The sequence below is a fragment of the Megalobrama amblycephala genome, linkage group LG14 (genome assembly GCF_018812025.1).
Source record: "Megalobrama amblycephala isolate DHTTF-2021 linkage group LG14, ASM1881202v1, whole genome shotgun sequence".
In the NCBI taxonomy this organism is placed as follows: domain Eukaryota; kingdom Metazoa; phylum Chordata; class Actinopteri; order Cypriniformes; family Xenocyprididae; genus Megalobrama; species Megalobrama amblycephala.
In genome coordinates, this window is record NC_063057.1 from 32,578,917 (window position 1) to 32,651,005 (window position 72,089).

General features: G+C 38.4%; 2 protein-coding genes and 3 long non-coding RNA genes across 5 annotated transcripts; 1 reads left to right on the top strand and 4 right to left on the bottom strand.

Moving 5' to 3' along the window:
- Window positions 1-9,063: 9,063 nt before the first annotated feature.
- On the bottom strand, window positions 9,064-10,322 carry LOC125246219. The gene is made up of 3 exons (XR_007179782.1): window positions 10,243-10,322; window positions 9,473-9,567; window positions 9,064-9,361 (listed from the first exon to the last, which is right to left on the bottom strand). It is a non-coding gene; the product is annotated as an uncharacterized LOC125246219 (long non-coding RNA).
- Window positions 10,323-16,686: 6,364 nt separating this feature from the next.
- Window positions 16,687-18,673, bottom strand: LOC125246201 (cystatin-B-like). Its single transcript, XM_048157129.1, has 3 exons — window positions 18,372-18,673; window positions 17,258-17,362; window positions 16,687-16,932 (listed from the first exon to the last, which is right to left on the bottom strand). The coding sequence occupies exons 1-3, from the start codon at window positions 18,429-18,431 to the stop codon at window positions 16,810-16,812; spliced, it is 288 nt and encodes a 95-aa protein (XP_048013086.1). The 5' UTR covers window positions 18,432-18,673; the 3' UTR covers window positions 16,687-16,809.
- A 10,172-nt stretch (window positions 18,674-28,845) lies between these two features.
- Window positions 28,846-32,051, bottom strand: LOC125246216. Its single transcript, XR_007179778.1, has 4 exons — window positions 31,131-32,051; window positions 29,577-29,661; window positions 29,312-29,419; window positions 28,846-29,094 (listed from the first exon to the last, which is right to left on the bottom strand). It is a non-coding gene; the product is annotated as an uncharacterized LOC125246216 (long non-coding RNA).
- Window positions 32,052-32,200: 149 nt separating this feature from the next.
- On the top strand, window positions 32,201-57,980 carry LOC125245073 (cytosolic phospholipase A2 gamma-like). The gene is made up of 15 exons (XM_048155518.1): window positions 32,201-32,218; window positions 32,843-32,868; window positions 33,075-33,183; window positions 33,302-33,444; window positions 33,594-33,795; window positions 39,749-39,851; window positions 39,927-40,067; window positions 51,647-51,712; window positions 51,807-51,854; window positions 51,960-52,088; window positions 55,556-55,699; window positions 56,245-56,322; window positions 56,424-56,578; window positions 57,098-57,263; window positions 57,343-57,980. Exons 2-15 carry the CDS (start codon window positions 32,843-32,845, stop codon window positions 57,498-57,500), a joined length of 1,668 nt encoding a protein of 555 aa, XP_048011475.1. The 5' UTR covers window positions 32,201-32,218; the 3' UTR covers window positions 57,501-57,980.
- Window positions 32,329-35,060, bottom strand: LOC125246221. The gene is made up of 2 exons (XR_007179784.1): window positions 35,031-35,060; window positions 32,329-33,453 (listed from the first exon to the last, which is right to left on the bottom strand). It is a non-coding gene; the product is annotated as an uncharacterized LOC125246221 (long non-coding RNA).
- Window positions 57,981-72,089: the final 14,109 nt, after the last annotated feature.

The window sequence follows — 72,089 nt, forward strand, 5'->3', positions numbered from 1 at the left end:
TTCTTTTGCTTTCAGTGATGGACACTCATTCTTCCAGTGACCAAACGCATGACAATAATTACATATGCTTGCTCTATCGTTTTCATCAACAGAAACAAAACGCTGTCTGTCAGGTGAAGCACGAACAAATGTAAGGATGGATTTCACTAAGACTGAATTCAAGATTTCTATCCTGTAATAAAACAATAAAAACTCTCTAATCTAAAGCAAGGATCTGCGAGAAAGAGCACGGGGCTCAATCTCCTCTCTTCCCCCCCATGCTGAGTTCCTGACTCCTCACACCTTCTCCTTCCCCTCAGGCCATGTAGATCTCTCAAATTTATTATCTTAGTTGTTTTAAGTGACATCAATGTAAATACTGGTGCGACTGGTAAGATGGTTTCACTCCCACATCAAAGAGCAAGAATAAACAGAGCCTGTTCACCTGGTGTGGGAGATGCCCCAATAAAGATTTTATCAACCATTTGTTTGATCCCCAAAAACCAGGCGTGTGACCATTTGGGGCACGAGAAAGGGTTCGACAAAAGTTGCATGAATATTTGGGTGCTAAATGTTTATTGCCTTTTTGTTAGGATTTGGGTATTTAAAGGGACTTGGCAAACCACTCAGGGAAGAATCTGTAGTCAGAACTTCCCACACCCCAGCTGTGTGTCTCTCTACTTGCCAGGTATGCTGACTCTTTGAAATTGATTTTTACTATGTTTTAAAATTGTGTTTTGTATTTTCTGCTGATCAAGTTGTGTTATGTATTCTTTTAATTCTTTTAATTGATGTTTAATCCTACCTGGCAAAATTAAATGTTCCATTTTTGATTATTTTGGACTCTCCTGAAATCATTGTTACTAGTAAATTATGGGAGGCTAATGCTACCTTAAATCTGTGTCCAGGGTAAAACAAACTGAAGGCGCATGAATGAAGGAGCAGTAGGCACTTCATCTGAAGACCTTTTGATTTCTGTTTTCCACCTGATTTAGCAAGGTGTATGGAAGTGGCTAAATTAAAATACACTTTAGTCTTGAGTGAGCAGTAGGCAACCAGCTAAAGGTAATAGTTAACTTATTACACCCTCTGACGAAGATCAGACTGGCGAGTTTATGATCGTGAGTTACCGCGACCGGGGCGAGTATCTCTGTGCGGCACTGGGTCCCTAATGAACGAACAACTGAAAGTATGAGATATTCAAAAATCATCAATCTAAATGAAGTCACAACTAATCTAATGATCAGCTGGTAAATCGGAAATGTTGTAAACACAAAGAGTCAATCTAAATTTGGAGTCAGATTAAATTATTCACGGAATCAGAATCGAATTTGGAATAAACAATTTTAATAAATAAAGTTGATTTTACAGAAGTGCCAGAAAAGACGTACACGCAGAATAACCTTAAACCAGGCCGTTGGACTCCTTCATTGGGCCGACGGGTGGAGCTTACAAAATTTAGAAGATCTGCTGGAAGATCTGCTGGAATCATACCACCGGTCATTCTGAAAATTCTCTCCAACTTTGGTAGAAGGAATTTTACGAATCAGAAAAAAATCATCAGCCATAACAGCCGCCTCATATGCAATGTCGGGTTTACGCTCACTTATGTATGTTGCCACACGCGTTGAAACTGAGTTTTTAAAATGTTCAAGCAACATCAACTCTTTTAAATCGTTGAGTGTTTTCACATTAGAAGCTGTACACCAACGATTGAAATGAACTGAAATATCATGCACAAACTCAACATGCGTTTGGGACTCATTTTTCTTCCAGGACCTAAATTTTTGTCTATAGGCCTCTGGGACCAATTCGTATGCCTTCAATACAGCATCTTTAACAGTCAAATAATGCTTAGCATCTTCCACACTAAGAGCCGAATATGCTTCTTGAGCTTTGCCTGTAAAAACAGACTGCAACATGAGTGTACGATCGTCATCTGGCCAATTACGTGCCTCTGCCACGCGCTCAAACAACAAAAAGAAGCGTTCAACATCTTTTTCGTCAAACTTGGGGATTAATCTCATATTAGTCACTATATCAGATTTATAAGGAGCTAAATCACGTTCTACACCTCCAGTTAAAGAAAGTTTACCATCCCTTATTAGATCTAAACGATAACGTTCAAGATCAAGCTGTTGTTGTTGTAACTGAACTTTAGACATCTCGACACGATTTTGCGCTTCTAACATTTTTTCTTTCATGTCATTTTGAATTAACAACAATTGTTTTTGTTGCTCAAATGTTAAATGAGACATTGTAGACATATTACCGAAATCTGACACAACTTCTGAGTGAGACTCTAAAACCCCACGTTCGATTAACTCAGTTTTTACCAGAGATTTAATATTGTCTTTTAAACGCTTGTCTTGACTTACCAAGTTAATTTCATAATAACCTGCAAGTTCTACCAATTGATCCTTAGTCAAATCATTCAACAAACTTTCAGATGGAGCACTAATAAATTCCTGAACCTTTGAGGCCATTGTGAAAGACAAACACAGCTAGGCTACTTAATTTACAAAAGATATTTGAGGGGTAGGGCTTGGACAAACAGTTCCCTCTAACTAAATTTCAAAATTATCTAAACTCATCCCTAATCTTCGTACAGTTACTTGCAGTGGGTTTTTATACACTGTAAACCAGCGTTTGCAATGGCAACCAATTAACGAGTCACCATTACAAAACACAGACGTGTTCCCGAGACAACTGCTCTAACTGCTTTCACCGTACAAACAAAACAAACTAAAATAAAAAAATCGGAGCATCCCGTTAAGGATACCCCGCTAAACCTAACTAGGGAAAAGCATATCCAACAATAAACCTCCCCTCAAATATACAAATAGTAGCCAATACTTACCGAACCCGAACTTCCGTGAAGCAACGAAACCAAAACCAGGAACCAAACCAACCATTATATCCTCCAAATATTTTACAAAATCAACGATTTAACAAATATTACCAAAAGAAAAAAGATATTAATTTAACGAATTAATCATCAAATTAACGAAAGTAACTATTTAACCAAACAAAATCACTTAAATTTAAAGACGAGCCCCCACATTTGTCACGACCGGCTCACTAGCCGTGACAAATGAATACGGAGGACACAATATAGGGGAAGAACAGGTGGAAATAGTTCCGTTGATGAGTCTCCCAACCACACCCACCGACCAGCCACCGCAGGAAGGAGAGACTCGTCACAACTGTTTTACATTATACATACATATATTGTAGGAGCCGTTTTAATGCAATACATGTTTTCTCCATTGGGTGTCGCTCTAATGTGGCTGTATATTTAGAGCACGGGGTTAACGAGACAACAGGTGTGTTTGGTGGCTGAGAGACTCATGCTGCGTCCCAATTCGCCTACTTATACTACGCCCTAAAAGTATGTACTCTTTCTGTGAACAAAAAGTACTTACTTTGGAGTGTGTAGCAAAAGAGTAGACAAGCTTTGGGACATACTAACACGTCATACAATCGCGTCTTTTCTCTCTGTCGCATCCTGTCACCGTAAACTGGCCTGTCAATCATCTTACATCCTCCACATTTCATTTAGTTAATTTCCTAGCGTATCGGAGAGAAATGCAGCACGTTGATATGCAGTCGCGGGTCTTTCATGTGGAGAACTCTCCTCATATTAATGCATAATGATGCATTTAAAAATTAATGGCCATTCGGATCTTTATAAAAGTCCACATTGTTATTTGCAGATGAAAAATAACACGGATAACATTAAATATATATTTTCTATCAGGTTAAACTGATTATTAGTCACTCAAACCTCTCAGCGTCGATCGCGCGTATCCGCCATGTTTTGTAGTTTTTTTTAACACTTTTTACTCATGTTTGTAGTTCTGAACTGAATCCTAGTCCAATGCGCAATGGGTTGTGGGCAATATTAGCCTTTATAGTGTGCACGGATCAACACTTCGAAAATCTACCGGAAATAGTAGAACATCCGGGGACTTTTGGCATACTGTTTTCAACATACTATGCTTTGGGACACACTTATTTTAATCTCACATACTATTTAGGATGGATAGTATGGACATTGGAACGCAGGGAAACAGTTTTTGACCGTGCTAATCATGCTAAGCCATACATTGTTTTACTACACAGATGATTGCTTACGTGTTGATTATGATTATGGATAAAGTGTTCTGTCTGCAAGGTATGAACTTTATGCTTAAGAACAGTATAAGAACGAGAGCTCACAGGAAACTGATTGGAAGCAGTGTTTATTGATTGGAACAAAATAAAGAGACAGTTTGCATTTTAACATCTGCGTGTATGGACTTCATGGGCACGCGTACTTAACGTGCTTACTTCTGCCACCGACACCAGCGGCTTAATGGAAGGCCATAAAATATATATGTCAAAATTATTCAGACACTTTGACCATGTTTTGCTTAAGTGTTATCTGACATAATTAATATTATTTTTTTCTGACACAGTTTAACTTTGAGATCTTGTCATATTTGATTACCATTTTTTAAACTATGGTGAATAAACTGTATTAATGAATGAAATGTTCAAGGTAAATTTTGGTTTGACTGTGTGTGTGTGTGTGTATACGTGTATGAGAGAGAGATACATAAATATATACATTATGTACACTCATACACACAAATAATAATGTACATGTACATTATACTTTACACACACACACATTGGGTTTCCATGTTTTATGGGGATTTTCCATAGACATAATGATTTTTATACTGTACAAACTGTGTATTCTATTCCTTAACCCTAAACCTACCCATCACAGAAAACATTCTGCATTTTTACATTTTCATTATACAAGCCTTTTTCCTCATGAGGACCAAAAAATATCTCTGCAAGGTCAAAAATTATTGCCATTACTATCCTTGTGTCCCCACAACATAAGGTTTACCAGGACCACACACACAACCATGATTATTTCTGAATGAATTGGGTTTATTTGCAGCTTAGTTTCAATAAATGGACTTTGAATGTTAAAGTATGCTCAGTGGCGTACGGGACACCCCCGCAGCCCCCGCAGTGCGTGGGGGCCCCCACTCTATGATGGGCCCCGTCGCAGATTCACCTATTTAGCGGATGTGTGCCGAGACAAATAAATATGTTCGGTCTTTGCTGAGAAATTATTATTGTTATTTATATTATTATATATTGCCCAAACGTATTTACCCCATCACCAGCTCTGCTAATGGTCAGCATACCGGAATGTCTGAAGTTCTTTTCCAAATGTAGCCTAGCCAATAAGTCTAGTTATTTCTTTATTCTTTTAGTGTAACTACATGAATTTAGTTTAGGCCTATATCATTTGTTGCACCGATCGAAATTACTGAAACAGCAATTTACGCGCTTGTCTAGAAGAGAACATTATATAGCCTATACGCAAACTAGTGTCTATAACTTAGATTTTAGACCAGCTAAAATATATTGTTAGACCAAAAATATCTTATTAATTAAGTAATAAAGAATAAAGAAATTTAATAAAAACAGAAAGACGTCTATTGCTTCAGCCCTCAAAGGCCGCAGAAACATGGATTCGTTTGTTACGCACTTCAATCCATTCCACATCCGACGTTCTTGGTTTTCTTCCTATTTATTATAGGCAATTGGTTGATGAAACATTGATTGAAATTAAGATATAATTTCTACGAAACGTCATGCTTCACTTTTCATAATCGGTGACATTTAAAAAAATAATAATAATATTAGGCTATAGCCCAATATTTAAATATAAATATGAAACTAAATTGGCTACATTTTTATCCCTCTGGCCGACGAAAGCGCCGGCGCGTTCTGATGGATTTTTTCCTCATGGCAGCTGAAACAACTTAAAACAGGCCTTCCGTCATTTTTGGCGATAGCCTAGATTAGTGCAAGACTACAAATGGTCTACTTTTTTTTTAAATTTTATTTTATTTTATATTTACGCTCACAATAACAACAACACCTTGTAGGCTATTTTTGTAAAATAGAATAAATAAAAAACAGGGTGCGCTTTCAGCTGTCTCTCTGCGAGAATCTTTCTGAAACGTCTCAAAAATTAATTTAAACTCGCTGAATAACTGTACCTAAAAGAAAGAAACATCTCCATTTGATAAGAAATTTGTAGGTCTGTGTTAAATAAGAGGCAATCTATCCGCTGGAATGTGTTGTTTCTGAAATCATGCAGTGCTCGTTGCGGCTGTTATCCGTTCTCTTGGCGGTCCTTTGGATTTAATGAGTAAATTAGCCTAAATATTTATTTATTTTAGTCTGCGATATCAAAATCACTAAACATTAGGCTATATAGGCCTATCATAGGCTAGGCTATAATATTATTCGATAATAGCATCAAATGAATAAATGCAATGATAATTCACCACATCCACTGTTAAATCAGTTTTTGTAAACTGTGGGGCAGATGGACTCAGGTGCACAACAAATTTTAACACATGACATCACTGCTTGTGGGAGGGGCCCCATCTCATTCTTTGCGGGGGGGCCTCACAGACTTGTGGTACGCCACTGAGTATGCTCTATGACATTTGACCATCAAAACATAAATCTGTATTATTATGTCCAGTGAATATGATAATTGTGAACTGATATTTAACCTCAGACACAATACAGTGCAAAATATATATACATGATGTTCTGCAAGAGGAGCTGTTGTCCTCTCAGAAGAATAAAAAAAATCAAATAAAAGGGAATGCATGAACTGATAAAAAAAGAAACAGAATGAAAATATATACCTTGAATGCAACGTTTTTTTTTTTTTGTTTTTGTTTTTTGATAAATGTAAATATAATGTAAATGTGTTAATATTTGTGAGTTTAGGAGTCACGTGGGGGCAGCGAGCAAGATGGCTGCATGTTAGCGATCTTCACGCCACTCAGGAGCTAATTTACTTTAATTGCTTATAATCCTACAAGTTTACACGATCATATGCTCACCGCAGTTAATTAAGTAGTTAGAGCATTCAGAATTCTGAGAAAGAACATAAAAAGGTATGGCTACGTCGAGATATTTTAAAGCTCCAAACCGTCCCGTGCACGAAATTGAGGACGATACCTCAGACGCACCCAGCAGCCCTAAAGATTCGAACGAAAATCTTGAGAAACTGTTAGTGGAAGTTTCTAAAATGAGTTCTACACTATCGACCGTCGCGACAGATGTCTCAACTATTAAACAAACCATGGCAGAACTGAAAACAACGGTCACGGCTATTCAGGAGAGATTGGAAGAAGCAGAAGAGCGTATTGCGCATCTGGAAGATTCTTCGGAGAGGCTGGGGAATGACAGCAGTACCAGAAATAAACAAGTGGATGTGTTATGGAACCGTGTACAAACTCTCGAAAACCAGAGCAGACGAAATAATGTGAGGCTGGTGGGTCTTAAAGAGACTTACGGTACTAACGGGACTTTATTGACCTGCATACAGAGGATTTTGAAGGAGGGCCTCGAGTTAGACACAGGCGGAGAGTTCGAGATCGAGAGAGTGCATCAGCAGCCGACTCCCATGCCGAATTCTGATCAGCCTCCGAGACCGGTTTTGATCCGCTTTTTAAGGCAGTCTGCAAGAGACAAAGTGATCAACGTGGTGAAAGGGAAACGGGGAATTGTCTGGGAGGACTGTCGCCTTTCGTTGTTTCCAGATATGTCGAAAGAACTCTCTGCTCTGAGGAAGACGTTTACCCCGGCGAAACGGAGGCTGCAGGAACTCGACGTGAGATACTCACTCACCTTTCCAGCAACACTACGGCTGCGTCCAAAACCGCCTACTCAATGAGTAGGTACTTGATTTCAATAAGTACTTACTTAACGAGCGCTAAAAGAGTAGGTACTTAACAGCCAAATCTCGTTGAGTATGAATGAGATCCGAGAATAATCCGCCATGTTGACGTTATCATGTGACCTACGACGTTATCGCAAGCGCAACAACTGAAAGAGTGACTAATGTGATTTATTTTTTGTTACAAAAACCCAAATTCGCGTGAATATATTGTTAATTTCTTTATTTTATATGCAAAAATGTCCATCCACAAGCAAAGGTGGCATAAATCTCATTTGTTTTCCTCTTTTTCTTGTTGAATTAGCTTAGTTTCATCCCTCAGGCTTATAAATTAAAAGTAAATAACTTTTATGCATTATGATGTATTCAAAATATTTAATCTTGTCATCATGCTTTATGTCTGTGTATATAATCGCAAACTATGATGTATACAAACATATATATATATTTTTTTTTGTCATTATTATTGTTTATTGTTAAAGATACACTATGGTATTTTCCATGATCTTGTATGTAAATTGTAGATCCTGCAATAAAAATAAAGATATGAGCAACAGGTGCACCAACACCTCACAGCACCAGTAACTGAACCCTACCTAGTGCGGTTTTCCTCAGTGTTAGCGATGTCTGAAGCCAAAGAAGACATCAGGCAGCTGCTCGAAGATCTCGTCTTTGGAGAAGACTGATTTTATACTCAAAGTTAACTTAAAATTAAGATTACACCAGAATGAACTGCTTTTCTAACACACCCCAACACTTACACACAATAATGATGATAAATGCTGACCAAAACTTAATTATATTACTTTTTATTTTACTTCTTTAATAAAACAAGCAAAATGTAATGTTTAGTTAAATGACAGCTGTGCATGAACACACACTAGACAAATACAGCTGATGTGAATACATCTCCATTTACAGTCAATTCATGCATTAATTCATTGCTTATTAAAATATATACATTTACTGATAATAGCATAATTAATAAGTAAAGAATTAATAAAAGTAATAATGACAAATAAATGCATATACAAGTCAACACACGAAACAAAGCTTTATTCAAATGTATTGATCTAACAATCAGGTATTTACAGTCCTGTTGTCATCTCAACACAGCTGTGCCAATTCTGCATCTTTATTCTGATCAAGCAGCTGATGAACACCTTCATCATCATGTTCCTCACTGCAGAAGATGATGATGATGATGATGGACCCCTGAACCCCTCAACCTTGGAGCAGGAGTGGGAGAAGATGTGCGGGACAATCTGCTGCTGCAAACATTCATGTGCTCTCCATCAGCGGATTAAAACATTTTACAATTAATTCATGTCAGCATTCTGTTTCTTGCATATTTCATTTCATATTTTTCAATTGCTAATTCTTGTCATGGCTTCATTAGTTTTGTGGTGTGGTGGTCTAAACCACTGAGCTGGTCAGCAGAAGGTTGCTGGTTCGATCTCTGCAGTGTCTCCTCCAGTGTGTCCTTGATCGAGTCACTTGGAAGGAGGAGTGATGGAGGATCTCGTCCCTGACACTGAACCATTCCCAGGATCTGCTGTGTCTCTCCATCCTCAGTGCTCTCACCAGTCTGAGGACATTCACATCCTACAATAATGCACAAATATAATACAAAAGCAGTCATTTTAACAGCACAGTGTCATTTGATTTCTGTATTAGAAATAACAAAATGATCTTACTTTATATTTTGTTACTTACTTTATATATATTTTTATTTTGTTTCAGGTTTTCCTATTTTTTTTCTAACAAATACTGTCGTCAGCTTTTCTTGCAGGTCCTGCTCCACCAAAGCTCTGAAGCAAATGCACAGACATCAAGAATCAGAAAAGTGCTGTAATAAGTCTGTTTAAATTCCAATAATTAAAATAAACTAGACTTTAGATTTAAATAGACTTTGTATTCATTTCTGTAGTATCCTCACTCAAAGCCTTTGATGGCATCATTCCCCAGACATCAGACAAGATTCAAGTTTCCTCTGAGATTTATGTGCTCAAATCTACATTCACATGTTGATGATGTGTTAACTCACTTCTTATCCAATACAAATGTTCCTTAATTTATTAACAATACTAATGGACAAATAAAATAGATTAAATTTATGTGTAGTTACTGTAGATTTGTTTATTTACATTATTTTCATTCATGTAATGTAAACAGTGTTGACAACAGTGAATAATAGCACACACACATCACTCATAATACATAATCCAGCACTCATAAGTCATAATATTTGAAGAAGATGTTCGTGTCAGATGTTAAATAAACATTTAGTAAGCATCTTTAAGATGTATATGATTTAGAATATGTAAATCCACTTTGGAGAATTAAGGTGTGTTTATCCCGTTATCTATACATAATAAATCGTGTTTTTACTGCAAAATCACAACAATAGTGTCTAGCATCTTTACACATTCAGCAGTTTACTCTACAGTAGTTCAGCAAATGTGTTTTTGGTTTTCAATACTCACATTTGACAGCATCCGCGCCGCTTTTCTCCTCCGTGTTCGATTATGACGTATCCTCTCCCGTGGCCTGCTGGGATAGAAAAATATCCAGCAAGGCATACTTCAGAATCTGGGCGGAAGCAGTAGGCCATCCGGGACCTCCTCGACTACTATTTTATGATTACTGAGGTTTCTGACATACTTAATTGCTCGCCTACTGCTTTCCCCTATTATATATTAGGTAAGTAGGCGGTTTCGGACGCACTTTAAGTAGGCGCACGTCCGAATCTCGCGAGAATTAGTACGTCACGCAGGTAATTTTCGCCTACTCTTTTTGCTTCAGACATACTTATTCGCTCGCCTACTGCTTTTCCCCTACTAAATAGTAGAGAAGTAGGCGGTTTCGGACGCAGCCTACGTTTCAAATGGAACGGGAAGAACGAGAGCTTCACAAACGCGGAGGCAGCTGACAGATTCATCAATGAACACTGTCACTGAGGAGCAGGCGTAATAAATTAAGGTGGGCCCATGTTTTTCATGAACATTTAAATTCAGTTATGTGGGAATGTAGATACTGAACGATAACTCCCGAGTGGCTTAGAAACGGCCAAGAAGACAGCGTGCAGGAGCTGCGATAAACCTACGGACCGGAGATTTTTTGTTTTTGTTTTTTCTTTTTCGTTTTTGTTTTTTCCCTCTTTCCCCATTCTTCATAGTGAAGAAAAGTGGAATGCCTGGAAAAGAGGGATGGGGAGTTGTCGGACCCTTTACTTTTTCTGTTTTGTTTCTATGTTTATTTTTGTATTCGTTATTGTTCAAATATTTCAAAGTTCATAGTGTTGGAAATGTTACGTTTTCAAAAACAAAAGTTTGGAAGGTTTGGGTTAACAGCATTTTTTCATATGCAGGCGTCTCAGAGTTCCAAGTTATTATAAATTGTTAAAGGTGGGCACAGACCATAGACTATAATAAATAGCAATGTCTGGGAGATTAGTTAAATTTATCTCATGGAACATTAATGGGTGTGGTAGCCCAGCAAAAAGGAAAAAAGTGTTGACATATTTGAAAAACAATCAAGCAGATATTGTGTTTATCCAGGAATCTCATATGAAGGGTAAAGAAGCAGAAAAATTTAAAGCGGGGTGGGTAGGTCACATTTTTCACAGTTCATACTCCAGTAAACGTAATGGAGTGATAATTCTGATTCATAAGAATATACGTTTTGTTCTGTTAAAACAAAGTAATGATTCAGAGGGACGGATTTTGTGTTTAGAAGCCATTATAGAGGGTACAAAAATGGTGTTTTGCAATATATATGCACCTAACAAGAGCGACCCACCCTTCTTCCATGAGCTTAATCACATGCTGGGGAATTCTGAGGGCCAAATAATTCTAGCTGGGGATTTTAATGAAGTAATGGATCCAATCCTAGATAAAAGTTCTCGACAGACTCATTTATTGTCAAAAGGAAGAGAAGCAATACATATGTTGAGTTGTGATTTGGGTCTTACAGACATAAGGAGGCAGGTCAATCCAAAGAAAAAACCTTGAATACTCTCTAACACTTGACGGGTGCTCCATTAAACCTTCGTCCTCAGTTAAGAACTTGGGTGTGCTCTTCGATACCAATCTTTCATTTGAAAGTCATGTTTCTAGTATCTGTAAAACCGCCTTCTTCCATCTAAAAAATATATCTAAATTACGACATATGCTCTCAATGACAAATGCGGAACAGTTGGTTCATGCATTCATGACCTCAAGACTAGATTATTGTAACGCTCTACTGGGTGGTTGTTCTGCTCGGCTTTTAAACAGACTACAGTTGGTCCAAAATGCGGCAGCTAGAGTTCTTACTAGAACCAGAAAGTATGACCATATTAGCCCAGTTCTGTCAACATTACATTAGCTCCCTATTAAACATCGTATAGATTTTAAAATCTTGCTACTTACTTATAAAGCTCTTAATGGTTTAGCTCCCCAGTACCTAAGTGAGCTCTTAATGCATTATAGTCCTTCACGTCTATTGCGATCTCAGAATTCAGGCCAGTTGATAATACCCAGAATATCAAAATCAACTGAAGGCGGCAGATCCTTTTCCTATTAAGCACCTAAACTCTGGAACAATCTTCCTAGCATTGTTCGGGAAGCAACACACTCTGTCAGTTTAAATCTAGACTAAAAACACATCTCTTTGCTCTTGCATACACATAACACATTATCAATACATTTACATTTTTCAAATCCGTTAAAGGATTGTTACGCTGCAATAATTAGGTCGGCCGGAACCGAGAACATTTCCTATAACACTAGATATACCTGTACATCAGAATAAGAATGGCATTTACGCTAATATCTGTCTCTCTGCTTATCCTGAGGTTTTCCGGGTGCTGAATCCAGGCCGTATCCAGATCAGATGGAGAACCTGTGTCTGGACCTGACTACAACGTAGCCCAGGAGACAATGGGCCTACAGATCCAGTTCTGGCTGCATCTATAATTCAGATTTTTAATCCCCATATCCGCTTACATATATTTATATATAATCTATTTTTAATCTCTATAATTAAAATGTATAATTCAGATTTTGATCTCCATATCCATTTACATATATTATATATATCTTCCAAGGGGTTTTTTCCCTCCTAGGACTTTTTTCCCAGTGTTAGCACGCTGGGTTTTTCTCCTAGGGGGTTTTTTCCACCCCTGGGAGTCAACCGACATTGGCTTAATGTAGCACCATCTTGTATATGTTACATATTACCACGCTTGTTTGTACAGCTCATTTTTAACCACTTCCCTTTTTTCTGTGCTTCTAATATGTAAAGCTGCTTTGAAACAATTACCAATTGTAAAAGCGCTATATAAATAAATTTGACTTGACTTGACTTGACAAAGAATAGGGATTACACCTTTTTCTCCCACAGTCACAAAATGTATTCAAGGATTGATTTTTTTTTTCTTAGTATCAACCCCTTTGACTGCTCAAGTAGCAAACTGTGTTATAAAGACAATAACTATTACCGACCATGCACCAGTAGAACTTCTTCTGAATATAACCAATGATACAGAGAAAAGAGGAAGATGGAGAATGAATACGGCATTATTGTTAGATCCCCTTTTCAGAAAAGCTTTAGAAGATGATTTAAAATCCTTTTTTGATATAAAATTTAGGGAGTACTCAAGACATTTCAACAGTCTGGGAGGCCGCTAAGGCGTATGTAAGAGGTAAACTTATCGCTCAGGCTGCAAAAAAGAAAAGAGAGAGTCTAAATAAGATTAACAAGTTGGAAAAGGAAATCAAAAGCAAGGAATTACAGTTGATTAATGCTTTTTCGGACAGGCTTTATCAAGAACTTTGTAGATTAAAATATCAGTTGCATGAGATTTATAACAAAAAGGTGGAATATGCACTGTACAGACTGAAAACAAATTTTTATGAAGGGGGAGAGAAAACAGGGAAATTGTTAGCCAGACAATTAAGAGAAAAAAATGCTTCCAACACAATACCAGTAATTAAACAAGGAGATAGTCAAATATTTGCAGCCAAAGACATAAATAAAGTTTTTCAGCAATACTATGAAAAGCTGTATACGTCTAGAACACATACTAAATCTGTTCAAAATGAGATTGAAGATTTTCTCTCAAATGTTGAAGTGCCGAGCTTACAGCCAGATCAGGTGGTGGAGATGGAATCCCCTATTTCAGTAAATGAGATAAAAGAAGTAATTTCATCAATGAAAAATGGAAAATCGCCGGGTGCTGATGGCTTGCCCGTGGAGTATTATAAGGAATTTGTAGAGGTTATAGCTCCAATACTTAATGAGGTATACCATGAAATGTTCAGGAAACGGCGAGCACCCCCAACATTTAATGAGGCCTTTATTTCTGTAATCCCCAAAAAAGGTAAAGATGTTACAGACCCCTCAAATTTTAGACCTATTAGTTTATTAAATGTCGATCTGAAAATTTTGACAAAAATCCTAGCCAATCATCTGCAAAAGGTGTTACCAATCATTATTCATCCTAATCAAGTGGGATTCATGAACAATAGAGCTTCTTCTGAAAATGTAAGATTGTTGTTTCATCTAATCTGGTTGTGTCAATCCAAAAATACTCCAATAACAGCTATTTCTCTGGATGCGGAGAAAGCTTTTGACAAGGTGGAGTGGCAATTTTTATTCTCTACCTTGTCACATTTTGGCTTTGGGCAAAATTTTATTTCATGGGTACAAATATTATACAAAGAACCCAAGGCCGCAGTGATAACAAATGGAGTAGTATCCCCCTTTTTTAACCTATCAAGAGGGACACGTCAGGGGTGCTCTTTAAGCCCACTTTTGTTTATTATTTTTTTGGAAATACTGGCAATTATCATTCGAGCCCACTCTGGTATTAGGGGAGTGAAAGCAGGAGACAAAGAACATAAATTATTACTATATGCAGACAACATTTTAGCAGTTATAACTGACCCCCTGACCTCTCTACCAAATCTATTGGATGTTATTCAATCCTTCTCAAAATTGTCTGGTTATACAGTTAATTGGAATAAGTCTGAAGCTACCCCCCTTTCCAATTCATGTTTACCAGTTATGGTAGAAAAGTTTAAATTTAAATGGGTCCCTAAGGGAATGAAATATTTAGGAATAAAACTGTCCCGGGACATGGAGGAAATAATAACACTCAATTTACACCCATTATTACAGAAGTTCAAAACTAATTTGGAGAAGTGGGGAAAAATCAAACTTACTTTATGGGGAAAAATTAGTATTATTAAAATGGTTATAGCCCCCCAGCTTAATTATATATTAATGATGCTTCCGATTAAAATTCCATCTTCATTTTTCAAGCAATTTGATAACTTAATGAAACATTTTCTTTGGGATGGGAAAAGGGCAAGGATCAATCTAAATAAGCTGATTGCCCCGAAAGAAAAAGGAGGGTTGGGTTTTCCAGATTGTAGACTATATCATTTGCTTTTTGTCCTGACTAAAATAGCTAAATATTGGAATCAGGAAAAAGATAAAACGGACTGGATGAATATTGAATATAAAATTTGTGCACCCTTTACTCCTATTGAAGTATTCTCACAGTCTACTTTTAATACTACAAATCCCGTTCTTATTCACACTAGAGATGTTTGGGTTAGAATTCATAAAATATTCAAATTATCTCACCATTTACAGAAATACTCTTCATTATGGCATAACCCAGCAATCCGTATTGGTAAAAAGCTGATTTATTGGAAGTATTGGCACCAGCAAGGTATAAGTAAAATTGAAGACTTGTATGAGAATGGGGTGTTAAGGTCTTACGAAAATTTAACTAAGCGTTATAATCTTGTGGGAAAAGAAAACTTCTGGAAGTTTTTACAGTTACGTAATTGTATATTGTCTAAAGTTGGCCCCATGGTTGACAATCCTATCTCAAGTTATTTAAACAAAACACAAGAATTTCATAAATCTCCACATTTATATAAAATGGTAAACTCCTTTAGGAGTAGTGACTTGGGAAATTTAAGGATCATTTGGCAGAGAGATATTGGTGAAGAAATTGACTCAGACAAATGGTCCAGCATTTTGGCAGGGTGTGGTAAATATATAAAAGAAGTAAAGGGGAAGTTCACTCAATATAAGATTCTTCATAGATACTACCACACTCCGGCAAGACTTTATAGGATGAAATTGATAAAGGACGATTTGTGTTGGAAGTGCCAGTTGGAAACGGGTACATTTTTACATTGTATTTGGGAGTGTAGCTTAGTTAAACCATTCTGGAAACAAGTTGTAGATGTCGTAAGTTGCTGGTATGGCTCCACAATACCTCTGACACCTCAACTTTGTTTACTGGGTGACAAGTCTCAATTAACAAATGTTTCTAAGTGTGTACTTTCTGTTATAATGGTATGTATCACAGTGGCTAGCAGGATTATTCTGAGACACTGGAAGACAGTGAAAGCCCCAGAACTGAAAGATTGGGCTAGTGCAATAATAGAAATTGCTTCTTATGAATCTATGCTCAATAGAATAAATGGTGTCAAAGAGGATGGGTTGTCGCCTTGGGAAGAGTTCTGGACATATATTACAGTAACAACTCAGAATGAATAGATTGACACTTGTTGAAATGTCTTGTATTGTACTTTTTTTTTTTTTTTTTTTTTTTTTGTTCCAACTGTGCCTGTAGAAATCTGGAACCCTGTATCATTATTATTATTTTTGTGATGTTGTACTTTTGTTACCTTTTCACCTTCCAAAAGCAATAACTTGAATTTAAAAAAAAATAAATATTTGTGAGTTTTATTTTTCAAAATCTTTAATCTTTTCACTTTATTTTAAAAAGCAGTCATTTTATTTTGTCATTTGATGATTTGGATTAGTGAGAAATATTTATGTTCAGTTATCTCAGCATAAAACATTTTTAGTAAAGTGAAGTAAATTTGGTGTTCATCAGATAAACACACTGACAAAAACACTGAGGATTTGAATATTGAGTTTAATATTGAGGAATGAAACAGTTTTCAATAGTTCCTCTATGGCAGCTCATTGTGTCTGTTGTTAGATAAGACAGACTATTTTCTGCATTCGGTTAGATGTGTTCAGAAGGGTTTCAGAGGGTCAGTGAGGGCTTTAGGGTGCTGGATTCTGAGCACAGTCCGTTTCTCTCCATAGGGGAGAGTTTCAGTTGCCATCGCATGAACGCACACATTTCCAACATTCACCTAAAAGAGAGAGAAATCCACGTGGGTTTAATATGCACAAACATTTTTCATAAAAAAATAAATAAATAAAAAATCATAACAGGCAACATGAGGTTTTCCAAGTAGATTTGTGTGTGTCCAGTAATGTTATAAAACTGAGAAAAAAAAATATATATATATTTTAAACGACTACAAAACTATTGATCCAGTGTCTTGATACAGTTTCACTTTGTACCTGGTTAGGACACACTGCTACAGCAGATTAGTTGATATTGAAAGAAAGCAAGATGTGCCTTGGAGGAGTTTCATTGATGAATTCACAAATTCAAAATCCATAAAGACTTACATTGATCGCATAGTCCATTCCTCCTACCAGAGGCTTATAAGCAAAACTTACAGGAGTGTAAACATCAAAAGTTTTTCCAGCCATCTCCTCTATCTCTGGCTTCACCTGAATAAATAAACAAATATTTTATTTTCAACTATATTTTTATTATTATTAAAAAAAACTAAATTTACTTATTTAGATAGAAAACACATGTAAAGAATAATTTACTTTAAAGGAGCAGTGTGTAAAATTTGGGAGAATCTACTTACATAAATTCAATATAACATGCATAACTATATGTTTTCAGTGGTGTATAAAGACCTTACATAATGAACCGTTATGTTTTTATTAGAATGAGCCATTTCTATCTACATACACCTCGGGTCATCCCTCCGTGCCAAGTCGCCATAATGCGCCGGCATGTTTCTCCAGTAACCCTAAATGGACATACTGCTCTACAGAAGGCATTTTGTCACTATGATCTTCTTAAATCGTTCGTGTTTGTATTTATTTATTTATTTTTATTTTTTTTCAGGCTATGGTTTTTAGAGGCATCTTGCATCGTCACTTCTTCGAAAGGGAGGAGTGATTTTATATAGATAAAAAGAAGCATTTATTAAGTATATAAAACGCGTCAAAACTCCGGGAAACAACAAGCATATCGCTAAGAAAAAAGAAAAAAAAAAGCTGAGAACACAGCATAGCCCATACACCAGGACATTTAACTGCACACGGGAAATACATTAGCTGCAGCGTTTAACAAATAAAAAGTATAAAACGTTTACATCCGAGATTTCCATGTTTCACTTTTAAGATACATGTCGCCAAGCCCTAACCATAACCTTCAGATCCCAGCATAAACGGTGATACATTCTAATATTTGTTATTAAAGTATCAACAACATTCAGAAACATAAAAAGCAAGGCAGTGCTGCGTGCATGATTTGGCATGGCAGAATGCGCGCAACGAGCGTTCCTTTATAATCACTAAAAATATGAAATTTCGTTGCGATCTCACAACGCTTCAATAACTGCAACGCCCGACTTCCAGCACCTATGCCAAAATAGATCCTCTTATCACTACATTATTAGAGAAAAAGCATTTACTACATTAGTGATTTTCTGTCTCCTACCAGATTGCAGAATTCCGTCATCCCTGAAGTGACAGGCTTCACTGGGCTCCAGTTTGACATTGCTGCAGTGTGCTGGTGGTGACGAATAAAAATGTATTATCAGGCAGTCTGACTCCTAGATGGATATCTAGTACCCAGTATTTATCTTGCCAAAATCACGTGACCTGTGCCGTCATTCAATTCTATGGAACTGTTTCACTCGTAGATCATTAGCCAACTCTGTGGTTATTTCACAGTTAATTTTCCACTGAGCTTTTTTCTTTTCTTTTCTTTTTTTCAATTTGAGGTGCAGTCAGCACATTCTGCCTTTCTTTGGAATTTTATCATCAATTTGATGATTAAAAAAAGTTATTGACTCAACTAAAGTAAAGCTATTTGTCAATATCTGAAAATATAAGTTGTATAAGAGTTTTTTATGCATTTCATGTGTAAAATGTGAAATGAAATGGTCTTTTCCAGTCATTCTGGTAGCTTTAACACTTTAAAGGTAAAGCCACCATTTTCAGATTAGTACAGTGACCGGGAGGGGACATGTTTGGTTCACTTAGTTTTGTCATTCTTCATGTTGAGGGAACAACACCAAAAAAGACTACTAAATAACACAAGACGCATCACTCGAATTGTTTTGAATTGGAGAAAGTGCAATGCGCAATATGGCGGAATAAGCCCCGCCATCGCATCACTGCAGCGGTCGTTAGAAGCTTTGGTTCCTATAGAGAATGCAAATCTAATGTCACGCTGCATTGAGTTCTGGGTAACTTCTTTGTTTATCCGCCATATTGGCAGGATCGCACAGCCTTTCCGTTATTGAGTTTAGTGCAGTAATTTGTTGAAAAATTCATTGTATGTCATTAAATGATTATGAAACTCTGAATGTCTGATAGAAAACTGGACAATGAAAAACGTTTTTTTGCCTTTTCTACGTGTAAAAACAGGGAAGCAGGTTGAGGAGATGACGAGAAGAAGCCGGATGGTAAACCTATTAATAATGCATAAACCCACTGATAATGAACCACATTGCGATATTTTTTTGGTTTAATAATTAACCTTTGCTCTGATCACTCTGCTTTGTTAGCAGAACTTGAATGGGGTCATTCTAAAATAAACAAGAATCGCTTCAACTGCACCGGACAATGTATCTATTAAAAACTGTGTGGAGATATGCATATGAGCCCAAAATTGAACGCAACACGTTTACATGACCTCTCAGAAAATGCTTTTCTAATATTTAAGAGACAAATTTTGTGTTTACTAATAAAGCACAATGTGAAACGGAAAGTAGGGACACAAGTCGGTTTTGGGGCATTTTGAGTTATTCACAGATTCTGAAAGTGAGCTTTCCAACGAGATGACTGATAATATTTGGAGAGTTGTGGCCAGAAGCCGGATGGTAAAGTTGCAGTTCTACCTGTTTACCTGCTGGGATGACAATGGCTCATTTACATCTCATTTAGATGCCATACCCCCTTAGCTGCATGGACCCATACTATTAATAATAAAGGTTAATGTGCATTGTAAATGTCAGTAATTTATCTTTTTTACTTTTATAAAAATGATTTAGAGGCTGAAATATGTGACTTTTTTGTCAAAACTCTATTTGAACTCGTGCATTGTAGATAACATGTTGCAAGACACTCCTAAAATCTGCCCACATTTTTAATGTTATTATTTTAATGTTTATGTAAAGAAAAAGTACATATTGATGCTAATTTTATTTTTTATTTGCTGGTTTTCCACATAAAACTTGGTGAATTGACTTTTTGAACAGGATTCTGTGATAACCATGATCATTTTGGTCACTTTAATCATGAATTGAACATGTTCTCACCTGAGAACCTTAAAGAAGAATGCAATCCAGGAAATAACTGGACTAACAGAGGCCAGAGATCTCATGGCTATTCAAAACACTTTTCAAGCAATAAATAGCTACACGTGAATGAATAGCATTGCCTCTGAATTTGCTTGAAGCGCTCCCTCTGTGGGGTGGCCGCATTAGCGGTTAATGAGCTGAATCACGGACTTCTGAATGGCTCTCTTTTCATAAAGATTACTAAACAGAAGGTTTGTTTTCGATTTGACTTAACGTTTTAAAACTTGACATTTCAATGTTTTTTCAGACATGATTAGTATTCACTAAGTTACAGTTCATTTTCTGAGAACTATCAGATTGGACTTTGTTCAGAGGGAGACGAGAGATCACGCATCATGTTAGTTTTCTTTATTTTACAAAAAGCACAACATTGTGTTTTTACTCTGAGTGTACACAAATAAAAGAAGACATTCTATAGTTTCAATTGATATATTACTTATGTCTCTATGACAAAAAATGACGGAGTATTTTAAGTCTGTTTTGCTGCAATGTGAAAAAAATCCTGCAAAATGCGCCGGCACGTTACCCAACTCCAGAGAGGTAATGTCTTATTATGCCGCTTTCATCGTCGCTCAGATCGTTTTCAGAATCAGTGAGCGCTTGTTCATAACATCCGGCTTGTCGAAGAAGTACTTCAAAACATTTTCGGTGTAACGGCCACGGTTCTTCATTGAATTTTGATATCAGCTAGAGCCGGCCAGAGCGCTGCATAGTAATTAGCCACGCTTCCCAGTATGGAAATACACACAGACATGACACGCCCCTACTGCGTGCTAGAATCTCCGAAAAGCTAAGCCGATTCGACCTCAAAATGTACGCTTTTAAATATACCAATACTGCTATCTCAAACACGGAAAGGCTTCTTCATGATCTCAACTAACAGATTCTGCAAAAACACGAAAATCACCAATTTTGAAAAAAAATGCTTCTTTCTCATTTTGCTCAAGAGTTGTGCTGCCGACTTGTGTCCCTGGTTTCCGTGAGGGGTCACATATGTGCAGAAAAACGGATGAGATCAAAATATAAAATTTCAGTATCACTTAAAATGCATAAGACATTTCTGCTTAATGGTTTTATAAAGGGAAGAAATTGCTTAATGTGTAATTAAAACGTGCTGCGTTCATATTCTGTGCTCATCTGCAGATCTTTTAAATTACTGTCTTAGTACATTAAGACAGCGTTTTAAAATGTCCCCTTGCAGATTCTCCTCCTCTGTGTTCGTAGAAAAAGGGAATATTTACAATGACAACTGTCACAGAGACGAACTCCGTGATTCCCACCTCTGGCCATGCACACACACACATTACATGTCCCATCGGCCCCGTACCTTGCAACTGATTACCTTATCCAGCTGCGGCTCATTATCAGGCCTATATAAACTGCCCTCAGACCATTCCTCTTTGCGTGGTCTTGTATTACTACGGTTTGCATTTCTGAGCATTCTTTATTGTGTTTGCCTTCCTGTTGTGACCCTGTTTGATTCCCTTTTACAATTCTCTGCTGCCTGCTCATTGGACTATTTGCCTGGCTTCTGATATGTGATTGTTATCTGCCTGCCCTGATCTTCTGCCTGTCCCATGACCACGATTCTGTCTGCTCTCCGTTATTCAAGTTTGCTGTTGTTTGATCATTGCCTGTCTGACCACGACTGTTGTTAATAAAAAGCCTGCTTATGGATCTTAATTTGTGTGATGAGTTGTTACAGAAGACCTCACCAACCCCCGATCCAGTGGGTTTTTTTTTCTCATCTATGTGCAACGATGTCTGCCCAAGCCAGCCAACTCGCCGCACATCGGCACCAGCTGAATCGACTCACCTCACTCACGGAGGAACTGGTAAAGGCCCTCCAAAACCTCCACACTGCCACTCCTGCGGCGACCCCGACACCTGCCGCATCTGCCATTACACACGCGGCAGAAACGCCATCTCAAGTCAATCCCCGTCTGGTATTTCCCGGGAAGTTCAATGGTGATCCAACAAGATGTAAGGGGTTTATCCTTCAATGCTCACTGTTTGTCAGTCAACAACCCACGCTATATTCCACCGAGGCTGGGAAGATCGCGTTTGTGTGTTCACTACTCACCAGCAATGCACTGGAGTGGATTACGGCGGTATGGAGAGATGATGGTTCAGTATTCCCGTCATTTGAGTCTTTTCTTTTTTTCAATTTGAGGTGCAGTCAGCACATTCTGCCTTTCTTTGGAATTTTATCATCAATTTGATGATTAAAAAAAGTTATTGACTCAACTAAAGTAAAGCTATTTGTCAATATCTGAAAATATAAGTTGTATAAGAGTTTTTTATGCATTACATGTGTAAAATGTGAAATGAAATGGTCTTTTCCAGTCATTCTGGTAGCTTTAACACTTTAAAGGTAAAGCCACCATTTTCAGATTAGTACATTGACCGGAGAGGGGACATGTTTGGTTCATTTAGTTTTGTCATTCTTCATGTTGAGGGAACAACACCAAAAAAGACTACTAAATAAGTCAATCCCCGTCTGGTATTTCCCGAGAAGTTCAATGGTGATCCAACAAGATGTAAGGGGTTTATCCTTCAATGCTCACTGTTTGTCAGTCAACAACCCACGCTATATTCCACCGAGGCTGGGAAGATCGCGTTTGTGTGTTCACAACTCACTGGCAATGCACTGGAGTGGATTACGGCGGTATGGAGAGATGATGGTTCAGTATTCCCGTCATTTGAGTCTTTTATGCAGAGATTCCGTGAGGTGTTTGAGCATCCCAATGAGGGAGAGTGGGGAGAGAGTGGGGTGATTTGTGCCAGGGGGGAAGTAGTTCCACCCATTGTTTCTGGAAAACCATAGAAGAAATTGATCATGTGACCACATAATTTTGAAAAGCCACCCATTTTACTCATCCTCCAAAGAAGAGAGACACATGGGATGAGAGGAAAGCACATTTTAGCTCAAAAAACTGTTTTTTCCCTTTCAAAGTAAAATTTCTATAATATTTTTTTATTCAGACTTTCAGATTCTTTTTAACTGTAAAGATAATATAAAATAAATACACACTTATCAAAAAAGGTGTCCTGTAAGCGCTCAGTAGAAACAGCATCACCAGCAAGACCATGATGGTTGACCAGCAAGACCATGATGGTTGACCAGCATCACCAGCAAGACCATGATGGTAGACCAGCATGGTCTTGCTGGACCACCAGCTAAACCAGCACCAAACCAGTGTAGCAAATTAGCTCAAAATAAATATGAATAATTAATCATAACTGGTTATAATTAATTATTAATATTTGGATCAGTTAATAAAATTAACTTAATGTAATAAAATTAATATTACAATCAATTAACCAGTTGTTCAATGAGCACACAGGGTTAATTGTTTATTAATTCTAAGAAATGTTCATTTCCAGGTTATGGGAAATAACAATCTTATTGTACAGTACTACTAAGAGCCTGTAAGTCATGATCTGCATGAATGGGGACTCAAGCATATGAGCGCAAAACACAGACAACTTTACATATGACATGAACAAGACTTTATTAACTAGACTAAACACTTAAACTACTCTAACATTCACACACATACATGCATACAGTTTACCAAGAGAGAGAGAGCTAAAGCAGAGTACAGTAAAGCAAGAAGTTACAGCATTGTTTGACATTCAGCAGATCAACAGCCTTGAGCAAACCATCAGCTACACAATCAGAACAACTACGTACGACCAAGTACTATACCAAGCTCGACTTGCGCTGCGCATACAATCTGATTCGGATTCGAGAGGGGGATGAATGGAAGACCGCCTTTTCCACAGCCTTTTTGAATGGAAGTCTAGGGAGCTTGTTGCTAGGGTGCTCTAAATGGTTGCTAGGGCATGGCTTGATATCCTCACAATGATCCTGAGAGACTGATTGGTTGCCTGAGTCAAATGAGCCCACCACCTTGTCTCTATGACATAGGGATTTTGTATTGAACATAACTCTGGATCACAATGTAATTTACCATACAGTAGTAGGAAAAACACATGCAGTCACTTCCTGTTTCATGGGCGCGGCTTCACCATAGTATGTCTATGGGGCAAATTTGGGTAGCTCTTTTGCCCCAGGGGTACAACTTACACCCCATTGCGAGGTATGGTCTGACAGAGACTGACAGCCTCTTCAAACGTGGTAACCCACATGTTTCTACGAAATCCTCATTAGGAGCTATGACTTGTCACAATGTAAAGTCTATGGGACATTTTCAGCTGCTTTTTCGCCCACCGGGCGAACATCGCACAACCGATCGCTTATAAAAGTCATAGCACACCATTCCTCAATAATCCGCAAGATTTAACACCTCATTCATGGGTCTATGACAAACGCTGCTGGAGGAGTAGTGCGCTGAAATTTTGTGTGGAAGAATAATAATAAGTGTGCAAAAGAACACTAGCGAGCGAATGCAAGCACCCTTAATGGTTGAATTTTAAATCCTATTTTTTAAGATAAATTTAAATGTATTTTCCCTCACTCTTGCAAGCAATCTTTACAATCCATTATATTAGTGCATGAGAAAGTGCTGAACACATTTAGTGACAAAACTGAAGTGAAAAGCAAAAAGATAAGCTCAATGAGGGATGATTAATTTAATTAATTTTTAACCTTCAAGTCATCTGGAGTGAAATAGTTCCATGGAATTGGAACCAATAAACTTGCTATAACTTGCTAAATGTCCTTGAGTTGAGTTTCCTCGCTCAAATGATAACTGGGCTAAGCAGGGTGACACATACACGTATACAACAAATTTTGCTTAGCACATTTTAACATCATTTCTTGTGGTGTTCTTCAAGGCTCAGTTTTGGGTCCTCTATTATTTAACCTATACACCAGGGGTCAGCAATTAAGTTTATGGTGACTGTACTGGGGCGTTGGGTGGTATGTGATGTGCTGTATGGGCTATTTTACACCAGGATTACACCCCTTACATTCTGGGGTTTATGTTAACCCTTTATACAGTACAGCTTATTGCGACTGTACTGGTACGTTAGGACCCACTCAGGCGGCACAGGTTGATCAGACCCTCTGGCCTCTCTGACACCTCTTCCGCATGAGTGCATGTGTGTTTTTGTGTGTATGTTAGGTCTCACCCTGTCATATTTGCATTTTTTCTGCATTTGTGGCCGATTTTGCTTGCCAAGTTATATAAATGCTCTATATGTCAGGCCCACCTGTGTGTGTTTGCATGTGCGTCTGTGCGTGAGCGTGTCTGTTCTTAACTGCATTTGTGCTCTAGTACCAGACCTTCATTTCTGTATGGACATTTTCAGACTTATGCCAGATTTATTGATTGGGGGAAGAAAAAAAAAATATTTTATTGCATTTCCTACTCATATATAATTTAATTTTCAAAATCTTGAATCATTATTTTAAAAAGCTGTCTTTTCTTTTGTTATTTTGCGATTTGAAATAGCGAGAAATATTTATGTTCAGTTATTTCAGCAATATTTTTAGTAAAGTGAAGTGAATTTGGTGTTCACATCTTCACATAAACACACTGGCACAGGCAATGAGGGTTTGAATATAGAGTTTAATATTGAGGAATCATACAGTTTTCAATAGTTCCTCTATGGCAGCTCATTGTGTCTGTTATTAGATTAGACAGACTATTTTCTGCATGTGGTTAGACGTGTTCAGAAGGGGACCAGAGGCTCACTGGAGGCTTTAGGGTACAGGACTCTAAGCACAGTCAGTTTCACTTTATAGAAGGGGGGATCTACAGATATCATCACTATTTCACTGGCAGATAATCACGCTCATAGTTTTTTCACAGTTAATTTTCTACAGAGCTTTTAATTTTTTTCAATTTGAGGTGCAGTCAGCACGTTCTGCCTCTCCTTGGAATTTTATCATCATATTTTTAACATAAAAAGTGAATGACCCAACTAAAGTAAAGCTATTTGTCACATCTGTATTTTTTATTTTTTTTGTTTTTAAAAGAAATCTTATTTTTTATTAATAGTTTTAGATATGTACAATTAAGCTGTAGATCATATCTGTATTAAAGTACATTTGTGATATGTTTCATTTGTGTGATGAAGAGACATTGGAGTTCACAAAAGCTCATTTGTGCTTGAGTTCAGTGAAAACAAATTGCAATTTTTAAAAGAGTCACAGGTTTGACATGAAGTGCAGGGAAGCAGAATGATCATTTAAAATTATTGGGTTTTTGATCAAACATTAAAGGTTTAGTTCACCCAAAAATGAGATTTCTGTCATTTATTACTCCCCCTCATGCCGTTCCAAACCCATAAGACCTTCATTCATCTTCGGAACACAAATTAAGATAATTTTGATGAAATCCAAGAGGTTTTTTCCTCGTCAATAGAAAGCAATGATATTACTGCATCCAAGGTCCAGAAAAGTAGTAAAAATGCAACAAATTCATCTCTCCCCTGTCAGTTTTGTACGCTATAGTTGCAGCGCTTCCAGTTTCTATGTCAAAACGCTGGCTCAGTATTGGTTCGCTCCTGTGTCAGCATCACACGTATGGAAGCGCTGAACTGCGAAACTACAAGACTGACAGGGGAGAGACGAATTTGTTGAAGAAAGTCGTTTTTTGGTTTTGGTTTTGTGCACAAACACTATTCTCGTCACTTCAGAACATTAAGGTTGAACCACTGCAGTCACATTGACTATTTTAATGATGTTTTTACTACTTTTCTGGACTTTGAATGTGATAATTTTGTTGCTTTCTATTGAGGATAAAAAAACCTCTTGGATTTCATCAAAAATATCTTAATTTGTGTTCCGAAGATGAAAGAAGATCTTACAGGTTTGGAACGATATGAGGGTGAGTAATAACAGAAATTACTAATCCTTTAAAGACTATTGTTAAGATCAATTTAAACGAATTAATTACTCTTCCAAGCAATCTTTACAATGCATTATATTAGTGCATGAGAAAGTGCTGAATACTTTGAACCAATAGTGATAAAATTCCAGTGTAAAGCAAAAAGATAAGCTCAATGAGGATTGAGGAATGATTCATACATGTTTAACCTTCAAGTCCTCTGGAGTGAAATAGTTCCATGGAATTGGAACTAATAAACTTTTTTCAGCCCCTTTGATGTGATCACATTTTCAAAAACACACAATGCAACTGACTTGCTAAATGTCCTTGAGTTGAGTTTCCTCGCTCAAATGATAACTGGGCTAAGCAGGGTGACACATACACATATACAACAAATGCTGCTTAGTACATTTTAACATCATTTCTTGTGGTGTTCTTCAAGGCTCAGTTTTGGGTCCTCTATTGTTTAACCTGGTCAGTTTTGTTCAGTTGTGAGATCTCAACGACGGTTGGTTTTGTTCCATTAAGAGATCTCAGTGATGGTCAGTTTTATTCCTTTATTAGATTTCAATGACAGTCGAGTTTGAAATTTTTGTTCAGTTTTGTTCCATTACGAGATCTTGATGATGGTTGTTTTCTTACGAAATTTCAAAGACAGTCGGTTTGTTCTGTTACAAGATTTCAATGATGGTTGGTTTTGCTCCTTGACAAGATTTCAAAGACAGTCTGTTTGTTTCCACAGTGAGATTTCAAAGATGTTCAGATTTGTTTCATTATGAGATTTCAATGACTGCCGGTTTTGCTCCTAAAAAGGTGTTTTCATGCATGTCATGACTGGAGTTTTTGTTGCATTTACACTGTTCTGACCAGCAGGGGTCACCAGCTTCGAAATGCTTCGAAACAATGAATCATTTTTCAAAGCAATTGGTTCATTTATTTCAAAACATATGAGACTTCTTTCAAAACATTAAAAATAGTAATGAAAAAATAGAGAGCTTCCATCTTAGTTGTAAGAGCTAAATAACATACTATATCATTTGTGATGTGAAACTAACTAACTAACTAACTAACTAACTACATGGTATGTGATGTAATATAGGGATTATTTTTGCCCCAGGGTACACTCTTTATTCAGTTTAAGTTTATGGTGACTGTACTGGGGCGTTGGGTGGTATGTGATGTGCTGTATGGGCTATTTTACACCAGGATTACACCCCTTACATTCTGGGGTTTATGTTAACCCTTTATACAGTACAGCTTATTGCAACTGTACTGGTACGTTAGGACCCACAGAGGCAGCACAGGTTGATCAGACCCTCTGGCCTCTCTAACACCTCTTCCGCATGAGTGCATGTGTGTTTTTGTGTGTATGTTAGGTCTCACCCTCTCATATTTGCATTTTTTCTGCATTTGTGGCTGATTTTGCTTGCCAAGTTATATAAATGCTCTATATGTCAGGCCCACCTGTGTGTGTTTGCATGTGCGTCTGTGCGTGTCTGTTCTTAACTGCATTTGTGCTCTAGTACCAGACCTTCATTTCTGTATGGACATTTTCAGACTTATGCCAGATTTATTGATTGGGGGAAAAAAAAAAAAAATATTTTATTGCATTTCCTACTCATATATAATTTAATTTTCAAAATCTTGAATCATTATTTTAAAAAGCTGTCTTTTCTTTTGTTATTTTGCGATTTGAAATAGCGAGAAATATTTATGTTCAGTTATTTCAGCAATATTTTTAGTAAAGTGAAGTGAATTTGGTGTTGTTCGCATCTTCACATAAACACACTGGCACAGGCAATGAGGGTTTGAATATAGAGTTTAATATTGAGGAATCATACAGTTTTCAATAGTTCCTCTATGGCAGCTCATTGTGTCTGTTATTAGATTAGACAGACTATTTTCTGCATGTGGTTAGACGTGTTCAGAAGGGGACCAGAGGCTCACTGGAGGCTTTAGGGTACAGGACTCTAAGCACAGTCAGTTTCACTTTATAGACGGGGGGATCTACAGATATCATCGCATGAACTCACACATCTCTGACGTCCACCTGAGAGAGAGAGAGAGAGAGAGAGAGAGAAAGAGAAATTAATGTGGATTTAATATATTTTTCAAATACATTTTATCACCTTGTTCTAACCAGATGTGACACAATAAAGCAACAAGTGATAAAACTGATCTTTTGAAAGAATGGAAGTTGTGCCTTGGAGGACTTTCAGTGATGAATAAAAACACTCACTTACTTCATAATAAAAACACTCACTTACCTTGACCAAATAGTTTATGTTCGGTTCATTCGTAATCTGATAAGCGAAGCTTACAGGAGTGTAAACACCATAATGGGTTCTAGCCATCTTCTCTATGTCTGACTTCACCTGAATAAATAGACAAACATTTTAAATTCAACTTAAAAACTTAAAAATGATAACAAATAATTTCCTCAACACATTTCACAGCTAAATAGATAATATACTACTATGTTATTAGCAATAAAAAAAGCATTTACTACATGAGTAATTTTCTGTCTCTTACATCAAGGCAGAATTCATTCATCTCTGGAGTGACAGACTTCACTGGGCTCCAGCCACCAGGTCCTGACATTGCTGCAGTTATTGTGCTGGTGATCAAACAAAAATGTATTACCAGGCAGTCTGACTCCCAGATGGATTCTGATTCAGTATTTTTGTTTCCAAAATCACATGCCCTGTGCCGTCATTCACACATATCTAAATTAAGGGGCTGAAATGGATTATATATTAAAAGTGGAGAATTCTATGGAACTATTTCACTGGCAGATAATCACGCTCATAGTTTTTTCACAGTTAATTTTCTACAGAGCTTTTAATTTTTTTCAATTTGAGGTGCAGTCAGCACGTTCTGCCTCTCCTTGGAATTTTATCATCATATTTTTAAGATAAAAAGTGAATGACCCAACTAAAGTAAAGCTATTTGTCACATCTGTATTTTTTTTTTTTTTTTTTTTAAGAAATCTTATTTTTTATTAATAGTTTTAGATATGTACAATTAAGCTGTAGATCATATCTGTATTAAAGTACATTTGTGATATGTTTCATTTGTGTGATGAAGAGACATCGGAGTTCACAAAAGCTCATTTGTGCTTGAGTTCAAAAACAAATTGCAATTTTTAAAAGAGTCACAGGTTTGACATGAAGTGCAGGGAAGCAGAATGATCATTTAAAATTATTGGGTTTTTGATCAAACATTAAAGGTTTAGTTCACCCAAAAATGAGATTTCTGTCATTTATTACTCCCCCTCATGCCGTTCCAAACCCATAAGACCTTCATTCATCTTCGGAACACAAATTAAGATAATTTTGATGAAATCCAAGAAGGTTTTTCCTCCTCAATAGAAAGCAATGATATTACCGCATCCAAGGTCCAGAAAAGTAGTAAAAATGCAACAAATTAATCTCTCCCCTGTCAGTTTTGTACGCTATAGTTGCAGCGCTTCCAGTTTCTATGTCAAAACGCTGGCTCAGTATTGGTTCGCTCCTGTGTCAGCATCACACGTATGGAAGCGCTGAACTGCGAAACTACAAGACTGACAGGGGAGAGACGAATTTGTTGAAAGTCGCTTTTTGGTTTTGGTTTTGTGCACAAACACTATTCTCGTCACTTCAGAACATTAAGGTTGAACCACTGCAGTCACATTGACTATTTTAATGATGTTTTTACTACTTTTCTGGACTTTAAATATGGTAATTTTGTTGCTTTCTATTGAGGATAAAACCTTTGAACCAGTAGTGATAAAATTCCAGTGTAAAGCAAAAAGATAAGCTCAATGAGGACTGATTCATACATGTTTAACCTTCAAGTCCTCTGGAGTGAAATAGTTCCATGGAATTGGAACTAATAAACTTTTTACTGCACTTCCAGTCTGTATCAATGCGACCGCAGAGGTCATTCCTGAACTGCTTGTTTTACCTGAATTGACCACAGAGGCCCACCTGGAGCACCCTGCTGGTCTCTCTATGATCATCAAGGATGCCCTTGAGCTCCCAGACTGTTTTGACACGGCCCTTGAGGTCAAAGCTAACCTCTCTGTGCTCTATGTTTCAGTTTTACCTAATCAGCTGTGGTGGTCTCCGGTTCCACCAGATCTGCCATGGGGGTCTTCAAGCCTGTCTACTCAGCTGTGGTGGTCTTCTGCTCCGGCGTGGGGATCTTTAGCCCTGTCTGCCCAGCTGTGGTGGTCATCTGCTCCACCATGGTGTTCTCCAATGTCGCCGCCCTGGCCACCTGCTCTGCCGGCACCACTCTGGCTCTCTGTTTCTGATCATGTTTTGTAGTCCTTCGTAGTTTTTCTTATTGATTAGTTCCTGATTGTTCCCAGGTGTGTCTTGTTTGCCAATAACCCCTTGTATATAAATACCCCAGTGTTTTTCATGTACTTTGTCTAGTGTTCCCGATATATGGTTGTATCATGTATGTTTGTTGTAGCGTCATGTTCATGTGCCTGGGTTTATCAGGTTCCTTGTCTAAAGTTATTTCAGTTGCACTGTTTCAATAAATTTCTACTTTATTTGGATCCAACACTTCTTGTCTGCAGCAGCCGCATTACACTGGGACATAAAAGTGGCTATAGTATAAATGATAATGTAAATATTATATATTATTCAACAGTATTATTGATTTGACTGCATTGACACTATTGGATGAGAACTGAACTGAGCTGGATGATGACATCACTGTTTTCTGCAGAACTGCTTTATAGATTAAATTAATTATTAATTTAATTAATAATTGATGACCGTTACAACAGAACTTAATCAACAATGACACTACTTTCTTTTGTAGCCGAAATGAACTCACTGAATCATTTTCCTCTTATCACTATGAAGCTGCTTTGAAGTATTCTGTATTGTATAAATAAAGGTGACTTGAATGTTAAATGTTGTGCAACAATTTACCACTTGTTCTACTGCAAGTTGGCAATATGTGTATCGAAGGTAAAGTGAGATGCAATAAACAAACTAAATTACAAGGAAGTAATGTCAAACTTGTCCTATGTATTTTTAAGGCCACCATCTCCACCTCTAATAATGCAATTTAGTTTCAGAGCCCTATAAAAGGGTGCCGTCTGTCTTGTCAGAGAGACAACAGCTGCCGTGTTACATGTAAAGTCTCAGGATTTTTACAACACTACAAGAATTGTGAGTATGTTATTTAAAGCTTTATGTAGCTAATGTCTTTTCAACAATAGTGGGGTGATTAACAAATAATTGAAATGTGACAGAAGTAGCTTGAATGAACCCATGCAGACTTTTTCAGTAATTAGATTTAATACCAATTAAATAACAACAGTGATCTGCACACAAATAAATGTGCATAAATACATAATCAGTATGAGGGTGAAAAATAAGCATCATTTTACATTTTCCTGCAACATCTGTACAATATCACTTAAATATTCTATAAATAACGGTCTGAAACATACTGCTTACTGCTGCAAGTTTGAACCAAGAATGGATGAATTTAAGTTCTATTATGGCCATTTAATATTATATTTAAACGAACTTTAAATTATTTCATATCACATTTATCTTTAAATAACAGCAATATAAAGATTCAATTGTTCAGCAGCTTTTAACTTTTAAGCTGAAAAACTTATATTTAGCTTAACGTCACCTTTATTTACTTTTGGCCATTAGTTTAGTCTAGGTTTGTATTCACTTGCACTTGACATGTATAATGTTGATGTGAAAACTGTGAAAACATTCTTTCAGAAGTTACTGATTTGCTATTTTGAATAACTGATTAATTCTACTGTTTTATAGATGAGTTCATCCAAACTCCAGGAAAGGTAATCCTGCTCAGATTCCTGCAATTATTGAAGCAGTGCACTTCATTGCATTACTTACACAATTAAAATATATAACAAAATGGATCAGTCTGAGAATAACTGTCCAAAATGAACATTAGACTAAGTTCTATTCCAATCAGGAATATATGAAATCCAAATATATTAAATAGCAGTATGTGAGGATGTTCATGGTCTGTCACCAACAGTGAGGTGAGAATCAAACACTCTCTGAATAAGAATGAGGAGGAGTTTAGAATCAGAAGGAGGAACACTGTTCAGCAATGCCTGCAGAACCATGAGATACACTGCAGTCTGGTAAAACATCTTACACTACATATATCTGCCTGACTATACATTCTTGAAATAACCTACAAAATGGTTTTGTAGCAGCTGAAGATCAAATGTTTGTAAAATCAAACCATGTGTTTTTCAGGATGATGCACCAAACATTGCATTACTGGGTTCTGGAGGAGGAGAAAGAGCCATGGTGGGTTTGCTGGGATCCCTGGTTCAGCTCCATAAAGTGGGACTTCTGGACTCCGTTCTTTATCTGAGTGGAGTCTCTGGATCAACCTGGTACGAACCCTGAGAAAGCACACACACACACACACACACACACACACACACACACACACACACACACACACACACACACAGACAGAGAGAGCGAGAGCGAGAGATGAGGTAAATGTCAAAAATGACAGCAGTATGTTGTTCCTCTGAAGGTGCATGGCCTCCTTATATAAGGAACCAGACTGGTCCACCAAACTAGAGACTGTGAAAGACAAGATCATCCAGAGACTCAGTGGTCCTAAAGTCAGCTGGACAGATGCATTTGCCAAACTGAAGAAATATTACTATGAGAAAGACCACTTCAGCTTGACTGACTTCTGGGCAGCGATGGTCATCACGACATATGTGAAAGAGGTCTGTAACTCTTCATAACAGCCTCCATGACTTACATGATTTATGAGGTGGTCACATTCAGGTTTAACAAGTTCTATTTGTTGAATATTTTTAATAGATTGTAATAGTAATAGTATCAATATTGTAACAGTGTTCAGATTACAAAGCAATACAAATCTACCTGCCATCCTCTGGTATAGGAAACTTACATGCAAAAAAATAAAAATATGGGATTCATAATCTAATTTTAACCTGGAAATAAACAAAGTTTTGTCATTTCAACTAAATACAAAATATGTAAAATTACAAAAGTAATATGAGATTATGTATTTCAGATTGTGCACTGTTGGTTGCTAATCAAAGTAAATGCATTGTAAAAGTACGACTGTACAACAGTAATATACTAAAATATGACATTAAGTAATTACAAGAAACATCTCCCCCTAAATGCTTTAGTACTTACTATTACAGTTTTTTTCGATTGCTAAACGACAGTGAGCACAACTGGAGCTACATGTGCAAAACTCTAACTACAGTCTGCACTACCCACATGGAAAAAACCTATATAAACATATATGTTTCAATATAGGTTTTGATATAGGTTTTACATATATGTGACATATATAAAATTGGCCGTTTTCCTATATTATATGTACATATATGTACATATATGCACACATATATGCACACATATATGCACACATATATGTACACATATATGTACACATATATGTACACACACATATATATATATATATATATATATATATATATATATATATACACATATATGCACATATATGTACACATAATATAGGAAAACGGCCAATTTTATATATGTCACATATATTAAAAACCTATATCAAACCTATATTGAAACATATATGTTTATATAGGTTTTTTCCATGTGGGACCAATTTCACGTGTTCGTGTAGCGGTGTGTTTTCTGCGTTGTGTCGTAATCAAAGACAGACTGCGAAAAATCTTGCCATCAGGTCCTCACTTTATTCTGTATAACACAAATGGCAATATATGAGGACTTGTGCAGCATACAAACAGCATGCGGCAGCAACGCACAACGCTGAGAAAGAGAGATATTAAAAGTAACTTAAGTAAAGAAAAATAATCAACGAAACATCTGAATGTACATCACAGAGGGGTTTTGGATTACAATCATACAAATATATCATGTGAATTCAGCTGTTACATGAAACATGGCCTTAATTGAATCACCGCAAAAACTTTGTGCGACCTACCGCTGTGATGTCTCATGCAGACTGGGAAGCAGCAAAGTGCGTCAACACCCCAAGTCAGCATGGCGGCAGGAAACCCCAAATATGGTCATGGCAAGTGGAATCACAAAATAATTGTCTAAATACATAACTGCTACATTCGCACATACATAAGTTCTTGCATAATTTTTTTCGTTAATTCTTAGTTTTTGCCTTGATAATAGAAAATATGAGCTAGGCATCATGTATGACAGTCAAAAATGAGATATGAGCTACAAAATGACCAGATCCTGCCATTAGCTATATAGAAGACATATCTTGTATGTATAGGGCATATATATGGATATGAAGAAGCAATACAGGAGACCTATATTTCCTGTATATGCACATATATGCACCTCAATTTTGCCTATATGTGGCATATATACACATATATGCAGTATATATACGCATATATGCAGCATATATATAGCATATATGCAGTATATATGCGCATATATGCAGCATATATATTATCATATATGTGCATATATGCAGCATATATGTACATATACACTGCATATAGGTTTCATATATGCGCATATATCCACATATAGGTTCTTTCCATGTGGGTACCAACAGTCACCTGAGCTAAACAGTTCACATCACCTGCAAAACTCATTCCAAGAAACACAACTCTTTACACATGGCTCAAAACAGTCTCAGTGCAGCCAAACCCAAACACTGTGCACAACCCTCACTGAGATAACACACACTGTCACTCAGAACACACTGAGAGTAAAAACACTAGCATCAAACACCAACACAGAAAATACAAACTTTTCATCTTTACAGTTTGAACAATTTCAGTGACTTCATACAAAGTAATATTTTCTTCAAAGAAAAGAGTGACATTCTTTCACATGATTTATTTAAATTTTTAGAACATAACAATTCTTTAAGGTAAATGAAAATTAGCAGTTTGCTTCAATAGTCTGTAGTAATTTACGGAATTACAGTAATGAGAAAAAAAAGGTAGAAACTAAAAGTACATACTGTAATTCGAACAAATAATTGAGGGGCTAATCCTGCCTCTCTCTAGCATCAGGCCACAGGTTTTCATCAACATCACATCTAATGTTCTCTCTTGCCATGCACCTGGGGAAGAACCTTCTGGAGTACCTTATCCATCCCTGGCAGTCCTCTGGACTCGTGTCCTCACATCCGGCACGCATTTACCGTTTATGTCAAGTTTAGGCTTACAACCAGGGTTAGGTGCTTCTACATCAGTGTTATTCACCTATCTTTCCCCTCTGATTTTAGGGTTAAGTTATGGGTAGGATTAGGTTTAGGTGTAGAAATAGGGTTAAGACTAAATTTTCAGACTGGAATGTTGTTCCAGGATCAACAAAATATGTTGATCCAGGAACATGTTGTAGCGAATTAACTCAAAGGCGAAATGTTAATAATTATTTATAACTCAATATGATTTATTAATTATGATTAATTATGAATATGTAAATCTGTTAATCAGATTTACTGGATATAGCTACATTAATCTCACAGTTTTTTTCGATTGCTAAACGACAGTGAGCACAACTGGAGCTACATGTGCAAAACTCTAACTACAGTCTGCACTACCAACAGTCACCTGAGCTAAACAGTTAACACATGGCTCAAAACAGGCTCAGTGCAGCCAAACACTATGCACAACCCTCACTGAGATAACACACACTGTCACTCAGAACACACTGAGAGCAGTTTATCAGCAGATGGAGTCAGAACCAAACATGTATTGTGCACAATCTTTATTAACTAACTCACAAACACATAACTAAACTAACAAACACATAACATACAACAAAGGTCACACACATACGTATTGTAGGTAAGAATGAGTAATGATATAGCTGAACCGGAGGAGATACTGTTACTAGAGCTATAGGGAAAAGTCAAAGACAATCTGGAAAAGAATCATTAGTTTCCTCAGTAATAAAACACCTTGCTAACAAAGGTAAGTTTTACACATCAATACTAAATTGCTATTTAGTGTTCAAATGTACGATACTTGCAAGATGCCTTTAGGCTGAGGAGCATCGGCTCTGCCATCTGAGGAGAGATCTTGAGGATTCAGTCCGAAGTTGTTGCCAGTCTTTTCTATGTTTTCTATTTTGAGCACATGGCTGGGTTGTAGGCCAAGGGGGCAGGCCTAGGCCTACAAGGTCTAGGCCTGCGGCAAGGAGGGTTCAAACGCAAGGAAAAGAGAGGGAGTGGCATTTTTCGCTGGCTTTTAACCTCTGGTCAAAGTCACACCTCTCAGTTGTTGACTGGACCAATGAAGATGTTGTATAGAGCATAGTCTGGGGGTTGTTTTTTTTCTCTCCTACCCTCCCTCATGTTATGCTGTATTTCTTCCTAAATCCTCTGTCTTCCTGTCCTGTCTACCCCCCTTGTCATATTGTATGTATGGACAGGTTGATGGCTAATTTCGCTGGTACCTGTGACTAGTGACAATAAGTACTACTACTACTACTACTACTACAAGCATTTAAATCTTCCCGCTACGAATGTATAGACACTAAACATGGCATGATTGAAGTTACCTTAAATGTCATAAAACTTAAAAATCACAAAACATGTAAATACAATGACTGCAATACAACACTGTAATAATAGATACCATTTCCTGGGAATATGCCTGTTCATTTATAGAATTAATGCAGTAACGTCTTTGTTCTTTGTGGAAAATGCAGGGAAGATGCAGATATATATATATATATATCAGAGGTTGCGTTAACCGAAAATTTTCCGTCATTGACGGAATTTTTTTATCAATGACGGAAAAATCTGAAGGCCGTCCGTCACGTTGACAGATTACACTGAGGGTGATCTACTGTAAATTGTAACTGTAATTCACACCCCTGTTCAGTTGGTGGCGAGTGCGCTCCAATGTAGCAGCAGAGCTCTGGATTAAACTGGCACGAATCTTTTGCTATGCGTTTGATAACGCACAGGCGAGTGCCACATTAAAGAGCGCCAAAACGGTATTTATTGCTTGAATTTCTTAATTAAATGGACAGAATTTGAAATCTGAGACTTTGTTCCATATCAAAAGCAACACAAAGCTTTAAGCCTATTGTGATTTATTGGATGGGAGGCGCACTATGTACTGTTTATTCATCAACTGAAAACAGCATATAGCCTACCCAAAGAGCGACTGGGATTTACGAATTGAAATTGGTCTTATGAATGTGACCAAAACAGCAAGGAGACATTTTAATTGTTTATTAATAAAGTAATGTCTTCTGAATTAGTGTTGGCTGCAAAGATGAAGTTCACATTGACTCTCATCATCTCCTCATAGTGGACGCGCCTAGAGAGAGAATGTACTTCATTCGGTTTAGTCTACATAATCAGAGTAGCCTATTTATTTTCGTTTTGAATTATTTCGTTTTTGTTAAAGTAGATATTTCAAGCTTTCTATAGATATATTTGTCATGTCTGTGAGGCAAGCAGCCGCTGAGTTTCGGTTCATTTAGCCTGTAAGACGCGCTCCAGTTCATGCGCCAGTGATCGCGCTCGCGCCTCTGTCATGATTATATTGTCTGCTATATTTGCTTCTTATTTATTAAATCCAGGCGTTTGGTTAATGAAACATTGATTAAAATTAAGATACAATTTTTACAAAATGAAATTCACTTTAAAGAGAGGCTTTCTACAAAACAAAACTTAATGAAGTGGTCAAAATCATGTCTGACACACTCCATGACTCCCGATATATTGCACGTCTTATGATGCATCTTACTCATGCTGTTCACTTTTCATAATCAAATAGATGAATTTAAAACATAACATATATATATATATATATATATATATATATATATATATATATATATATATATATATATATGTGTGTGTGTGTGTGTGTGTTCACTAACAAGTCTAAAACAAGACACCTGCTTAGCCTTTCAGCTGAAATTGCAATCAGCAGTGTTTGAAAGGCACAAGGAATGTGTGGTTCACAGTTTTGACAGCAGTGTGTTAGCATTTGAACAAAGTGCTGTAAATCCACAGTGTTGTGCAGGTTGTGGTTAAAGTCACGGGATAAGTGTGTAGAGTTTTGACTGAAACTGTGTTCAAGCAATGAAAAAGGAACTAGAGTTTGGTCCACATGAACTGCTGCTGTGCAGACTGTAGTTAGAGTTTTGCACATGTGACTCCAGTTGTGCCCACTGTCGTTTAGCAATCGAAAAAAACTGTAAATAGTCTTTATATGACACTAATTCTTGGTGAAATTGACTTAAAATGTTCTCAGTAAAATACTCTAAATAAAGTATAAGTAGTACCATTTTGTTTTGGACAGAAACCAATATCCTGTTGTGAACTCAAGGAACTTCAGTATATTTTTTAAGTGTCTTAAAGCCTTTTTCTTTATGATGAGGTCACTGGAGGAACTGTTGATAGTTTTTAGAGTTCATGCAGGAACATATGGAACATATAAGTTCCATAGAGATGTTCCACCATTGTGGTGATCTGAGTAACCCCAAATGTGAAAATTGAGATTTTTTTTTTTAATAATAATAATTTAATAATGTAATAATTTTTACAGTGAGAGCCTTTACTTTAAACCTTTTCTTAATAAAGATAACTTGTTGAGTATGTTTTATCACTTGAACATGTGACTGAAGAAATTGTAATTGTTACTGGTTTCATCTACAATAACATGAAAATTAAAAAAGCAAAAAATGTGTTCTCTTTAGATCGATGAACACACACTCACAGAGCAGTGGGATGAGCAGAGTAAAGACCCGTTTCCCATCTACACAGTGATCGACAAGCAATGCAAACAGCAAAAGGAAGGAGGTCTGTGTGTTTGTGTGAAAGAAAGGGAGAAACAGTTATATGCTTGTGTCAGATGATATATGTTTCTGTCTGCAGACCCCTGGTTCGAGTTCACTCCACATGAAGCAGGTTATTCCCTCATTGGAGCGTTTGTGGGAGTCTCCAACTTTGGCTGGCAGTTTGAAAAAGGTTCTGTGATGAAGCAGCAGCCTGAAATCGACATGCTCTACTTGCAAGGTAACAAACTAATAGAGCAATAGTGAGCTGGTGATCAAGCTGTTGCACATTTCCAAGTCAAACAATAACATTATGACTAGAAATGCTCAAAAATGGTTTAGACATCAATTTCATCAGCACATTCAGTATTTAGTGGAGTTTATCATGTCCAATGTATTATTAGGGGAAATAAATTAAAACATTTTTCTAATTTAGTAATTGCACAAAATTGAGCATCTCAAAACAGGACCATATTGCCCGACTAATAGGGAAATCTGACATACCTATAGGGCAAGAAGCCTGGGGTAAACCTATCCCAGCTATCATTTGATTTTTGTGTAATATCTAAAATACATGTGATACACTTTTAATTCCTTATTTCTTTTAAATGTATGTCATGAATGTAAAACACTAAATCAAATATTCCATGTAAATACATGTATTTTGACAGTTTAGTTAAATAGTCCAATAGCAGACCAATTTAATAGCTAACAGAATAGCCTACACCAACTAATATTTGTCACCTGTTGTGGGGTGGCACCAGGCCTCAGAGAAGCTTTCATTTGAACATAAACAAAGAATCCAAAATATGGAAGTAATATTTGACCACAATTTACAAAGAAAATGGGTTGTGTTGTGGGATGTTCTCCCGCGGTAGAAATCGATATGGGAACACGGGGGCAATGCGTTGCGACCGCAAAGGGCAAAGGGCACTTTCACTTTCGCAATCAAAGGGGCAGGGGCCCATCTTGAGTGGGCGCCGCGAGCACAGTATATGGCTGATTGGACAGTCATGTTCACGTTTCTGAGTTTTACTGACATAACCTGACAACATCTCATCAGTTCACTGTTGTTCAACTGAAGATCCCTCGTCGTCACCTACCTTTTCCGTGCTCGTTTGACTTGCGCATGGCGCTGAGGCGAAGTCAGAATGTGCGTCTGAAAAGTGTCCCATTCGTTGTGGTCGTAAAGAGACAGTTCTATATAAACGCAGCGTTTTACTTGGAGATGTTTTACAAAATATTTTTATTATTGGTATTTTATATGCTCTGTTGGTGTTTTGTGAAGTAGCATCACCCGGGGGGTATATTTATTTATCCCCACCAGGGATAAAAATAATTCAGCAGAGGATACATAGACCAGAAGGGAGGAACCCACCACCCCCCACCCGCACAAATTGCACCCTTCCTATATGGCTCTTTAATAAAAAGGCTATGCATGTATATAGCTGTAGTCTAGTTGCTCAGAACTTTGCGCATCATCATTTTCTAATTGTTGTGAATGGGAGACTCAGGCAGGGGATCCAAGTGCAGCGTTTATTAAATGTAAGCATGGTCGTACAGGCAGGGTAAATCAGGAGCAAACAGGTACAGCAGAGGGTAGACAGAATCGTAATCCAGGTACAGGCAGAGGTCAGGACTGGCAGATATCACTCACAGGTCGGTACACAAAGCAAGGGTCAGGACAGGCAGCAATGGGTCAATAAACAGGGAACAGGCAGGAACGGTAACAAGGAACAGGCAGACAGGGAATACAGGAAAACGCTCGGAATTGCAACAACAGTTAAACAAGACTTTGCGATTAGATGGTGTGAGTGAGAGTCCTTTTATAGTCCAGGTAACAAGCTGCAGCTGGGTGTAGTGAGGAGTGTGTGCATGGCTGTATGTGGCGACAGGTGATTGGTGTGGAGTGAACATGTGACTGACAGGGAGAATTGTGGGAAGTGTAGTCCGGGGAGTGACAGGAGCAGACGGTGATCATTACATAACGCCCCCCTTCCAGAAGGTGCGTCCTCGCGACGTAAAAGGCACGAATAGGGAGGGAGGGTGGGTGCATTGGAGCTATAGAGGGACCATGGTCTCCAATGCAGGCTCCAGGGTAGCCATGGTGGATCAGGCGCCACGGGTAACCATGGCGGGTCAGGTGCTACGGGCAGCCAGTGCAGGTCAGGAGTGCCATAACTCCACGGCGGGTCAGGTGGCTCGGGCAGCCACAGCAGGTCAGGTGGTTCGGGCAACCACGGCAGGTCAGGCGGGTCAGGTGGCTCGGGCGGCCACAGCAGGTCAGGTGGTTCGTGCAACCACGGCAGGTCAGGTGGTTTGGGTAACCACGGTAGGTCAGGTGGCTTGGGTAACCACAGTAGGTCAGGTGGCTTGGGTAACCACGGCAGGTTAGGGTCCATAAACGGCCATAATTGTTCAAAGGCCAATGACGGCAGTGGCCGGGCAGGGTCCCCACCCACAAGCTCCCCTCCTGCAAGCTCCCCACCCTCAGGTATACTGCCCCCCCCAAAAAAGTTCTTGGGAATTTCAACGGGGTCTGTTGCGGCCTTGTGGGCAAGGAGTTTGGGTGGTTCCGGCAGGGCAAGGCGCTCGGGCAGCGCCGGCAGGGCAAGGTGCTTGAGAGGCGTTGGCAGAGCAAGTAGCTCAGGTGGCGCCGGCAGGGTAAGAAGCGCAGGTGGCGCCGGCAGGGCAAGAAGCTTAGGCGTAAGAGGAGGAAGAACAGAAGGAGCCTTTTTCCTCCTCCTCTTCCGAGGCTGAGGCGAGGGTTCTCCGGTTGGAGCAGGTTCTGGAGCGGACTCAATGGCTGGAACGCCCCCTATATCCTTAAGTTCCGAGGGGGCGGCCATCTTGCCCGTGGGCACTGGCAAAGCAGCCATCTCATCCATCGCGTCCAGGGTACTTGAGTGCGTTACAACCGGCGAACTTGAGTGCGTTGCAATCGGCGAACTTGAGAGCGTTGCAACAGGCGAACTTGAGAGCGCTGCAACAGACAAACTTGCGTGCGAAGCGTCCGACGAGCTTGAGTGCGAAGCGGCCGGTTGGTTTGCGTGTGAAGCGGCCGGCTGGCTTGAGTGCGAAGCGGCCGGCTGGCTTGAGTGCGAAGCGGCCACCGGGCTTGAGAGCGAAGCGGCCACCGGGCTTGAGAGCGAAGCGGCCACCGGGCTTGAGAGCGAAGCGGCCACCGGGCTTGGGAATGCCAGCCGCTCGTGCTGAAGTCAGCGGAGGATCAGCCACACTGGAACGTAATCCTCTCCGCTTTCTGACTGATCTAGAGGCGTGACGTTGCTCTTGGAGATCTGTGGTGACGTGACTTGACTCTGGAAAATCTGGGAAGACGTGACTTGGTGTTGTTGTGACCGCCATCTTGTGAAAGTTCTTTGGCGCGGCGGGCATTACGTGATTCGGCGAAGTGTCGCTTTTCTCCGCGACCCCCACCGTAAACGGAGAGCCAACAGTCAGTAACGCATAATCCAAAAAACAAGTAAGTGAGGAACGTGGTCCCTCTTGTCTCCGTTTATTCTGAAGGGGTTGATTTATGCCATCGCAAAAAAAGTCTATAAGAGCACAGTCAGGCCAGTCTGCATAATGGGCAATATCCAGAAACTTCTGAATGTGGTCCTCCAGGGTACTATTACCTTGACGAAGGTGGATGAGACATATAGCTGGGTCCATGCTGATGCTGGATGTGATAGAAACACTCACGGTAGCTGCTGGATCTTGGTGGGGCGAAGTCTTCTGTTGTGAATGGGAGACTCAGGCAGGGGATCCAAGTGCAGCGTTTATTAAATGTAAGCGTGGTCGTACAGGCAGGGTAAATCAGGAGCAAACAGGTACAGCAGAGGGTAGACAGAATCGTAATCCAGGTACAGGCAGAGGTCGGGACTGGCAGATATCACTCACAGGTACACAAAGCAAGGGTCAGGACAGGCAGCAAAGGGTCAATAAACAGGGAACAGGCAGGAACGGTAACAAGGAACAGGCAGACAGGGAATACAGGAAAACACTCGGAATTGCAACAACAGTTAAACAAGACTTTGCGATTAGATGGTGTGAGTGAGAGTCCTTTTATAGTCCAGGTAACAAGCTGCAGCTGGGTGTGGTGATTAGTGAGGAGTGTGTGCATGGCTGTATGTGGCGACAGGTGATTGGTGTGGAGTGAACATGTGACTGACAGGGAGAATTGTGGGAAGTGTAGTCCAGGGAGTGACAGGAGCAGACAGTGATCGTTACACTAATGATAAACATTAACTATAATGCGCTAATTTCATCAACTTACCAGCAAGTGTGCTTAAGAAACACGCATTACTGTTCCTATGGTTAAGTCTATGGGAGTGCCCTTACACTGTCAGAAAAAAGGTACGGTGCTGTCACTGGGGCTGTACCCTCAGGTACAAAGGTAAAAAGGTACTAATATGTAAGATAAGATACAAATATGCACTTTTAAAGTAATAATATGTACCTACTAATATGCACCATTTAGGGGTAAGTAAGGTACAAAGATGTACCTTTTTACCTTTGTACCTTAGGGTACAGCCCCAGTGACAGCACCGTACCTTTTTTTCTGATGGTGTACTGTTTTTTTTTTTTTTTTTTTGACTTGGAACTAGTTTCTTGAAATAACATTCTGCTGTTGGAGAGTGTTGTTATATAAACTACAACAGTGCTCAGATGAATCATCTATTGATATACAATTCTCAATCTATTGAAATACAAACTCACTCATACTGCCAAAAATTTCAAAAGAGTCATTCGAATTTGACAAACAATCATATAATTAACAAGGGTAACAATACGGTTGCAATATGAGTGCAGTGTGCATTGATTCATTGAATCATTTAACCTCAAAACTCTTCAGATGCAATAAATGTCACAAATATTCAGATGAAAAGTCAAGCATAATAATTCAATAAATGTGTTGAAATGTGATGTCTCATTATGAAATAATAACATTATGAAATAAATGTTTTTTCTCCAAAACACGTTGGCCACAATTATTGGCACCCTTTTGTTAAATACTTTTTGCAACCTCCATTTGCCAAGATAACAGCTCTGAGTCTTCTTCTATAATGCCTGATGAGTTTGGAGAACACCTGACAAGAGATCAGAGATCATTCCTTCATGAATCTCTCCAGATCCTTCAGATTCCAGCTCTATGTTGGTGCTTCTTCTCTTCAGTTCCCTCCACTCATTTTCTTTAGGGTTCAGGTCAGGGAACTGGGATGGCCATGGCAGAAGCTTCATTTTGTGTTCAGTGACACATTTTTGTGTTGGTTTTGATGTTTGTTTTGGATCATTGTCCTGATGGAAGATCCAACCACAGCCCATTATTGGATTTCTAGCAGAAGAGGTCAGGTTTTGATTTTGTATCTGTTTATATTTGATAGAATCCATGATACCATGAATCTGAACAAGATGTCCAGGACCTCCAGCAGAAAAATATTCCCACAACATTAAAGATCCAGCAGTATATTTAACCGTGGGCATGGGATACTTTTTATCCATGTGTGCACCAAATTCATCTGGTGGGTTTGCTGCCAAAAAGCTCTTTTTTTTTAGTTTCATCTGACCATAGAAGCCGGTCCCGTTTGAAGTTCCAGTCTTGTCTGACAACTGAATATGCAGGAGATTGTTTTTCTTGAAATCCTCCAGAACAACTTGTGGGGATGTAGGTGCTGTTTGATCATTGTTTTTAGGCTTTCTGAGACTCAAGACTCAAATAACCTCTGCAATTCTCCAGCTGTGAATCTTGGAGAGTCTTTGGCCATTCAAACGTTCCTCCTCACCACGCATTAGGACGATTTAGACACACGTCCTCTTCCAGGCAGATTTGTAACATCTTTAGTTAATTTCTTCTTAATTATTGCCCTGGTAGTGGAAACGGGGATTTTCAATGCTTTAGCTATTTTCTTACAGCCATTTTCTATTTTGTGAAGCTCAACAGTCTTTGGCTGCACATCAGAACTATATTCTTTGGTTTTACTCATTGTGATGAATGATTACAGTAATTTGGCCTTTGTGTTTCCTCATGTTTATACTCCCGTGGACAGAGGTGTCAAGTAACGAAGTACAAATACTTCGTTACCTTACTTAAGTAGAAATTTCGGGTATCTATACTTTACTGGAGTAATTATTTTTCAGACGACTTTTTACTTCTACTCCTTACATTTTCATGCAATTATCTGTACTTTCTACTCCTTACATTTTAAAAATAGCCTCGTTACTCCTATTTCATTTCGGCTTGTTTTCATTCCGGCTTGAAAAAAAACAACTGGATGAGAATAAACATAGCCTACCATTCTGACACACTATTGGTTTGTACGCGATCCATCGCACCTGCACATGTCACAAATCACGTCACACTCTAGCAAGGACGACAGTGTTGGGGGTCGTTACTCAAAAAAGATTATTTCTTAAAAGTTATTATTTCTCTACTACTGGCTCATTTAGGCTATCAAACGGGTGCTTTCTCTTCGTCCTCTGCAAATTAAGCTAGGTAAGTTAGTTCGGTAGAGAGATGTTTGAATAAATTGCTATACACCGGTTTTTAAACTTTTTTTAGCGCGACCCTTTTCATTTATGTGACCCATAGTCATATACAACCATGTAGCTAAACAAGACAAAACGAATTCATTTAAAACGAAACTGAAGGTAAACCTGCGTTGCTCATACCTCTCTCTTTCGGTTAAGTGGAGCAGTGCTCTTGCTGAATGACACGGATTGCACTACGGACTATTGTACCTTTTTTTTTTTTTAACTGTATTTTATTTTTTATAACGAACAAGCTGCGATGTCACGTTTCCAGTGCTTTGTTGTGTGCGCGTGAGGCGCGGGCGCGATCAAACAGCTGTCTTTGCCGGGGACTTGTCTCATCGTCATGGCAACGGTTCGCGGCCAGGTTAGATTACGTCAGGCCCTGCGATCCATTCGGAAGGGCTCATCCCTATGCCCCAATCCCTTCAAAGGGTTTACCCTCCGGAGCGAGAGCTTCGAAGGGTGTAGGGGTCAAATTACTCCTTTTTTGGAACGCACTTCTGCGTCATCTTAACGAGACAGTCAAGGAGGATAGATTGCTCAAGCTGCGCCCTTTGTTTAACGTTAGCTTATTTATTTATTTTTGGTTTATTGCACCATATTAATGACCATATTATGACCATATTAATGTACTAAATCTAACTTGTATAAATATTACAGTAGTATAGAAAATACTACACTTATAGGTAAAATCGAACTCCTAACCTCCTGTACCCATTCTGTGATGACAAAGAACTTCCCTGTGCAAAGGATCATGGGGGCCCGAAGTGTCCATCAGTTGTACCCTTCGAAATTCTTCATTCCGAAGGGCCCTTTAAAGTGGCCAGTTTTGAACACTTCGGTTTGGAACAACCCTTTAATATGGCGGCCATGATTGTTTTCACTCCGAAGTGCTCTTCAGAGGGTGATATATCCCGTTTGGAATGCACCGAGAGTTTGTTGCCGTTTGTTGGATGCTCAGACGACCAAACAAACGCCGATTAAACATGTTCAGTCTGGTAAAAACAGACTCCGACCAACGCCAACAAGGTTATCACACCTATCCAACAAACTCCAACAGACGAGTGCGGTGTGAACTGAAACAGCTGAAAACTACCCGCATTTGGCAGGTTGGCGGGTGTTAATGTCAAGCCCTGATTGTTACTAAGCCTGCCCTGGGTACACCAAAACTACCCGCATTTTTCTTGTCCGCTGCCCTCACAGATTCCTGCAGTTAAGTTTGGATGTACATTTACATTCCAATAAAGGTTATTGATGACATTTTGAGGAGGTGGAGTGCTCAATAGACCCCTGTGGCGCGGCCTAAGCTTTTGTCCTTAATGGCATTTTTTTCCTTACATTACTTTTACTTTTATACTTTAAGTAGTTTTGAAACCAGTACTTTTACACTTTTACTTGAGTAAAAAGCTTGAGTTGATACTTCAACTTCTACAGAAGTATTTTTGAACCCTAGTATCTATACTTCTACTTGAGTATTGAATGTGACTACTTTTGACACCAGTGCCCGTGGAACAGGAAGTCATGGCTGGACAATTTCATGTTCATGATCACCCTGGTGTGCTAAAAAATGTAAATATGAATGGGAATATAATTCAGAGATATTTTACTCATACAAAATTCTAGGGGTGCTAATAATTGTGGCCAACGTGTTTTGGAGAAAAACATTTATTTCATAATGTGATTTTCCCTCACTTTCAATTCTTTTCCTTCAACGAAAGGTTAGATTTTTGCTAATTTTATGAATTAAAGATCAAAAGGCTAAACAATGCAGATTTAATTTTATAGTCATCTTTGATCATATTTACAGAGGGTGCCAATAATTCTGACCACAACTCTATAAAATAAACAAATACAAAACGAAAGTAAAATGCCGGCAGTTCCTCATGGACAACTGCCGGCCACACAAACACAACAAAACATAAAATAAAATACAGGCCTGGTCCTCTCTCATCCACCATTGTCATCGCTCCTCCTTTTAAGCTTCCGGAGCTCCTCCGTGAGAGATTCGAGGCCGGTGCAACGCGCAGCTGATGCTCATTATTACTGTTCCTTCACAGCTCTCGCCCGCCCTGCACATCACAACACCCTATTGAATTCCATTGTTTTCCATATCAGGACATAATAAAAAAACATCTGGTCCTTGGCAGGTCTTAAAAATTGTAAAATAAAACCTCAGATAAACAACAACAACACATGACATTCATTTCAGGTGTGTCTTAACACAGTGCCAAGGAGGAAAGACATCAGCAATGATCTTAGTGAAGCAATTGTTGCTGTCATCATTCTGAGAAGGGTTATACGGCCATTTCCAAACAATTTCAAAGTCCATCATTCTACAGTGAAGAAGATTATTCACGAGTGGAAGACATTTTAAACAGACACCATCAGATCAGATCAGATCAGACTGTGTAATGCTCAGAAAAATTGCAGACAACCAAAGAACAACATCTCAGACTCTACTGGCCTCAGTTAACATGTTAAATGATAAAGTTCATGACAGTACAATTAGAAAAAGCGGGGACAAGTATGGCATGTTTGGAAGGGTTGCCAAGAGAAAGCCTCTTCTCTCTAAAAATAACATGGCAGCACAGTTTAGGTTTGCAAAGTTGCTTCTGAACAAATCACAAGACTTCTGGAACAATGTCCTTTGTACAGACAAGACCAAAGTGGAGATGTTTGGCCATAACGCACAGTGGCAACCCACATGGAAAGAACCTATATGTGGATATATGCGCATATATGAAACCTATATGCAGTGTATATGTACATATATGCTGCATATATGCACATATATGATAATATATATGCTGCATATATGCGCATATATACTGCATATATGCTATATATATGCTGCATATATGCGTATATATACTGCATATATGTGTATATATGCCACATATAGGCAAAATTGAGGTGCATATATGTGCATATACAGGAAATATAGGTCTCCTGTATTGCTTCTTCATATCCATATATATGCCCTATACATACAAGATATGTCTTCTATATAGCTAATGGCAGGATCTGGTCATTTTGTAGCTCATATCTCATTTTTGACTGTCATACCCCACATGGAAAGAACCTATATGTGGATATATGCGCATATATGAAACCTATATGCAGTGTATATGTACATATATGCTGCATATATGCACATATATGATAATATATATGCTGCATATATGCGCATATATACTGCATATATGCTATATATATGCTGCATATATGCGTATATATACTGCATATATGTGTATATATGCCACATATAGGCAAAATTGAGGTGCATATATGTGCATATACAGGAAATATAGGTCTCCTGTATTGCTTCTTCATATCCATATATATGCCCTATACATACAAGATATGTCTTCTATATAGCTAATGGCAGGATCTGGTCATTTTGTAGCTCATATCTCATTTTTGTCTGTCATACATGATGCCTAGCTCATATTTTCTATTATCAAGGCAAAAACTAAGAATTAACGAAAAAAATTATGCAAGAACTTATGTATGTGCGAATGTAGCAGTTATGTATTTAGACAATTATTTTGTGATTCCACTTGCCATGACCATATTTGGGGTTTCCTGCCGCCATGCTGACTTGGGGTGTTGACGCACTTTGCTGCTTCCCAGTCTGCATGAGACATCACAGCGGTAGGTCGCACAAAGTTTTTGCGGTGATTCAATTAAGGCCATGTTTCATGTAACAGCTGAATTCACATGATATATTTGTATGATTGTAATCCAAAACCCCTCTGTGATGTACATTCAGATGTTTCGTTGATTATTTTTCTTTACTTAAGTTACTTTTAATATCTCTCTTTCTCAGCGTTGTGCGTTGCTGCCGCATGCTGTTTGTATGCTGCACAAGTCCTCATATATTGCCATTTGTGTTATACAGAATAAAGTGAGGACCTGATGGCAAGATTTTTCGCAGTCTGTCTTTGATTACGACGCAATGCAGAAAACACACCGCTACACGAACACGTGAAATTGGTCCCACATGGAAAAAACCTATATAAACATATATAAACATATGAAGATACCCAGGTCCTGTAGCTGCAAAACTAGTCCAAATCATTACCACTCCACTAGTGTGCTTGACTTTTGGTATGAGGTGTTTGTTGTGATATGTTGTGTTTGGTTTTCACCAAACTTCCCACATGGAAAAAACCTATATAAACATATATGTTTCAATATAGGTTTGATATAGGTTTTTAATATATGTGACATATATAAAATTGGATGTTTTCCTATATTATGTGTACATATATGTACATATATGCGTATATATATATATATATGTGTACATATATGTGTGCATATATGTGTACATATATGTGTGCATATATGTGTACATATATGTACATATAATATAGGAAAACGGCCAATTTTATATATGTAAAACCTATATTGAAACATATATGTTTATATAGGTTTTTTCCATGTGGGAAGTTTGGTGAAAACCAAACACAACATATCACAACAAACACCTCATACCAAAAGTCAAGCACACTAGTGGAGTGGTAATGATTTGGACTAGTTTTGCAGCTACAGGACCTGGGTATCTTCAGTCATTGAGTCGATCATGAACTCCTCTGTATACCAAAGTATTTTAGAGTCAAATGTGAGGTGATCTATCCAACAGCTAAAGTTTGGCCAAAATTGGGTCATGCAACTGGACAGTGATCTGAAGATCAACAGCAAACCTACAACAGAATGGCTGAAAAAATAAATAAAATAATCAAGGTGTTTCAATGGCCCAATCAAGTCCAGACCTCAACCCGTCTTAAAAGCTGTGGTGAGAGCTGTGCATAGACAAATGCCCACAAACCTAAATAAACTGGAGCACGATTGTAAAGAAAAATGGGCCAAAATTCCTGATAAAGTAGTACAGAAAATGATTTCTTGCTGCTAAAAGTGGATCTATAAGCAGTTGAATCATAGGGTGTCCTTAATTTGTCACCCATGGCTGTTCCATCTTGGCTTTATTTTTGTTAAATTTTTAATGACACAGTGCAATATACCATGTGTTGTTGTTTATCTGAGGTTTTATTTTCCAAATTTTAAGACCTGCCAAGGACTAGGTGATTTTTTATTATTTCCTGATATGGAAAACCACAGAATTCAATAGGGTCTCCTAACTTTTTCACATGACTGTATATATAACACACACACGCACACACACACACATACACACACAGATTTGATTTAAAAGAAAAAAATCATAGGCTTTTGTTCCATTTATTTTAAACTTCCTGTTTGTTGATATTGTGTTTTCTGCAGCTCTGTGTGGCAGCGCTTTAGCTGATGGAGATGAGAATCTGAAATTCATCTGGCAAAAGATAAAAGGTGCAGTTGCATTTGTTCTTAAGAATCAGTTCTGCCTAAAACTGACAGCCAAATCATTTTCGTATGAACTGTTTTTTTTTTTTTTTTTTTTCAGGTTTCTTTAGCGGTTTTAGAAAACAAATACTTGAGGAAATGAGGGAAGGTAACACATTTCTTGTTTCTTTTATTTAATAAGTTACATGTAGTAAAATATTTGATAAAATATCTTTCAGTGTGTTCATGTTTGCTTAATGTGTGTTTTCTTCAGAACATTCAGACTCCCAACCTGTAGACAAGTGTTTCCAGGTGCTCTTGGACCTTGCGGACATGAATGTCTGTGTTTTGGATGTCAAAGATCCTTCTGCTCTTGATGAATCCATCAGAACAACGCTGAAAGGTAAAACTTTTCTAAAGGCTGGTTCACACTGTGCGATTTTGGCCATGATTTGGTCGTCTGAGACAAATTTTGCAAATCCTAAAAGATTCCTAAAATCCTATCCTAAAATCTGTAGTCTTTGATCGCTAGTTTGACATGTTCACCGACAGCCGGTTAATCACCGTTGCGATCAAATTTTACCTCCGACGAAATTCTGGCAGTGTCAGAAGATTTGCCGCACAATCCTCCAGTGTGTCTTCTCCTACGACGAACGTCAAATTGTCTTCGTTTTTCAAGACAAGCCGTGATCAAAATTAATGATAGAGATGTCGTTGTTAGACACCATTTCAGTCCCGTGTGTAATGCAGCTCACTGTCATCATCGAGTGTGTGTGTTTTGATGATGTAAAACTCCGGACAAGTTTTCATGCACGCGTTCGTTTTTAACGCGTCTTGAATGTTGTGCAGTCTGTCTGACATTAATGACAGCTGAGATCCCACAGTGTGACATGATGATCATGTTCGTACAGTCTGACAAGCAACCATCGTAAAGGACTATTATAAATTGCACAGTGTGAACCCGGCTAAGGTGCTCAACTTTTTCTTCATAAATGTAATAGATTTTGATTTATAGATTTGAATCTACGATGAGACGCCAAAAATAAATCTTTAAGAAATAAATAAATATTGTCTGATTACCTGTGGCAGTGGTTTTCATGAGTTCACATTTACAAATGATTGAATAGAGTTAAAAAAAAAAAAAAAAAAAAAATGCTAAGCGTATTTGGTGTGCTGTCCAATGGGATCGAGGAATTTAGCCCAAACCCAAAGTTCTCCCCGTATCCCCAGCCGAGAGTGAGTAGCAGTGGTGGAGATACAGAAAACCGTCAAAGTAACTATAGACGAGTCGGCTCTCGTCTGTGTATATATATTCCTCCTCTCGAGATGATTAGACTGTTTGAATGTGTTTCTCCCAAACTTTGTTTATAAATCATAATTTGTGTTTGAATTCTGCATTCTCTTGAGATACAGACATCCAAGAGGTGGACAATTAATATACTAGTTTAATTAGTGACACTTAGTCTACATATGTTGTCCTTTTTCATACTATTACAGCAGTATGCAAAGGGACAAGAGAAAATAATCACGAGGATAGATAGCAGCGACTGAAAAATTACTCTCATGATGTCTGAAAATAAAACATGAAAGAAAAATTGACAGCTCATTCAGTCAAACTGATGGATAAGCTTTATTTGTAGGGCAGCCTTATGATTTTAAACGATTCATTTCAGTCTTTTTAAATGGAAGTTCCCCAAACCGGAAGTGCCACCCATAATTCAAAACGCAGTAGGCTAGTCAGGAATAAGGTGGATAGAGTAGTATAGTGTAGGTCTCCCTTCCCCCTGCCATTGCCACATCACTTCCTTTTTAAAAGGGCTGACCCCCGGAAAATCCCAAAATGCATCTTTGTCACACTCCAGCACAGTAGGTGGCGGTATGCAGTATGCACCTTTCCAGTTGGTTTGCAACCCCCCAATTGAGGGTATGCACGTGACGTCACCGTCGACCGTTATGACTGCAGTTACACCCACTGAGTGGCAAAAAGACTGAGCGGCAGCATTGGTTTTCAGCGTGAATGCTGCGAAAAACACACAAAACACATCCAAAACAGGAAAGAGCCTTGTGATTGTCTGAACAAATAGCTTTGACATCAAATCTGAGGTATATATTTAAAAACTACAGAAAGCTACAGAAAAAAGAAGCAAATAGGTCGCTGCAATTCACACTCCAGGCAAAGAAACATGTTTTGCAGTTATCATGTTGTATCAAAATGTTGGATTTTGGGGTAAAATCATACCCTATATATTGTATTGTTATATATTGTGTTGACAACTCATCAATTAAATATTTACCATCTTTTATTCTGCATAATTGGGTGTGTTTAAATAAACACTGTCAAAAACTATACAAGTTTTAGGGCTAGACAATATGACGATATAACATTGATATAAGTGATTACTCGGATTTAAACCTACCTGTATTGTATTTATATAAAGCGTTCACAGGCAGATTTGCTTTATGTATTTCCCTGGCATCGAAATCAGGCACATATAAATGTCAGGAAACACGACTCCTGGCTGTGAACGCTTTATATAAATACAATACAGGTAGGTTTAAATCCAAGTAATCACTTATCCAGTCACGCAGCAGGTTCTTTTGCCACTCAGTCCAGCTGAGGGAGTGCATTTTCAGCGGGAAAGTGACTGGAATTAATAGAGGAAACTGCGAAAACGCGAGTAAAACAAAGGAATTACACTAAAGGTTGGAATTGAATGTGTTCCTTACAACTTGTCAAATAAACCTAATCCATGGATATTGACATGCACATTTATATGTGCCTGATTTCCACGGCGGGGAAATACATAAAGCAAATCGGCCTGTGAATATTTTATATAACTACAATAGGTAGGTTTAAATCCGCGTAATCACTTCAATCAATGATATATTGTCATATTGTCCAGCCCTAAAACATATATAGTTGTATAGTATAGTTTTTGTCAGTGTTGTTTATTTAAAAACACCCAATTATGCAGAATATAAGTTTGAATAAGGTTTAAATCCGAGTAATCACTTATCAATGTTATATATAGTCTATCGTTATATTGTCCAGCCCTAAAACTTATAGAACGTATAGTTTTTGTCCGTTTATTTAAAAACACCAAATTATGCAGAATATAGCCTAAGATAGTAAATTTTAATTGATCAGTTGTCAACACAATATATAACAATACAATATATACGGTATGATTTTACCTCAAAATCCAACAATTTGACACAAAATGATAACTGCAAATCCATGTTTTTCTGCTGGAGTCGAGTTGTTTCTGTGAATTGCAGTGATCCTTTTGCTTTTTTTTTCTGTAGCTTTCAGCAGTCTTTAAATATATACCTCAGGTTTTGAGTCAAAGCTTTTTGTTCAGTCAATGACAAAGTTCTTTCCCGTTTTGGATGTGTTTTGTGTGTTTTTCACGGCATTCACGCTGAAAACCAATGCTGCTGCTCAGTCTTTTGCCACTTGGTGGATGTGACCGCAGCCATAACGGTCGACGATGACGTCACGTGCATACCCTCTATATGCCTAGTTAGATCTTGATTAGGTGGTTCAGTTTAATTGGGGTTGGTGCTAAACTTTGCAGGACAGTGGCCCTTGAGGACTGACTTTGGACATCCTTGGTTTAGAGAGTCAGACTTGTAACCTGAAGGTTACGGGTTTGAATCTCAGTACTGGCAGGAAATTTATTTGGGGGAGTGAATGAACAGCACTCTTTTCCACTCTCATTACCCACAAATGAGCTTGCTATGAGCAAGGCACATAAACTCCAGTCTCTCCCCAGGTGCCGCAGCAAAAACGGCTGCCCGCTGCTCTGGTGTGTGTGTTCATGGTGTGTGTTTGTTCACTTTCACTTTCATGTTCTCATCTTTCCACAGACCTCGCTGTACCAGAACGTCACCTGGTTTTTCCAGAGGAAAAACTGAATCTCTATGATAAAGAAGCTGCAAAACTGTATATGGAGCATTACACCATTGATGTTTGCATTGATTTAAATGGTTGTTCAAATTTCTGGCCAATCAGTAGGTTGAACAGATACACAATGCACTCAAAAATACATTTTCATCTTTTAAATAACCATAACTGAACTCTACTCTGTGATTTAATGCCTAATGCCCGAACTTTCTCATACTAGGACCCTAGAGAGGTATGATTTATCCTTATAGAACCACAAAAACGTTTTTAGTGAACAAAAACCGCATTTGTTCTCTTTTGGTTATCATTTTTATTTTCATGTTTTTAAATAGAGGGCTACTTATCAATTTCATTGCATTAGCATAAGGATTTTTGTTATAAAGCTATAAAACGTGTATAAGGAACACATCTTTATATTGGTGTTTTATGTTTATCAGTAAAAGAACTGAATAATTCAGTCTTGAATAATTCAATAAAATAACAAGTTCTTTAAAGCTAAAAGAAAAACAAAACACTGATCTGAGGAAAATGAAACATCAAGAACTTTTTGTATCTCCAAAGAACCTTATAGTCAAAAACCTTATACGGGCAAAGACTAACCATTTGAGGAACCTAAGAACCACTGAAGAAACTTTATTGTTTTGTTGAACAGATCTTTGCTTGAGCATTTGCAAATGCATGGCTCAGTGGATTTGGGGCAGGAAATATGACTTTCTGCACAACATAACAGGTGAAAAGAGACTTGCTGATAACTTGCACTTCAATGTGAATAATAAATGTGACTCAGTGTGACTCATTTCACTCTGTGATCTCTCACTCAAATACTGTCAGATGAACCCGTGCCCGCCGCTCTATTGAAAAGTCAGACAAGAGACTATATGGATGCTGGACTGTTGCTCAACTCACCCTACATCTCTGTGCTGAGAAAAGAGAGAAACATTCACCTCATTATTTCCCTGGATTTCAGTGATGGTGATCCTTTCATGGTATTATATATAATTCTCTCTAATATATTAGTGCACACATACTCTCATATAAGCTCATTTAAAGGAATTGTTCCCATAGAAATGTAAAATTCATTCATCATACATTCACCCTCATGTCGTTCCAAACCTGTATGACTTTCTTTCTTCACAAATCTTGTTGCTCTTTTCCCTCCATGACACAGTGACCACCAGAGGTAACATTAACCTAAAATGTACAGAATTTAAAAATCACTGACAGATAATTATAAATACTTTAAATCATTTTAACAGAACAACAACAATAAAAAAAAGAAAGAAAATAATTTAAATATGTAATTTAACCATCTTGGTATGTGGTATATAGAAATGATGGTGTATATGGTATATAGAAAGAAAATCTAATACATGGAGAGAGCGATCCTTTAGCATTCCCAATCATCTCAGTGGCAATTTCTCAGCTGACACATCAGTACTTCCACTTTTAACAGTGATGCTGCAATGATTTTAATAGAGTGACACTGCAATGCTTTTCCACTACAGACGGTGAGGGAAGCTGCTGAGATGTGCAAGAAACAAAACATCCCTTTCCCTGAGGTCAACATTCCCAGTGAGGACTTGGAGAAACCGAAGGACTTCTATGTGTTCAAAGGCCAAAACGTTCCAACTGTGATACACATCCCTCTCTTTAATGTGGTCAACTGTGGAGGCAAGTTAAAATCTTACAATGTCCTGAATAAAACTGAAATATCAACTGTGTTCTGATTTAAATGATATTGTTCCATCAGATAAAATTGAGGACTGGAGGAGCAAATATAGGACTTTTCAAGGTCCTTACAGTGCTGAGATGATCACTGATCTTATGGAGGTCGCTGGAAAAAACATCACAAACAATAAAGCAAAAGTGGTGGAAGAGATTTGTGCGATTGTTGGGCTCCAGGAATAACATGATCCAGGATCCAGGCTCTAACGTGACTAAATTTAACACTGTTATTTAATACACAACTAATGACAGTCTAAATACAGACAGATAAACTGATCTGCGTATAGTTGATTTAACAATAAACAGTCTTTATTTTTTTTTTCTCCATCTTTAATAATCTCTTAACATTGAGCATTATTACTTTTTCTGCAAAATGTGATTTGTGTGCCACAATAAGCGCATCAATAGTTGGTAAAGTTTGTGCTCCTTTTCTGTTTAATGTTAAAAATGTTTCTGCATTCAGTTTTAATCTGTTCCTCCATGATTGACCTTCATTAAGCAATAAATAGCTGATCATTAATAATAAAATCAGCAATAACAGACTGGATTACAAGTATAATTGCAGATTAAAATTAAAGATATTATATTACATTTACAAATGTTGTATTCTTGTCTATTATTGTTTCTGTTCCAATGGATTAATAAAGTACTCTTGAAAAATAAGGTTCTGTTTCTGTTCTTCTGCAACGACATTTTAGTGACATTTTTGTAGGCCAACTCGGAAGTCACCCTGGTTAATTAAAGGTGCCCTAGAACTTTTTTTAAAAGATGTAATATAAGTCTAAGGTGTCCCCTGAATGTGTCTTTGAAGTTTCAGCTCAAAATACCCCATAGTTTTTTTTTTAATTCATTTTTTTTAATTTTGGGGCGTAATTAGAAATGAGCCGATTCAGGGCCCTTTAAATCCAGTGCTCCACGCCCCAAGAGCTTCCGCTTGCCTTAAACAACATAAAAAAAAGTTAAAACAGCTAATATAACCCTCAAAATGGATCTTTACAAAGTGTTCGTCATGCAGCATGTCTAATCGCGTAAGTACAGTGTTTATTTTGATGTTTACATTGATTCTGAATGAGTTTGAGGCTATGCTCAGTGGCTAATGGCTAATGCTACACTGTTGGAGAGATTTATAAAGAATGAAGTTGTGTTTATGCATTATACAGACTGCAAGTGTTTAAAAATGAAAATAGCGACGGCTCTCGTCTCCGTGAATACAGTAATAAACGATGGTAACTTTAACCACATTTAACAGTACATTAACAACATGCTAACAAAACATTTAGAAAGACAATTTACAAATATCACTAAAAATATCATGTTATCATGAATCATGTCAGTTATTATTGCTCCATCTGCCATTTTTTTGCTATTGTCCTTGCTTGCTTACCTAGTCTGTTGATTCAGCTCTGCACAGATCCAGACGTTCTGCCCTTGTCTAATGCCTTTTATAATGTTGGGAACATGGGATGGCATATGCAAATATTGGGGCGTACACCCCGACTGTTACGTAACAGTCTGTGTTATGTTGAGATTCGCCTGTTCTTCTGAGGTCTTTTAAACAAATGAGATTTATATAAGAAGGAGGAAATAATGGAGTTTGAGACTCACTGTATGTCATGTCCATGTACTGAACTCTTGTTATTTAACTATGCCGAGGTAAATTCAATTTTTGAATCTAGGGCACCTTTAACAAAAACTCAATTAGATTTTTCTACTGGCTTTTGGATTATTGCAGAAAATAATCTCTCTGATCAACAAAAGTTTATGATTTGAATCTTCACAAATACACTTTTTATGAATTTTGAAGCCTAATTTAATGAATCATCACACTGGCTGGGTTCCATTTGCATGCTTTTATTAGATACACTCGTAGTCATACAGGCAGGGTCAGACAGGAACAAACAGGTATATAGGGAATAGGCAAAGACGTAGTCAAATAACAGGCAGAAAGTCAGGGCTGGCAGAGAACACTCACAGAACCGGGATAACAGGCAGAGATCAGGGACTGGCAGCGAAGGGTCGATAACGAGTAGCAACAGGATCAATAACAGGTAGTCAGACAGGAAGATAACGCTCAGTAATGTTCACCTCGGCAAAACAAGACTTCACGATTAACTGAAGTGTATGACAGTCTTTTATCTTTTTTATATTAGCTGTTTTTATTCCCCCCGACCAGGGGAACGACGGAGGTTGGAACCCCAGGATGCACTAGAATGGAGTGATACCAGTCGCGGGTTTATGGATTGAATTCTGTGCGTACTCAGCCCACATGAGATAGCGGGACCAGTCATTCTGGTTGCGATTGCAATAGCTACGGAGGAAATGGGTCAGTTCTTGATTAAGCCTCTCCACCTGACCATTTGATTGAGGATAGTAGCTGGAAGTTAGACTGACGTTGATGCTTAAAACCTGACAGAACGCTGACCAAAGACGGGAGGTGAATTGAGGACCCCGGTCAGACACAATGTCCTCGGGTAAACCATAGATCCTGAAGACCCAGTTGCAGAGATGTTCGGCAGTTTGCATGGCAGTAGGAAGTTTGGGTAATGGAATCAAGCGGCAGGCTTTGGAGAAGCGATCGATGACTGTCAGTATGGTGGTGTAACCATTTGAGACGGGCAGATCTGTGATGAAATCAATGGCGATATGGGACCATGGGCGGCGTGGTAGTGGAAGAGGCTGTAACAGACCTGCGGGAAGTTGATGAGATGCTTTGTTAGTATTACAAGTGTGACAGGCTTTGACATATTGTGTGGTATCTTAGGGGAGTGACGACCACCAGAAACGGTTTTGCAGCAGCTGTATGGTGGCAGCGACACCCGGATGTCCAGAGGCAGGTGAGGTGTGGACCATTTCAAGGACACGGTTGCGGTAATTCTCTGGTACATAAACCTTGTCCGGTGGACAGCTGGTGGGAACCTCGGCGTTGACTTGCTCCAGTTCCGATATGATATCCCACTGGATGGGTGCAACAATGAGAGAGGGAGGTAAGACAGTTTCAGGGCTTACAGGATTGGTCTCACCTTCAAACTGATGGGACAGGGCATCAGCTTTGACAATAGGTTACGGTGAAATGGAATCTTGAGAAGAACAGAGACCACCGAGCCTGACGAGGGTTGAGTCTCTTTGCAGTACGGAGGTACTCGAGATTCTTGTGATCGGTCAAAACAGTGAATGGCTGCTGAGCTCCCTCCAGCCAATGGCGCCACTCCTCAAACGCCGCCTTCTTAGCCAGCAGCTCCCTGTCTCCAACGTCATAGTTTTGTTCAGCAGTCGAGAGTTCCCTGGAATGATAAGCACATGGATACAGTTTAGGTGGGTTACCGTGACGTTGGGATAGGACTGCCCCAAGACCGGTGCTAGAAGTGTCGACTTCGACTGTGAACGGGAGAGAGGGGTCAGGATGATGCAGGATGGGAGCAGTAGTGAAGCGTTCCTTCAGGTGTTGGAATGCGCTTATGGCTGCAGGAGACCACTTGAGACGGGACTGCCCCTTCTTGACCATGGAGGTGAGCGGGCAAGCTATGGTGCTGAAGTTGCGGATGAACCGCCTGTAGAAATTCGCGAAGCCAAGGAAACGCTGTAACTCTTTAATAGTGTTAGGTTGTGGCCAGTTGAGAATGGTTGACGCCTTCTTTTCGTCCATAGCCACACCCCCTCGGCTGATGATGTAACCCAGGAAAGAGGTAACAGTTTTATGATATTTACACTTTTCGGCTTTGGCATAGAGTTGGAATTGAATCAATCGTTTTAAGACTTGTCTGACCTGCTGTACATGATCCTCCAGGGTCTCAGAGTATATTAGCATGTCTCTGAATACATCATTGATGAAGGCTTGGAACACTGACGGACTGTTGACAAGGCCGAAGGGCATAACGAGATATTCGTAGTGTCCAGTAGCTGTAGAGAATGCGGTTTTCCACTCATCTCCCTCTTTGATGCGGATTAGATTATAAACGCTACGTACTGTAGGTCGAGTTTGGTGAAGTATCGAGCAGTCCGTAACTGTTCCAAAGCTGCAGGGACCAGAGGAAGCGGGTAACGAAACTTGACAGTTATTTCGTTCAGCCCTCAGTAATCTATGCAGGGACAGAGACCCCCATCCTTCTTGCCCACGAAGAAGAAGCCCGCAGAAGCTGGGGAGGTTGAAGGACGGATGAAACCCTTTGCTAATTCCTCCTCTATGTATTTCTTCATTGCCTTTGATTCTGGTTGTGAGAGTGGAAAAATGCGACCCTTGGGAGGTGTGGTTCCTGGAATCAGATCAATTGCACAGTCATAAGGGCGATGAGGTGGCAATTGAGAAGCAAGTACCTTACTGAAGGCGAGAGAGAGAGATCACGATATTCCTCTGGGAGTGGCAGCTCAGATATGGGTTCAACAGGTTCACTGGACTCATCTATTTGAATGGTTCTTATACGCAGAGGAGGTGAGTTTGACAGACATTTAGATAAACAGTTCGTATTCCAGTGAATAATTTGACCCTCTCTCCATCATACGTGTGGGTTGTGGAGCCAGGGTAACCCCAGGATGATAGATGATGTAGATGTGGGCAGCACATGGAATTGTATGTTCTTGGTGTGAAATAAACTGGTTTGCATAGTGACGGTTTGAGTGATGGTGTCAACGCGTCCCGTACCCAGGGGCCGGCCGTCTATCACTTCCACTGTGAGGGAAGAAGAACATTTAATTAATGAAATCTGGTGTTGCTCAGCGAAGTTGTGGGACATAAAGTTTCCCGCAGCCCCGGAATCCAGAAGGGAGCTGGTTTCAAGATGTTTATTGTTGAATATTAAAGTAATGGGTACAGTGACACATGTATCTGCACCTAAATACAATCAATCCAATTAAATTCACATTTATTTGTATAGCGCTTTTCACAATACGTATCGTTTCAAAGCAGCTTTACAGAGAATGCAAGTCAACATTACAATCTAGAGAATGCAGTTGGCTAATAATGTAATAATTTAGGCAATTTAATTTACAATCAGTGTTAGCAGTTTAATTGAAGGTAGAAGCAATGAGCTCCTGGAAAAATTAATTACATATTAACAATAATTAGGATATGTAGGAATTTGGGAATGTGGATGTTGATCAAGATGTTGCATCTTCTGAAGTCCTCGCAGGAGTTGGCACCGTCTCCTCAAAGGTTTTGTTCATCTGAGGTCTTCTTAAGAGGCTGGATCCAAACTGAAGCTGATGTACTCTCTAGTCAAAACAGAAAAGCAAATGGAGAATAATTAGCGTAGCTGCTGTTCATAACATTAAGCAAAGATAGTCACATAGTCATTCAACTGATCTGATATGAGATGCATTATATGAATGCTTGGCTAAAGAGATGCGTCTTTAATCTAGATTTAAACTGGGTGAGCGAGTCCGAGCCCCGAACATTGTCAGGAAGGCTATTCCAGAGTTTAGGAGCCAAATGTGAAAACGCTCTCCCTCCTTTAGTGGACTTAGATATCCTAGGTACAACCAGAAGTCCAGAGTTTTGTGATCGTAAAGAGCATGAAGGATTGTAGGGTGATAGAAGTTCGGTTAAATACACAGGAGCTAAACCATTTAGAGCCTTATAGGTCATTAGCAATACTTTATAATCAATACGGAACTTAATAGGTAACCAGTGTAGAGATGATAAAATTGGTGTTATATGATCATATTTTCTTGACCTGGTAAGAACTCTAGCAGCTGCATTTTGGACTAATTGAAGCTTGTTTATTGAGGATGCAGGACAACCAGCTAATAATGCATTACAGTAATCTAGCCGAGACGTCATGAAAGCATGAACTAATTTTTCTGCATCAGAAATAGATAACATATTCCGTATCTTAGCAATGTTTCTGAGGTGGAAGAAGGCTGTTTTAGTAACATGAAATATGATTTTCAAAGGACAAGTTGCTGTCTAATATAACACCCAGGTCTTTAACTGTTGTGGATGGAGTCACAGTACATCCTTCTAAATGCAGATTCTAGTCTGAGAGATTCTGTGTAATACTTCAGTCTTATCTGAATTTAATAGAAGAAAATTACTAGTCATCCAATGTTTTACTTCTTTAACACAATCTGTCAGATTGGATAATTTAGAGATTTCATCTGGTTGTGTTGAAATATATAACTGAGTATCATCAGCATAGCAGTGGAAACTAATTCCATGTTTCCTTATAATATTGCCGAGTGGCAGCATATATATTGAAAATAGCAGAGGGCCTAACACAGATCCTTGCGGCACTCCATAGTTTACTATCGTTATCTTAGATTTTTCCCCGTTTAAATAAACAAAATTGTGACGGTCTGATAGATATGACCTAAACCACCGTAATGCCTGTTCCTGAATACCAGTGTAATTTTGTAGTCGATCTAGGAGTATTTTATGATCTATAGTGTCGAACGCAGCACTGAGATCAAGTAACACTAGTATTGAGATACAGCCTTGGTCAGAAGCTAGAAGTAAGTCATTTGTAATGTTAACAAGCGCAGTTTCTCTGCTATGATGAGACCTAAAACCTGACTGAAACTTTTCATAGATAGCGAATTTTTTGCAAAAAGGAGCACAATTGGACCGACACCACTTTTTCTAGTTTTTTAGATATAAATGGAAGTTTTGAAATGGGTCTGTAATTTGCCAATACATTTGGATCTAATTGTGGTTTCTTAATGAGAGGCTTAATAACTGCTAGCTTGAACGGTCGTGGGACATGACCTAGAGATAAAGACGAGTTAATAATATTGAGGCTCTTCTTGAAGAGCTGCTGTGCAGCAAAAATTATGCACCAGTTATCAATGTAAAGCTGCTTTGATAAAATCTGCATTGTAAAAAGCGCTATATAAATAAAGGTGACTTGACTTGACTCTTCTGCTACAGGTAACAATTCTTTCAGTAGTTTAGTGGGTATTGGATCTAATAAACAAGTTGTGATAAGTTTATTTAGCTCTTCCTGTCCTATAGTTGTAAAGTACTGCAACTGTTCTTGAGGGGTGATAATTGAGGCTGAATCATAAAACTCTGTCAAAGGTTGTACATTTACAATTGTATTTCTGATGCTTTCGATTTTCTCAGTAAAGAAATTCATAAAGTCATCACTACTAAACTGTAATGAAATGTTTTGTTCTGGTGATGTCTGTTTATTTGTTAATCTAGCCACTGTACTAAACAAGAACCGTGGATTGTTTTGGTTATTTTCTATGAGTTCTTTAAAATTGAAACAAAAACAAAACATTGATCTGAAGAACCTAATGAAACTGTCATGATTGAACACAGGAAGCAGATGCAAGTAACGCCGTTTATTAAACAACAAGCAGAGAAATAGTCACAGTCAATTAAATGTGCAGGCTTCGGTTGGCGCAGGGACTGGGATGATCGGTTGGTGAAGCGAGGTGGTGACGTGAAGAGTGGCGGTGAGATGATTCCAGGATCCAGACATGAGACGAGACACGATGACAATCAACCTGGGACTGACGACGAACAACAGGGACTCCGGTCAGGAACAGACGAGACAACCACGAACAGGACACCAGACAACGATCTGACAATGGAGATGAGAATGAGGTGAGTATTTAAAGGGGTGAGGGAATGAGCAGCAGGTGGGGACGGTGATGAGTGGCAGCTGGATCCACTGATGATCCACGTGGCCTGGACACACCCACAAACACACTCGCACGCATACATACACAAACACACCCACTGCTGTCACAACACAGAGCACGCGACAAGAAGGAAACAATGCATCTGCGAACCGTGACAGAAACATCAGGAACTTTTTGAATCACCAAAAAAACTATTAGTCAAGTCAAGAACCATATACGGGCAAAGAATGACCTAAGAACCATTTAAGAAACCTAAGAACAACTGAAGAAACTTTTTATTTCATTGTACAGATGTTTGCTCAAGCATTTCTACATGCATGGCTCAGTGGATTTGGGGCAGGAAATATAACTTTCTCCACAACATGACAGGTGAGAAGAGACTTGCTGATAACTGGCAATTCCATGTGAATAATAAACTCATTTCACACTGTGATCTCTCACTCAAATACTGTCAGATGAACGCGTGCCCGCCACTCTACTGGAAAGTGAGAAGAGAGACTATATAGATGCTGGACTGTTGCTCAACTCACCCTACATCTCTGTGCTGAGAAAAGAGAGAAACATTCGCCTCATTATTTCCCTGGATTTCAGTGATGGTGATCCTTTCATGGTATAATTCTCTCAAATATAAAAATGCACACACTCTCTCATATAAGCTCATTTAAAGGAATTGTTCCCATAGAAATGTAAATTCAATCATAATTCACTCACCCTTCTGTTGTTCCAAACCTGTATGACTTTCTTTCTTCACAAAAGGAGATTTTATGAAGAATCTTGCTTTTTCTTCATAACACAGTGACCACCAGAGGTCACACTAACCTAAAATGTACAGAATTTAAAAATCACTGACAGATAATTATAAATACTTTGTATTATTTTAACAGAAAAACAAGAAAGAAAACCATTTAAATATGTTTTAATTAAATCAAAAACAAATATTTACATGGTTTATAGAAAGAAAATCTAATACCTGCAGAGAGCTATGCGTTAGCATTCCCATTCATCTCAGTGGCAGTTTCTCAGCTGACACATCAGTACTTCCACTTTTAATAGAGTGACACTGCAATACTTTTCCACTGCAGACGGTGAGGGAAACTGCCGAGATGTGCAAGAAACTAAACATCCCTTTCCCTGAGGTCAACACACCCTGTGAGGATTTAGAGAAACTAAAAGACTTCTATGTGTTCAAATGCCCAAATTTTCCAACTGTGATACACATCCCGCTCTTTAATGTGGTCAACTGTGGAGGCAAGTTAAAATCTGTTTGCAAAAAATACATCATGTGATCTCTTTAAAAATGATCTTCATCTTCTGCAACAACATTTTAGTGACATATTTTTGTAGGCCAAATTGGACGTCACCCTGGTTTCCTTAACAAAAACTCAACTAGATTTTTCTAAAAGTTTGAGTTATAATACTGACTATTGGATTATTGCAGAAAATAATCTCTGTGATCAACAAAAGTTTATGATTTGTATAATCTTCACAAATACACTTTTTATGAATTTTGAAGCCTAAATATAATCGCCAGAAGCTAAGCGTAGACTATAACAAACTACACCAAGTCGCATGATTTCAATCTCACTATCACTAAGCTTCATTAAAAAAATATTTTCCCTAAAAGTTTGAGTTATAATAGTTTGCAAGAGTGTGATTATAAACACGAATGAGTAGATGTCATGATCCCCGCTGAAGCCCTCCTGGTCAGTTCCTCCAGCACTGCCTTATAGGTCAGTAGCAATACTTTATAATTGATACGGAACTTAATAGGTAACCAGTGTAGAGATGATAAAATTGGTGTTATATGATCATATTTTCTTGACCTGGTAAGAACTCTAGCAGCTGCATTTTGGACTAATTGAAGCTTGTTTATTGAGGAAGCAGGAAAACCAGCTAGTAATGCATTACAGTAATCTAGTCGAGACATCGTGAATGCATGAACTAACTTTTCTGCATCAGAAATAGATAACATATTCAGTATCTTAGCAATGTTTCTGAGGTGGAAGAAGGCTGTTTTTGTAACATGAAATATGATTTTCAAAAGACAAGTTGCTGTCTAATATAACACCCAGGTCTTTAACTGTTGTGGATGGAGTCACAGTACATCCTTCTAAATGCAAATTGTAGTCTGAGAGATTCTGTGTACAGGTTTTTGGCCCAATAAGTAATACTTCCGTCTTATCTGAATTTAATAGAAGAAAATTACTAGTCATCCAATGTTTTACTTCTTTAACACACTCTGTCAGATTGGATAATTTAGGGATTTCATCTGGTTGTGTTGAAATATATAACTGAGTATCATCGGCATAGCAGTGGAAACTAATTCCATGTTTTCTTATAATATTGCCAAGTGCCAGCATGTATATTGAAAATAGCAGAGGGCCTAACACTGATCCTTGCGGCACTCCATAGTTTACTATCGTGATCTTAGATTTTTCCCCATTTAAATAGACAAAATTGTGACGTCTGATAGGTACGACCTAAACCACCGTAATGCCTGTCGCTGAATACCAGTATAATTTTGTAGTCGATCTAGAAGTATTTTATGATCTATAGTGTCGAACACAGCACTGAGATCAAGTAACACTAGTATTAAGATACAGCCTTGGTCAGAAGCTAGAAGTAAGTCGTTTGTAATTTTAACGAGCGCAGTTTCTGTGCTATGATGAGGCCTGAATCCTGACTGAAATTTTTCATAGATAGTGTTTTTTTGCAAGAAGGAGCACAATTGGGCCGACACCACTTTTTCTAGTATTTTAGACATAAATGGAAGATTTGAAATGGGTCTGTAATTTGCCAATACATTTGGATCCAATTGTGGTTTCTTAATGAGGGGCTTAATAACTGCTAGCTTGAACGGTCTTGGGACGTGACCTATAGATAAAGACGAGTTGATAATATTGAGAAGAGGCTCTTCTGCTACAGGTAACAATTCTTTCAGTAGTTTAGTGGGTATTGGATCTAATAAATATGTTGTTGGTTAGAAGCAATGATAAGTTTATTTTACTCTTCCTGTCCTATAGTTGTAAAGTACTGCAACTGTTCTTGAGGGGCGATAATTGAGGCTGAATCACAAAATTCTGTCAAAGGTTGTACATTTACAATTGTATTTCTGATGCTTTCGATTTTCTCAGTAAAGAAATTCAAGTCATCATTACTAAACTGTAATGAAATGTTTTGTTCTGGTGATGTCTGTCTATTTGTTAATCTAGCCACTGTACTAAACAAGAACCGTGGATTGTTTCGGTTATTTTCTATGAGTTTGCGGAGATGCTCAGCTCTGGCTGCTTTTAGAGTCTTTCTATAATGGGACAAGCTGTCTTTCCACGCGATTCCGAAGACCTCTAAATGAGTTTGTCTCCATTTGCGTTCTAGATTACGAGTTTCTCTTTTGATAGTGTGAGTAATACTTTTGTACCATGGTGCATTATTTTTCTCTCTAACCTTTTTTTAATCTCATGGATGCAACAGTATCTAATGTACTAGAGAAAATGGTGCCCATACTGCTAGTCATGTCGTGAAGTTATCTATAGTTGTCGGGAGAATTGTTCTACCTATTCGATATCGTGGTGCATTTTGACAAATATCAGCAGTATGCAGTACGCATGTTACAAGTTAGTGATCAGTGACATCACTTTGCGGTAGAATTTCTATATCGGTAGGATTGATTCCATGTGGTATAATTAGATCTAGTGTATGATTAAAATGATGAGTGGGTCCAGTGACAATTTGTTTGACCCCAAAGGAATTTAGTAAATCTGTAAACGCAGCCCCTAACGCATCATTTGTATTGTCAACATGAATGTTAAAATCTCCAACAATCAGCGCTTTATCGACGTTGACCAATAGGTCTGAGAGAAAGTCTGCAAACTCTTTTAGGAAATCAACATAAGGCCCTGGAGGTCTATAAACGGTAGCCAAAGCAAGAGATATTAGCGACTTTTTGCTTGTATATGAGAGTGTAACATTTAACACAAGAATTTCAAATGAATTAAACCTGTAGTTTGTTTTATGAGTAACATTAAGAATATCTCTTTAGATTGTTGCAACACCACCACCACGGCCAATCAGACGGCATTTGTTTTTATAACAGTAGCCCGGTGGACAAAACTCATTAAGACCGAAATAATCAGTTGGTTTAAGCCATGTTTCAGTAAGGCAAATTACAGGACTAAAGACTATTATCTGTGATCATTTCATTTTTAATAACCGCCTTAGGTGTCAGCAATCTAATGTTTAGTAGCCCTAGATTTAGAAATTGTTTTTGTTCAGTAATTTTGTGAATTTCTGGTTTGATCACGATCAGATTTTTTTCTAGATCCTTTATTTTTATTGTTAAACCTCACTATTCGGGGAGTAGACACAGTTTCTATGGACTGTACTACACTCACATCTCTATCAATTAAGTGGGCAGAACACAGATTGTGATTTGAGGTTTGACTTACTAGTCATATGGTGCGAAGCGTCTTGGAGATGTTCTCTGACAGAAGATCAGCTCTGATTCTGCTGGGGTGCAGGCCATCAGCACGGAAGAGCCTAGGTCGCTCCCAGAAAAGATTCCAATTATTTATAAAGAGCAGCTTCTGTTCATTACACCAATACATTAACCATTCATTTAAAGCAAATAATCTACTAAACACATTTCATGTCCACGTCGGTATGTTGGAAGCGGTTGGATACGGTTGGATACGATGATCCTCCAAATGGCTTATTTTCAAAATCACCAAAAAATAAATCTTTAAACTAATGCTGGTTGAGCTCATCCACACACCGAATAGAATCAGCATATTTTAAGCCACTACATCAACCTCTCTCATCATATTGGTGGGGAAACAAATTTCGACAGCTGGATTTTTGCCATCGGATTCTTTTCCCCCCATGGATCTTACACAATGAGGTTCTAATATTTATCAAACTGAACATGGCTGGTCAATACCAATAGCCTAGTGGGCAGCACGCAGACATATAGCACTCTTGTGCTTTTGGCAACCCAAATTCAAATCCCAGCTTGTGGACTTTTTCTGATCTCGTCACCTTCTCTCTTCCACTTTGCTTCCTGTCTACATACTGTCCTATCACAATAAAAAGGCAAAATCACCAAAAATCCCACCCTGTTTCTTACACAATGAGGTTCTGATATTTATCAAACTGATGCTGGTTAAACTCCATGCACTCACAGAATAGAATCAGCATCTTTTAAGTCACTACATCAGCATCTCTCATCACATTGTTAGGGGAACGGATTCTGACAGCTGGATTGATTGCTGTCACATTTTTTTCCCCCAGCATGTTTCTTACACAATGAGGTTCTGATATTTATCAAACTGATGCTGGTTAAACTCCATGCACTCACAGAATAGAATCAGCATCTTTTTAGCCACTACATCAGCATCTCTCATCATGGGAGTGGGGAACGGATTCTCACAGCTGGATTGTTTGCTGGCAGATTTTGCCTGGATTGTAAATGGAACTTTGGAGAGAGAGAACATCCAAATTTACAAAACACAGGATGGCCTTAATAATAAAATTGTGAACAACTGATTGCCAAATTAAGCGTCTTAAAAATGGCATGATCGTAAGACAGGAAGATCTACCTTTGTTGATGATAGCGACCGTGGCTTCGTTATCGCAAAACCTCATGATACGTTTCCTTGACCACGCCGGACCCCAGAGAACACTAGCAACCGCTAAAGGATAGATTTCGTGGAGAGCAGACGAAACTGAACCTGATTCTGGCTTGGGAAAATCGATTGGCCATTTCTCGGCGAACCATTGCCCTTGAAAGAATCCCCCAAAGCCGATAGAAGGGGCAGCATCGGTAAATAATTGCAATTCGTCAGACGATTCAAGATCATCATTGTAAAAGAAAGAGATGCCATTCCAATTGTTTAACAAGTTAGACCAGAATCTAAGATCAGACAGACATCCTTCATCTAGCTGAATTTGGTCGCATAAATTTGGCACGGAGTGAGCAAGTGTTAATAAACGAGATATAAAAGCCCTGCCTTGAGGAATAATACTCATTGCGAAGTTGAGGTGACCTAGCAGAGAGAGCATATCGCGCTTAGAAACGAAACGTAACGAGAAGAAAGATTCCAAAAAAGCCCTAATCCGGAGAAGCTTCTCATTAGGAAGGGAAGCTTGCATTTTGTCGGTATCGAGTAAGATCCTTAAGAATTCTAACGAAGTAGAGGGACCCATAGTTTTCTCTTCTGAGAGGGGAACACCTACATCGCTAAAAACCTGCTTAAGAGTATCGAGAATTGGGGTTTTGGATGAAGGAAAATCGATCAGCAAAAAATCGTCGAGCAAATGTAGAACGAAAGGGAGCTTACAGACATTCAGCAGGATCCAACACAGAGCTTCTGAAAGGGTATTGAAAATATGAGGACTGCTTCTGCACCCGAACGTGAGTCTCACGGCGAAATAAAATTTAGAGTTCCATTTAACGCCTGAATAAAGGCCAATCGGAGGGGTGAATTGGCATAGACTTGAATTCATCCATGATGTCAGCTTTAGCTAACCAAGCGCCTTGACCGGCTAATTTGATCAAATGAATGGCGTTATCGACCGAAGCATAATGCAGAGAAAAGGGTGCCAATGGAATGCATTCGTTAACGCTCGCTGTGTGATTAGAATGAGGAGAAGACATGTCGAAGATGAGACGTTTTTTACCGGAGTATTTACGGGTTGCAACACCGATAGAATTAATGCGGAAAGGAGAGAAAGGAGGAGAGGCAAAGGGGCCAATGACATATCCTTTATTAACCTCTTTCTCTAAAAGAGCTGAAACCACGTCGGGTTCTAACAGGGCGGATTGCAAATTTTTAGCTATATAAGAGGTGGTAAGATGAGAAAGGACGCCCACCCGAAACCCTTGAGACAGACCGGTGATTAAATAATCAACAAAAGTCGGATCAGGATGAGAAGAGAGAAAGCCAGAAAGAACTGGAACATTAATTGGAGTGGATGGATGACTGATCAGAATTTTTTCTGAATTGGGGCCTTCCCTCGGGTAGCAGGCTTGACCCGGCGAGGGCACACGGATTTCGGGTGTGGATCCTTGCATAAGCTACAGATGTGAGCAAACTTTACATTGAGCATATGAAAAGACAGATTCATTAAAATTATTACACAAAGAAACACCATTAAATTCAACAATGGGACGACCTCTGCCATTCGAAAAGATTT

What these genes read in the sequence shown, in the direction of transcription:
- LOC125245073 (XM_048155518.1), top strand. Translation starts at nt 32,843, where the DNA reads ATGAGTTCATCCAAACTCCAGGAAAG. An exon ending in CAAACAGCAAAAGGAAGGAG is followed by an intron (nt 39,852 to 39,926) that starts GTCTGTGTGTTT and finishes TTCTGTCTGCAG; the next exon opens with ACCCCTGGTTCGAGTTCACT. An exon ending in CGACATGCTCTACTTGCAAG is followed by an intron (nt 40,068 to 51,646) that starts GTAACAAACTAA and finishes TGTTTTCTGCAG; the next exon opens with CTCTGTGTGGCAGCGCTTTA.
- LOC125246201 (XM_048157129.1), bottom strand. Translation starts at nt 18,431, where the DNA reads ATGTCAAACTGGAGCCCAGTGAAGCCTGTCACTTCAGGGATGACGGAA. An exon ending in TGACGGAATTCTGCAATCTG is followed by an intron (nt 17,363 to 18,371) that starts GTAGGAGACAGA and finishes TTATTTATTCAG; the next exon opens with GTGAAGCCAGAGATAGAGGA. An exon ending in GAATGGACTATGCGATCAAT is followed by an intron (nt 16,933 to 17,257) that starts GTAAGTCTTTAT and finishes TCTCTCTTTTAG; the next exon opens with GTGAATGTTGGAAATGTGTG.